General features: G+C 37.4%; 1 protein-coding gene and 1 long non-coding RNA gene across 9 annotated transcripts; both read left to right on the forward strand.

The window, feature by feature from the left end:
* The first annotated feature begins 5,030 nt into the window (after positions 1–5,030).
* LOC105034640 (uncharacterized) lies at positions 5,031–33,421 on the forward strand. 8 transcript variants are annotated; one of them, XM_073251773.1, is made up of 16 exons: positions 5,031–5,358; positions 5,584–5,688; positions 5,885–6,041; positions 7,555–7,628; positions 7,697–7,835; positions 8,065–8,159; positions 8,272–8,440; positions 8,537–8,739; positions 11,894–12,105; positions 12,305–12,400; positions 14,940–15,061; positions 31,474–31,575; positions 31,690–31,799; positions 31,904–31,991; positions 32,548–32,750; positions 32,848–33,421. In XM_073251773.1, the coding sequence occupies exons 3-16, from the start codon at positions 5,937–5,939 to the stop codon at positions 33,059–33,061; spliced, it is 1,932 nt and encodes a 643-aa protein (XP_073107874.1). In that variant the 5' UTR covers positions 5,031–5,358; positions 5,584–5,688; positions 5,885–5,936; the 3' UTR covers positions 33,062–33,421. The 8 variants fall into 8 exon arrangements, with proteins under 8 accessions (XP_073107874.1, XP_019702606.1, XP_019702607.1 ...); XM_019847047.3 differs by having other exon boundaries at positions 5,598–5,688; XM_019847048.3 differs by lacking the exon at positions 5,584–5,688 and having other exon boundaries at positions 7,703–7,835.
* A 1,853-nt stretch (positions 33,422–35,274) lies between these two features.
* On the forward strand, positions 35,275–52,313 carry LOC140855434 (uncharacterized). Its single transcript, XR_012138365.1, has 3 exons — positions 35,275–35,513; positions 51,301–51,511; positions 51,607–52,313. It is a non-coding gene; the product is annotated as an uncharacterized lncRNA (long non-coding RNA).
* Positions 52,314–72,089: the final 19,776 nt, after the last annotated feature.

The following is a 72,089-nucleotide window of genomic DNA, read 5'->3' on the forward strand; positions in this document are numbered from 1 at the left end:
TCCTGCAATTGAAGTCGGGGATGAAGTCCGACTCCCGTAGGATTTCGGATGAAGTCTACCTGCAATTGAAGTCGGGGACGAAGTCCAGCTCCCGTAGGAGTCCGGACGAAGTCTACCTGCAATTGAAGTTAGGGATGAAATCCGGCTCCCGTAGGAGTCCGGATGAAGTCTACCTGCAATTGAAGTCGGGGACGAAGTCCGGCTCCCGTAGGAGTTCGGACGAAGTCTACCTGCAATTGAAGTCGGGGATGAAGTCTGGCTCCCGTAGGAGTCCGGACGAAGTTTGCCTGCAGCCGGAGTCATGGACGAAGTTCGGCTCCCGTAGGAGTCCGGGCAAAGTCTACCTGCAATTGAAGTCGGGGACGAAGTCCGGCTCCCGTAGGAGTCCGGACTAAATCTACCTGCAATTGAAGTCGGGGATGAAGTCCGGCTCCCGTAGGAGTCCGGACGAAGTCTACCTGCAATTGAAGTCGGGCATGAAGTCCGGCTCCTGTAGGAGTCCGGATGAAGTCTTCCTGCAATTGAAGTCGGGGATGAAGTCCGGCTCCCGTAGGAGTCCGGACGAAGTCTACTTGCAATTGAAGTCGGGGATGAAGTCTGGCTCCCGTAGGAGTCCGGACGAAGTCTACCTGTAGCCGGAGTTGGGGATGAAGTCCGGCTCCCGTAGGAGTCCGGGCGAAGTCTTCTTGTAGCTAGAGTCGGGGACGAAGTCCGGCTTCCGTAGGAGTCCGGATGCAGTCTAGAAGGTGGTCGATCATCGTGGAAACTTGGGTGGAGTCCGTCCGTCGTGAAAAATCCGATCGACGCTGGTGGGGGCTTATCTGTCGGTCAAAACTTGGGAGTGTTGCGGAGGCTCGGCCGCCAGAGAGGTTCGAAAAGATGTTGCCGAAGGTCGGAAGTCGGTAGAATCCCCGGAGGGTCACTCCTGTCACGAACTTCGGTTGGGGGGTATTTTATATCCAACATTTATAAATTAAAATCTAAAAAATAGGTATAAGAAGAAAATATACTAGAAAAATTATGTATAGACATGCAATCAAGATAATAAAATGGTATTGAGTGACAAACCAATTAGGATGATTATAAAATCTATAACATAATTTCAACATGTAAAAGAGAAATAAGCAAATCATTAGATGCTAGCATTAATAGAGATGGAGATTTTAATGATTTACTAGCTCATGCATGTTTTTGATATAATAAATAAAAAATAAAAAAATAAAAAATAATATATATATATGAATTGATGCTCAACACATTATAACTAATTATTCTATATCATCCAATGTTAATGCTTAAAATTAATAAAATATGAAGTTAACATGAATATTTGAGGAGTAAAGTTTACCCTTTCTGAGGTCATCAAAATTGGCATGGACAACAACAGCCCTTCTAATAATGAAATTTGATCCACTGAGAGGAATCTGCAAAAAAGAATAAACATGAAAGAGTTTAAAAGGTTAAAAAAAATAATATCTCATTAAAAATATATAAAATATAAAGAAAAAATAAATAACCTGCTTGTTAACAATGCTAAAATTAACACTCTTTAAAATATCAAACCAAAACCACATAAACATTTAGTATTCTGATAACCATCTATGCATAATGCTTCAGTAAACCTACTCAAGTATAAGTAAAACATCACTTCTAATATCAAGTTGTTATTTTTAAATATTATAGAAACATAATGTAGCATCATAAAGTGGCCATGACAAATAAATCATACCATCTTTACCAGCAGTCACATTTTTAAGATCACCAGTATGACAGTTCTCATCTTCAGGTGCGCCACGTTCCTTCCCAGCAAAATTAAAATGCGGTCTTGTATTTGAAAAGAACATTAAAATAATCTACAAATCAAGCACTTCAATTACAAACAATGTTGAATCTCAAAATAGGAGCTTACTACCAGTAGACATGCAACCATTGGTGGTGTCATCAAGAGCGTGAACATGAAATCCATGAAGCCCTTGAGCTTAGAGATGTTTGCAATTACCTTAGTAGGATCGCGGTTGGGGCTTGAGGAGGTGGGAGATGGCTGGAGGCTTGCGACTGGGGGCTTCGAGAGGTGGGAGGCTATCGAGGGCTCACGATCAGGGGCTCAGAGAGGCGGGAGGTGGATGGGGGCTTGGGGAGGCAGCCAGGTGCCCGCAGCTAGGGGCTCGGGGAGGTGGGGGTGGCCGAGGTCTCGTGACTGAGGGCTTAGGGAGGCGGGAGGCAGCAGGGGACTTTGGGCTTGGGGAGATGGTTGGGAGATCGAAGAGGCGGGAGGCAGTCGGAGGGCCGATCCAACAAAGGGGAGGCGACAGGGGGCCCGATCCAGCAAGGGGAGGCAGTGGGGGGCCGATCTGATAAGGGGAGTGGCGGAAGGCCCGATCCGGCAAGGGGAGGGGTGGCGATCCGGCAAGGAGAGCGACGGGAGAGAAGGGGGAGGCAGTCGATGGCCCGATCCGACAAGGAGAGGTGGTGGGGGGTCGATCCGGCAAAGGGAGTAGTGGGGGGAGAAGGAGGAGGCGGTCGTTGGTAAGGGGAGAGCTCGAAGAAGATGATACGCATGTGGGGAAGGGGGTGGGGGAAAATCAAGGTGCATGAAGAAGGGGGTGGGGGAAAATGAGGACGTGTAGAGAAGATAATAGGCGGAAAGGGAGAAAGTTACTAGTGACGGCTAAACATCGTAGCTAATAATAAAAAAATCCATTGCTAATAATCTCAGGCCAAATTAATAAAAAAATTTATCTCTATTTTTTTTTAAGTATAGAATAATTTTAGAATTTAAAGTCCATCTTCATCATTTATTATTTAAATAATTATCATCAGAGTATCGTCATAAAAGATCATCTCGATCCGATAGTCCTAGCTATATCGATCAATAAAATTTAATTTTGATGATCACGAACGATCGTATAATGATATGATAGATAGAAATAATCGATGGATCTGAGAATTTTTGCAATGACAATCTCTGTGATATTTATAGCAAACTATCAAAATTTTACTTCAATCGGATATCATTATCATAATCAATTTAGCACATGATGATTTTGACTGTTAAATGAAAAATGAGTGATCAAAAGGTCAAACAGCATCCAATTAAGATGATTTTTTAGGTAAATGATCTTTACTATCACTTTAATCATTGATATGGTGTTGATTGTAAAATTTAAACCATATATATATGAACCATCTACGTTAAGCAAATCTTACAAAAGCATAAATATAATTACTTTAGGACTTTAAGAATGAATATCAAGAAACATATAGTTTTGGATCATTCATATATGCACAGTTTGAATTTTACAATCACCACATACAAACGATCAAACTAGTAGCAAAGATTATTTATCTAAAAAATTATCTTATAATCAGATGTCGTTTAATTTTTTGATCACTCATTTTTTTATTTAACGGTCCAAATCATTCCGTGCTAAATTGATCATGATAATGATGTTTGATTGAAGTAAAATTTTGATAATATACTATAAATATCATTGAGATCATCATTATAAGTTTTTGAATCTATCAATGGTCTCTATCTATCAGATCATCATACGGTCATTCTTGACCGTCGAAATCAAATTTTATTGATTGACATAGCTAGAGCTATCGGATTGAGACGGTCTTTTGTGACGATACTCTAATGATAATTATTTAGATAATTAATGATGAAGATGAATTTTAAATTTTAAAATTATAATATATTCAAAAAAAATAAAAATTATAGATTATTAACGATGGCAAATACCATCGCAATACGCTTCTTGCCGTCACTAATAAGTTTAATAAATAATTTTTTTATTAAAGATGGTAATAACCATCGCTAATATTCTTTTCGTGGTCACAATAAATTTAATAAATATATTTTTTTTGCGACGACTAAATCTATTACTAATAGTGCTGTCGCTAATGATTATTAGTGATGGTAATTACCGTTGCTAATAATTACCATCGCTAATAATCTTTCTACCATTGCTCATAAATTTAATAAATTATTTAATAAATTTAATAAATTATTTCAATGAAAGTATTACCATCGGTAATATTGTTGTTAATACCTTCTATTAGCGATGGCAAAAATACCGTCGTTAATGGCCATCACTAATACCTTAATTTCTCGTAGTGTCAAGATAAAATCCTAACCAAGATCTGATCATTTTTCCAAATCAGTGTAGGGTTTCTTCTTCCCATTTATGCTCCTCTTTCCCATCTCTTATCATGCTCTCTCTATTATAGGTTAGAATTTTTGATCTTGAATTCTTTTAGAATCCATAGGAGGATGGTTGAAAGAACGAATCAAATTGGAATCATTTAGGGCTTGTTTGGTTTATAGAAAAAATTTCTTTTCACTAAAATATTTTTTTGAGAAGCTGATTTTAAGGATATAATGCTTGTAAAAGTGATTTTGGCATATTTGATTGCTCATGAGAAAGTTACATATTTTATAGTATTTTATATTTTATTGAGCATTTGTTTTTTTAGAAAAGTAATATAAAATATATGTTATATCCTTAATAAAAGAAAAATCTTATCTCATTTTATTCATGGGTTTAAAGGTACTTTTGGAAAAAAGAGTACCAATTTTTTTTTTCTGTAGCAAAGTTAAAAATTTTTATTTTATATAAATTTCTTTCTTATGAAATATGAAAAATTTATTCTCATAAAAATATTACTTTTGAATCTTTTTCTTTCGAAAACTTCCACAAAATAAGAAGGATTCGTTTATCTTCTCTTTGACTATACTTTTCTCTCTTTTTTCGTGCAAATCAGATGAGTTCTTAAGAAAAAAAATAAAAGAGAACCAAAAATTTTTTGGGTAATTTTTCTTTATTTTTCGAGACTTTTCCATATTTTTCTAATTTTTATATTTTTCATAATTTTTAAAAACTAAAAAATATTTATGGTGTGACTGGTTGGACCGATCGGTGCAACCGGTCCGTGCGGTGAACCGGCCAGGGTACCGAGTTCCTTGCGGTCCGGTTTTCAAAACATTCCACTTCTTGCCGCACTTTACTGGTTCCCCATTTCAAAACCCCGCCTTCCCCCTCCCTACCTCATTTTTGGGGCCTAAATCAGGTTGGCTCCATTCGGCGTCGGATTCTCTTCTCCATCCCTCAAAAAGACGCTTCTCTTCCTCTCCCTTTCCCAATCCACGGCGGCCGGCGACGGTCGGCGGACGCCGAGGGCAGACGGCGGCTTCCCCCCTTCCCTCCTGTCTATGCTTTCTTGAGAAATATTTATCGCACAGGTTTCACCTTCGGAGACGGAAGAAGTCTTATAGTTGTCGGCACGGAGATCAGGGAATCCGTGCCGGTTCTTCTTAATCTCACGAGATCCCTTCTTCTTTTTTCTGTTTCTCAGGTAATTTCCATCTGTCCTTCCGGATCTTCCCCATTCATGGATCTCTAGGGCTCCTGGGTGGCGATCCATCTCAGTTTAGTGATCACGGTTGCTAGGATCCTATTTTTAATAGTTGCCCTCTAATTCAGTTGCTTTTCCCCTCCTTATTCTTGATATGATCCCTTATAAAAATATGTATGTTTTTAATAAAAAGCTATGGATCGCCCACTTCTGATCACCGCTCAGTTGGTTGAACGCAGTTGGGACCCGACTGATCCACCAACCCCACCGTTTTTGGCACCAATCTCCGACTGCCACATCCCGTGTGAACTGAGAGGCCATCATTAGTGGGTAATCGGTAGCAGTACTCATGTTTCTAAAGACAGTCTAGGGCTGAAGATTTATTTATTTATTTTGGACAAATCTAATTTCTTTGATCATAAGAATCAGTTAATGGTTTGGAGGGAAAGCTTTGATGCATTCTTATTGATTTCACTTGTTCTTTATCTGATTATTTTGGTAAAAACAAACTGGTTTGCTTTATTAGGAGAGGCGATAGTGGAGGTGGAGGAGAGATGCAGCCATAGAAGTTGAGTGGCATGGCAAAAGCTGCTGTTGTTGAGCCTTCTTCTTCCACTACCTTGCCATTCGGGAGAGCGCAGGCTGATGTGAAAATGAAAAGGAAGACCCCCTCAGAGCTTAGAGTAAATTTCCATTTGCCTCCCTTTTTGGATCTTTGTAGTAATATGATGAAAGAAAAAAAAAAAAAACAAATGCAAACTCCTAGTGGCATCTGTGAATCTAATTCTAGCTATGTGCAAAAAAATAGATGCCTCCATTTGTATTGCTATATTCTTGTGTTATTGCTCTCTAGAATTAGCCACTATATACCTCTTAGATCATGATGTTGTTACTTAAATCTGATGCTGGAGAATTTTAATCATATTAAACTTTCTTTATTTATTGACTTTATATAAATTGGAATGTTTTTTCTATTGTCATTCTGTTGCATGCTCATCTACATATTCTTGCTGCAGTTGGTCACCAAGCTTATTTCCTATAGTGGGTGTTCATCGTAAACAACAAAACAGTGACTTTAACCTGATTGGAATAAACAATGAATCAGAAAAGAAAGGAGGTTAAATAATTGATTAGTGACCCTTTGGAAACTATTGCCTGGTTGTTAAAGTGTATAGATGAGACAGTGAACTCAGCTGGAGAGGGGTATTGGTGTACCCATAGTTATATATTTTTATTAATTTATGCTCATTTTAGTAATGAAATTCTGAATGATGGGCCTGTCCTAACTTACCTAATTGTGGTTCTTTATTTGATTGAGATGTATGCATCAGTTTGCTTGTAAGTTCCCTAAGTCCTTTATTTATCGCCTGATTCCCTTTGTTCTTTTACATTATGCTTCCTTATGTTACAATAATTCTATGACGAGGCTGAGCTGAAGTTAGATTTATCAAGGTATGCTAATTATGCTGTGCTAGCAACTGTACTTTATGAATTTGCTCTTTGTTATCAAATGATTCCTTAGTTCCTGTTTGGCATTGGAGTAAGTTTTCCTTGAATCAATGGTTCAATATATTGCTAATCCACTTTCTACTGGAGTAAACTACACCATCCTATAGGTTGGAATATCCTATGCTGGATTAAAAGGAAATCTATATTGCTTTCCGTTTTTCCAAATGCATACTTTGCTCCTTGAATAACTTTTGGACTAGGTAGGTTAATAGGCTTTATTGCCCAGTCATAATCCCAAATCGAATGCAACCTAGTGTCTTAGCATTCAGTAGGCCTATCAATATCATTCTTAATTTTCCATAGTTCTGGGATCTTATGGTAGGATATCAGGAGATGAAAGGGCGCCGACAAGGCTTGCATGTACAAATGGCTCATGAAATGCTATCATTATGCAGGTTTTGGTATTTGTTGGTAATAAATATGTCATACTTTATCCAAATCTAGTTGTGAACATATCATATCTACATATATATATATATATATATATATATATATATATATATATATATATATATATATATATATATATAAATTCATACATGTTCGTGTATGTTTGTATGCTTTTGTGGATATATGCATGCATGCAGATTATAAGCATTAACATTCAAAAATGCAAATTAATTAAATATCTAGTTAACATTTGAATAAGTGCTGACTACTATTGGAATATGCATGCATATATGACAGGGGGAACAGTTGAAGCGAAGGAGGGGTGGGATGCCAGCTGGTGGGCTATTGCCTCCATTGCTGGCTTCTGACAGGTAGGCTTATGATTTGAATATTGCTTTTTCAATTTCTAAGTTTTACTTACTGTACTGATTCTTGTCAGGGTCAGCAGTGGAATGAACAATGGGATTAAGAAACCTGAATCATCGAAGATTCCAAAATACATCGACACCCGTGTTGATGATGTGTATCCTGTCAGGAAGTCCGGTGAGAGATGCAGAGTACTTTATGGAAAAGCTAAGGTTGGAAAGGTTTCTGTTAGAATTTATTTATCATTGGACATTTAGCTTAACACCTCTAGCTGAGCCAACCCCAAGTACTGGGGTCAAGGCCTTTATATTTATGGCTACAGTTATTCTCATGTTTAACATCTTTATGTGACATACATACGGCGCTTCTGGAGTTCATGCTTAAACTATTTCATTTTCATTTATATTCTGATAAAAGTGCGGTTTTTTCCTCTATCTAAAGCAGGATCCTTCAATTACCAATGAAATGTCTAATGACCTTGTTAATCATTCAGCTACCTGTATCTTTCCAGCTAAATGCATGTCCTCAGTTTCATGGTATTCCTTTGATTTACACTTGACTTAGATGCTGTTCGTTGACAAATATGTGGCATAGTTCTTTGTTATTCTGCTAACTTATTTATTATGTGATTTTCATGTTCTAATTTAGTGGAAATGCTGCTGGTCTTAAAAACTCCGAGTGTTCTGACCAGTCTACCAAGGATGTCAGTGATCAAGGTTTTCGCAAGATTGAGAAATGTAGCCACAATGCACTCTGCAATGTTGTTGATCTTCATCTTGGAAATGAGAAGCTAGCTGATTGTGGCAAAATTGATATGGTAGCCTTTACATATAGATAGTATTTTAAATTTTCTCAATTAAAGTAATTCATAATTCAATACTGCATATTTAATCGCTTTATTGCTTTTGATTAGGAAAAAGTGCTTAAAGGGTTTGTTGCTCGTGATGTGCCTGCTACATCTGGTTTGTTGGCTGATTCTTCTGGCAAATTTGGTGACCATCCATCAATTTCTTCAAACACTTTCTGTTCTGAAATTCACATGCCTGGACATAAGGTTCCTCTTGATTTGACCTTGAAAACTACCTTGCGTTTTGTTTCATCAACCTCAGTCAAATGGTGAGTGTGGCAATACTTGGCACTTCATACAACCATCCTAACCTATACTTAGCTTTTTCTTGTAAGGGCAGAAAGTTGAACTCCATTAGAATTTGTAGTTTGTGGACTTGTAGTCATGTTATGGCTGATGATCATAACTCTAGACTTTTCACTTTTATTTGTCTTGACAGAATTGAGTTATTCTTTTTTTCCCAATAAATTGAATCGATGGAATTGACTTTAGTTATCCCGAATAGAATACTCATAGTTTACAGTCTTCTAGTTTCTATGTATGCTGTCTCCTTTGTTGTTTTCTGCATTTAGAATGTTTGTAAACACCTTCTCAAGGTGAGAAGATTTTGTTGCCATTTCTGTGGTTTCATAGGTTTGTATGTGGTTTGGATTATGTATTATAATCAGCTTGGGATAAAATATCAGCTATAATGTAAGAGTGTGAGATTCCAAGCAAATGACATGCAATAAGGTTTGAAATGTTCTGGTATTGGGTTCTGTAGGTCATGTATTGCTACATTGTGCACCACGCTGTGCCCCCCTATCTCTCATTGTTTGCAGATACAAGATGGTATGGCATGGAATAAACCATGGTACATATCTCAGTTGAGATGGTATCTATTGCAGTTTGGCCATTTGGTTGGGCATTGCATGCAACCTCGTTTGTGTGGAAGCTGCCTAGGTTACAGTGTCATTGTTTAGTTCATTCATCTGCTTTCTGCAGGGAGGGGTAGGCACAAAGCTCCATGACATACAGCAGAAAGTAAGAAGTTTTAAGTGAGTGCCTTGAACCTGCTATAGGCCTGCCAGAATCCATCTATTATTAGCACTATTTTACAATATTCATGGAGCCCTCTTATATAAATGGCAAAATGGACTTGCTAAGCATGAAAAGGTGCAAAATAGCATTTTATATCCAACTAGTTTCAAAATAATATCAAAATCAGCGTTCACCATACCATATAGGTATGGAACTAAGACTTGGTAGGGTGGGGGGGGGGGTGTTGCCGAGTTCGGTATGCTGAACCGACCCCTGTACTAGGTGTGTGGACAGTGTACCAACATGGTACTTGTATGGAGTCTGGTTCAAAGATAGTGAACATTAGTTTGAATCGTATAAGTACAAAGATTGATCTAGACTCCGAACAACTAACAATATCTATACTATTTCAACAATAGTATTCATATAAGTTTAATATAATGATAGGTGTCATTATTGGGCCATATTTAGTATAGATTTTATCCTATATGTTGACAGCTATTTGTTCTACTAGCTTCATATGTTGAATATCATTATGGTGTGATTAAGCCTAAGTACTTATATCATTGATCTACAAAGCGTATTTTCAATGTTACTTGGAGTATCTAACAACTTGATCTTTTCCCTGTTTCTACAAAACAAAATTGTGACAGTGCTGGATATTGTGCAAATAGTTTGTTGCATTTTTCCATGCATGTGATTCTTGGTGCTATACTTTAAACTGAATTTCAATATTGAATTATGAGGCTCTAATGTTCCATCATTGATTGGAATATTAACAATAATTTTAGCATAAGTTTAGTAGCTGATATTGATCCTGTCCTTATGTATAAAGTATAACAAATTGCTAGTGCCAATAGTTTGTTTTCTTTTCCATGTGAGTGTTGATGCCATACATTATAGCTAACTGGCTATGCTATGTTTTTTTCAAGTGGATTGGGAGTATGCTACCTCACAAATGCTTTTGCCTCACATCTTCATGCGAGCTCTTTTTGCCTTTTCGGCTTGGAAGTAGCATAGATGTCTTCCTAGATTAACAAGGAGCTTTATGCAGATAATCCAAATCATGGAATAATTTTGTCTTGCATATGTTTGTCCATCAGTATATGGTTTAACTTCTTGACTTAGGAGAACTCACTTTTTAGTGCTTTTCTGATTTCATTCGAGTTCACTTGCTTTCATTTGCTTTCATCTGATTTCATTTGAGTTCATTTGATTTCATTGAGTACTCTCCTCTTTATGCACCTTTAACGTTGCAAATGGATTGTAAATAGGAAGTTTAGGAATCTTTAATCCTTCAAAAGGGAAAAATGAAGTTGCATAGGAATAGATTGCTGCTTGTATGGCAGCCTCAACACAAATGGATTAGAAATTTATTCAGCAAATGGATGTTTCTTGTGGCACCAAGGACAACAAAGTTTGTAGGTGTGCTCTTAATGCAATCCAAATAAGCTGATATAATGATGTGTAGTTTTAGTGGAGTATAAAGTAAGAAAATGTTTTTCCCCTTTTTTCTACCTAAGAGGATACTAACAAGTAACAAGAGTATCAATGAATAGATTATAATAAGTAAACAAGTGGTTATCAGAACAATGGTAGTTGATATCACTAAACATTATATTGCTGGTCCTTGAGATTGCTTGTGTACTTTTCTAATAACACATTACAGAATATGTTTCATCCTACATCTTTTTCCAGTTTGGAATTAATGTGTAATTATTTATGATATCACAGTTATCATTTTCTCTCTCTCTCTTTTTAAAATATTTATATATCTGCAATGATAGTTTGTTGAAGTTAAAATCTTATTGGTTCTAAATTTGGTACCCTACGGGGATGGCATGATACAATCTGCCCTTTTTTATTTTTGGGATACAATCTGCTTTAGAGGATGTTTTGGACAATTGAAAGAGATACTCTATGATGTCTATATGTCGTATAAACAGATGATAAGTACATACCTTTTATTTGCAATTATACAAGCACCAATAAAAGATAAAAATAAGCTTTCAGTTTATATCCACTCCACCTTCTTAAAAGCCTGGTAGGTGTAACTTAATTTGAATTCAACTTTCCGGATTCTCCCATATTTTTGTTCCCTTACGCCCTGCAGTTGTGTTTGAATCACAAAGAGAGCTATGTTTTAGACAGGAGAATCATTATTCATGTGTTTATGGCTGTGCAAAGGCTTCTTATATATAAATTCTTTCCATCAAGACTGATTTTGTTCTTTTCTTTGGGAGACTCCTGATGTCCTTGTGAAATTTTTTACTTGCTGCACCTTTGAATTATTATTATAATTTAAGGATGTTGCATCATTTATTTTTTCTTGTTACAATAGACTTTCGTTTCCCTGGATAAATCCAGAAGGTCGTAATGTTTTAATTGCTGTTTTATCATTAGGTGTCATAGGATAGGTGCAAGTCCTGCTACCATTGATATAAGACAGTTTACTCAGTTTTCTTGCAATAAAGATGAAAAAACTGGCTGCACATCTGGGCACAGTGCTACTGCTGAGATCTTGTATTCAAAGGCTTTGCATTCATGGGCATATCCTCAGTCTTCTCTGCCTCCTTCTGTCATATCTGCAATGGCCTCATCGGCTGTAAAGGGAGGTTTGTAGTTAATCACTGGAACATGATTAGTTTAGTTTCTTAATCTTACTGGGTAATGTTGAAGCACTCTCTACCTGGAACTGGGGAGAGGGAATGTGGTGCACACCTCCAGGGGGTGGCCCACCTTATTTTCTAAGTCATTCTCAAATATTTGATCTTTGGAATAATACCTAAAATTTGTACTGATTTGTGTATGTAGAAATGGACTTCTTAGTGAAAAGGCAGCAGGACTGGGAAGACTCATTTCAGAATCTTTACTACATGCTCAGAAGGAACATGTGCAACATTTTTTATGGTATTCACTTATGTCTTGGTGAACTTCCTTGAACAGTTTTCTGGACAGATGTTTGTTAATTTAGCTCTGATTTCTGAAATCAGTTGTTTATCTTTAAGGTTGATTATGCTTATTTATATTCAATATTTCTTAACAGCGAGGTCTGATCAAACTATTGCAGCAGTTTGATGTGTGAAAAAAAAAATCCTTTTCTGCAATCATTTATGTACTTCTTTGCATTTATCTTATCAGAATGAGAAAAACTTGGATGGTTTTTTAGTCATTTTTATGATGTCCATTGTATGATTAGCACCTACAATGCTCGACTTCTTACTTGGTGCCATGATCTTGTCCGTCAAATTGTCTTAGATATACAGAAAGCATGTGCTTGCTTATCTTGTTAGGTCAGCTTTTTGGTTTTAATATGGATTGGATGCTCTCATTGTTCATGATATATGATTTTTCCTATGTTATCCACCATGTTAGTCTTTTAAATTTTTGCTCATATTTGTCGAACAGATTTGGCTAGGATGATTAGAAAAGGCTGGCAGCTAGAATGGCTCCATGCTTTGCAGGTAACCTGCAGTATTGGTGGAAAGTTGGAGCTAAATGGAAATAACAGCAGGCTTGGTTATTCTATATGAATTGTAATATGCATATCATTGAATGATTAACTAGGGCAGCAATCTTGTGGGTGTTGTGAAGGCATTTCAAAATGAAACAAGATATCTCTTTATTTTGTGCTTGTGCTTGCATCTATAATTATAATGCGAACTCTGGGGGTTCGACTCCACCCTGAGTTTGATTCCAATATTTTACTCTTTTTGGGAGTGCATGTCTCTCTTTCAATGGCATGGCCCACCACTTTCCATTAAAAAAATGCTTTCCAACAAAATAATAAAATTCTCTCCTGTATATGAAAAATGAAGTGGGAGTTTGACCTAAACTCCTGACACTTTTTTCAACTAGCAAGATAGAGTTTCAGCCATGGTTCTTTGCCCTTTCCCAGGCACTTGTCATGTATTTTTTTCTGCTTCTTTCCCAAACTCGCTGTACAGTCCATATCCAGCATTAAATAAGATAATATAATAGTTTTTTAATATATGAATTTACTTTTAATTATTTTCAATATGGGAATTTCAATCATGATGAAACTGTAATTCCAATTAGACAATCCCTTAAATTTTATGTTGATCCATCCTTCTTCCATATTTATTATTCACCTATACTTTCTTTTTATTTTAATAAGAAAGAAATTCAGTGAAAAGGACCCATGAAAAAAAAATTGGAGCAAGGTCTTCATGGAATGTTTCTTCCTTTTTTCTGTGAATAGAAAAGTGTAATGAAAATCAGAATCAGCATAATTTTATGGAATTTGATTTTATAAACATATTCTCTTTTATGAACAAGTATAGATGAGAAGAGTATATAAAATATTTAGTATTTGATAGATTACAATATTTATCATATATTCTAATTTCTGTTGTTCATGCACATGCCAAATGCTAGTTGATATGTATTTCAAAGCCTTTGCTATTTATCATCAAGAGTCAATGCAATCACATCCTATCTTATATGTTATGAGGCTTTATCATCAATTAGCAGTGACAATTTTGTCATTTATTTAGTCATATCGAGTATCCTAGTTAAGAAAAGTGCATTTTGTCTGAAAATGCTACCATCAGGTAGTTGAAGATCTCCTGCTTTTTTGAAGAAAGAATGTTCAGTTGCCATGTGAACTGAATAGGGAATTAGGGCATTATGTGAAGGATATAAGAATGCAAACAGGCAAAATTTTGTATTTAGGTTGGTCTGTTCTACTCGAAACCTTCTTAAGTTTAATCTTGGGTAGCTTGACTTGACTCAAAACAAGCTAACCTGCAAACAATGATAAGCATACATTTCATATGCTACATGTTTTGTAGATATGTGCATGTCAATTGTTTATTGGTCTGCATTCTTTATAATTATATTAATAAAATTTGTCAGATAAATGCTTAAAAAGATGACGATATAGAGGTTTTAATCCTTTTGTTTACAGAAATGCACCCATCATTTTTACATAAATATGCATTTTATGTAACTCCTAGTTTTGGTTTTGGAAGCTATCATGTTCAAGTTCAATTTACTATGCTCAGATTGGGATCAAGTTTGGTAGATCTCCACTGGACTCTACCCAGCATTGCCTTGCCCTACATTGCAATCTTGGCAAAGTCAAAAAACAATCATTTAATTCCACTAGCATATCAAGGATTGAAAGAGTATTTCAATGGAAGTTTACATAAGCTACTTAGAACTACAACTTGGATATCCAAGTGTCTGAGGCTCCATTAATATATACTTAAAACAAGAGGGATGTAAAGTGTTCTTTGGTTTTACACTTGTCAACATAATTGAAGACAAGCATTTTGTGCCATGATTACTACCTTCATATTGTGCAACTGGTTATTTCTTGCTTAATCATTCACTTACATCTAATTTGTTTTAGCTATATAATAATCATCAGTTGCTTTGTGATTGCTTGTATATTTTCAGTCATGGTTCTTTGGCAACTGTGCAGTTTATACTTCACAATTTGTGGTGTTGTTCATTGGTGGCAACTCTTTGGGAAAGAAGCGGCGGTCATGTAGTGCCTTCCTTTCGCAGTCTACTTGTGGTTTGCGTTCCTTGCTAAGAAAACATGTAAGTTATTGTAGTTTGACTCTTTTGAACTTGAAAGTGATAGTATAATGCTTGGTTTCTGGTTTTAATGCATTTGAAATTTAAATTCATGAACATTTCAAATTACATCCGCCAACTAGAGAAGCAAAGCAAATTATTTTCACATAGCTGGAACTTTCTTGTTTTGGTCGGATGTGTCATATTTAATGCTGTAACATCTACTATGTAGCAACTCTTGGAATTATTTGCAGTCAAGTTTTTTTTTTTTTTTTGCCTGAGTAGCCCATTATTTCTGTATTACATACATAATGAGAACAAGTTTTCAATTGATAAAGACAGTTCAATATCAAATGCATATATTAATCATACCGTGCATATTAGGACGTTAGTAGCAGACCCCAAAAAGTTGGAAAAGGCTAGATGATTATGTTGCATATTAGGAAAGTTATCATCTAGGAGGAACAAAATTGAATGTTGAAAGTTTTATACTATAAAGAGACATGAAGGTGAAAGACTATTCAGAGAAACTGTAAAATAGTCATAATTTCAGATCAAGGAGTTGCTTGGTCAGGAGGGAAACATTATGGAATGGCGAACAATGGAAAATTTGCTAGGAAATCAGCAAGAATTTCAGAGGAGACAGAAGGTAGAAAAAATTCAAAATCAAACCATTTGGTTGTCATCAAGTAGTTGCAGAAACAATAAACAGCTAATGAGGACAACAACTATTGAATGTTTTATATTGAAAATTGTGAGTAGTCAGTGAACTATAATACGTGTGGTTGTTCGTTCATCTGGGGTAAATTCTAGGAATCTTTGATACAATTAAATTTACAGGTTTCTGTATAAGTATCAATGATGCAGAAAAGATTTTTGTCTTCAAGTAAAATGGTACAATGACGTATCTGTATATGTGGGAAGAGGCTTTTTGCTTCAGTGTACAAAACAAAAAAATCTGAAGAATAGAGATGATGGGGGAATCTCATAACCTGGAATTAAGTTTTGACAGAAATTTACTATTCAATATTCATAAATTTGAATAGCTCAACTTAACAGGCCATCTTCACATCTTCGGTCCAGGTCTGATTGAGCTTGAAAATTAATAGCTCAGTTTTGTCCAGGGCAGGCTTGGGTTTGAATTTCTACTTAAACTACAGTTTTTGATTTGAGGCTCATTTTTATTTGGAAAAATTACCTGTGCCTCGGCCCAGCTCACGCTTATAATTTTTACCTCTTGCCTTGGCTAGGCCTCCGTATTGACATCCTAAAAGTGCCCTATGAAAAATTACAAAACATTTGTTGAGCAATGCACCAAATTACGCTATCTTTTCATCTCATTTTCCCTAACTTTCCTTGACTCTAGTTGCCTATCTGATCTACACCTCCAGTGTTTCTCTCATCCTAGCTTACATGGAGACATTACCTCATTTTGTGATTGACCTACCATGTAAATCATCATGAATTGCAAATTTAGTCTTACCAGCTTTTTCATGGTTTTCATATATTGTTTATATTCCAAATTCCTTGATTTCACTTTCCTTGTGTGCCTTTTAATCTCACCATTCTACCACCTGCAAATTTCACCTTCTTGCATGCCATTTATGTAGAAAAAGGAACTCTTCTAGTTCTAACTACTATACATTCACCATTCTATCTCACATCTTTTTAGCTCAGTATCCATTCATTCTTGAATCTGTTGATAAAATTTTGTACCAGACATAATTTTTTCTTAATTTTACATCTTTGTTTTGCAGCAGTTCCCATGTCTATATACGTGGGTCAATATATTTAGTTTTGATGGATGTGTGATTTAGGTTAAAAAATGCTGGATTACTTTTTGAACTTTTGGTGTGGTACAAGCCCTAGTAAGAGTTAACATGTAAAATCATCGTTGATTATGGCAGTGTTGGAATGTGACACCTTTTGGATATAAGTCTTTAAGACTGTCGGTGCCTTATATGCCATTGATATGGTAAAAAGGGTACATAAGTATATTCTTTTTAATCATACTTGGAGGAGACATAGCTTCAAATATAATGGTAGGCAAAGAGGAGACAAATGTAACTTATTGGTTGATATTCTTTTTTCATAAATTTATCATTCAGAGTTGATATATGTTCATCCGAATGTTGAACTATTAATAGTCATTTAATCATAAAACAGTACCTCAGTGTTGCTAAACTTGGAGTGAGTCATATTGACCAAGTGTTGTGCTTGTTTGTGATAGCAAAACAATAAATAATTCGAAGGATGCCTAATTGGTAAGAAAGGTACATGTGAACATGGAGGATATGAAACACTTAACCTCATTGAATGAGTTGTGTTTCTGTGAAAAAATAATTTGTAATACCAATTTTTGCTTCATCGGCTCACACTCAACAAATGCTATTGTTTGTGTTTTTTTCATTGTTCAAGCATATTGGTACTACAAGTAGCTGTAGAAATTGTTAATGAGTAACTACACTGACTAGAGATATTTAGGAAATCAACTAAAGTAAGGCTACTTGAGTTTGACTGAGTTTATTTGGTTGTTGATAGATACTCTCACCTCCTGCAATTCGTGATTGATTTTATATATAAGATTTTGTGGAGTAGGAAATGAGAATCATTGACTGAACAATTTGTGTATAGAAAAATGCACAAGGTGATTATTCCTGCAAGGATAATGCTAGTATAATAACAATAACTTGGCGTGCTTGTCATGCTTGAAAAATACTATATTACTCTCTATCTGGTTAGCACTCTAATTTCATAATGAAGAGGAGTAAGTTTGTGGATGGGTACACCCATCTCCATTATTAGGCATTGTCTTGTCGAAGCCAAATTATCTCTTTCTAGGCTTATAAACCTTGGCTCATTATGCTTCGGCGCATTTCCTTCTTTCTCTAGGAGACGAGTATAGGATGTAATAGCCAATAATGGATCGGCAAACATATGTTTGCATTAGTGTGTGTACATCAATCTAATTAACATCAGAATTGCTTGAAGTGGAGAAGAAAATGAGATGAACTGTCAGGTAATGGTGCCATAGAGATAATGACTAATGCAACAAACAATGACTAAGCATGCAGTATGTGGCACTGTAACAAGTTGGTCGACAACAAGAACATTGTAGCCAATCAAATCGATGAGTTTCTTAATCTTCAATATGCAAACTTTGTAGCAGAACAATATGTACAAGAATCAAGTGCTTAAAGAACTAGGATTTTAAGAATATAGTATTGGACTAAAGAATTCCATTTAGTTTCAATTGCTGGTGCTATTCTATATATTCTTCATCATAAGCTTAGGATGACTTAAAATTGATTGTCTTTCTTCTGCAAGAGAAAATTGTTGCTTCCAATTCTAATTGTGGAATTTACAATAGCCAGTTCTGTTCTTTTAGTTCTCTTGTTTAGTTTCAATTGCTGGTGCTATTCTATATGTTGAGTATAAAATACCCACAGCCGAAGTCCTCAGTGGAATCGACTACACGACAACTTCGCCCGGGCTCCTACAGGAGCCGGGCTCCGTCACCAAGAACTCCAACAGCTTCAGCCGCAAGCAGACTCCGCCCGGACTTCTACGGGAGCCGGGCTCCGCCGCCGACATCGACTACACGACAACTTCATCCGGACTCCTACGGGAGCCGGGCTCCGTCACCAAGAACTCCAACAGCTTCAGCCGCAAGCAGACTCCGCCCGGACTCCTACGGGAGCCGGGCTCCGCCGCCGACATCGACTACACGACAACTCCGCCCGGACTCCTACGGGAGCCGGGCTCCGTCACCAAGAACTCCAACAGCTTCAGCCGCAAGCAGACTCCGCCCGGACTCCTACGGGAGCCGGGCTCCGCCGCCGACATCGACTACACGACAACTTCACCCGGACTCCTACGGGAGTCGGGCTCCGTCACCAAGAACTCCAACAGCTTCAGCCGCAAGGCAGACTGCGACCGGACTCCTACGGGAGCCGGACTCCGCCGATAACTTCAGCTGCGAGCAGACTCCGCCCGGGCTCCCACGGGAGCCGGGTTCCGTCCTCAACGTTAATTGCTGGTAAGCCCCGTCCGGACTCCTACGGGAGCCGGACTTCGCTTTTAGCCCTGACCGTAGGAAAACTTCGCCCGGACTCCTACGGGAGTCGGGCTCCGTCCTCGATTTCAACGGCTGCAGACAGTCTTCATCCGGACCTCTACGATGGCCGGACTATGACCACTGCCGAACTTCAGCCGACAGATCAGTACCAGCACTCCCAGGCCACGATCGCGGCCACGATTCTGCTACATTTCCTGCGGCGAATTCTGCGCAGCTCCACCACTCCCTGACAGACCGCAGTAACGATCGCAGCACTGCTCCACTCCCCATGACGGATCCTGCGTGACTCCATTACTACCTGACCAGCCACGATAAACGGCCACGATCCTGCTCCACCTCCTGCAACGGATACTGCGCGATTCTCTCATCCACTGGCAAGTCACGACGGCAAAACGCCGCCCCACTTCATGCGGCAGACTCCACGTGGCACGCCCCAGCGATAGCCACGGGTCCGTTCCACTACGCTTCGCAGTAAACTCCGCCTGACCCTGGGCAGTCCACTGTCAGACGGTTACAAACGTCGCCATCAATTCATCGCTTCCTCCGTCTATAAAAGGGGGACTCAGATACGTTATTCGATAAGCTCATTTCTTATCTCAAAACTCTGCTAAATTCTCCGTTCGAGCACTCCATTCTTGTTGAGGTAGAGAACTGACTTGAGCGTCGGAGGGTCTTGCCGGAGCAACCCCACCTTCGGTTTAGACTTCCTTTGCAGGTCCCGGCGGCGACCGCGGCTTCTCCGACTCCAGCTTCTCCGGCGCAAGCAGATTTTTGCACCAACAGGATTGGCGCTAGAGGAAGGGGCCTGAGCCTCCGCGGTACCCTTGTTCTTAAAGGAGTGTTCAACGGAGCCGCCTCCGATCGTCTCTCCGACACCCACTCCTGATTTTCCCCTGTGAGATCCACGCTCGATGCCTCCACGCAAGGCGTCCACACGACGGTCCACGGCCTCCGCGGCCAGATCTCAGGCTCCGGCCTCCCCTCCTGTTTTCCAGCCTCCTCCTCCGGCGGCGGCGGTCGGCGCGGAGCAATTTGACTTGCTGGCACAGCAGGTCAGAGGCCTCATCGAAGCTGTGCAAGCAATGCAGCAGCAGCAACCGCAGGCATCGGCGCACCCGGAAAGGGCATCTCCGGAATGTCAGAACCCGGCGGCGGGGCGGGCCACTTGGGCCAGTCGCCCCGTCCTTCCCGGGAAAACAAATCCGAGGGTAGAGAGCCCTCAATCGGACCACGACTCCACCCCTGGAAGATCTCTGCCCCCGCTCTGCTAGAGGACCCTCGAGACTCGAAGTCGAGTGGATTTCCTGGACCGGAGGCTCCAGGAGATGAACCGGCGGATTGAAGAACTCCGCCACGCGCCCCCCGCTCATGGTGAGGATATTTGTACTGACCCTCCCTTCTTTCAAATGATCATGCAGGAACCGATCCCGCCAAACTTCAAGCTTCCCCAATTCGAAAGCTACGACGGGACTTCGGACCCGGTTGATCATCTGGAGGCCTTCCGGACGATGATGCTGCTTCACGGCGCACCTGACGCCATCTTATGCCGGGCTTTTCCGTCTACTTTGAAGGGAGCAGCGAGGAACTGGTACTCGGCTTTGAAGCCGGGTACCATCTTTTCCTTCGATCAAATGAGCCACCAATTTGTGGCCCATTTTGTCAGCAGCCGGCACCCCCGGAAGGGTTCGGAGTCCCTCATCAACATCAAACAGAGGGAAGGGGAGTCCATACGGGCCTACGTCAACCGCTTTAACATCGCGGCGTTGGAGGTCCGGAACTTGGACCAGTCAGTTGCCATGGCCGCCCTGAAAGGTGGCCTTCAGAAGAATGATCTTTTGTTCTCCCTGGAGAAGAAGTACCTCAGGGATTTTGCCGATTTACTGGCTCGGGCTGAAGGATACGCCCGAGCGGAAGAAGCCTTCAAAATGAAGGATGAAGAGACAGTGAGGGAGCGTCAAGCGGGAGATTCGAGTAAGCCCGCAGTTGAGAAAAGGTCAAAGGAAGCTCGGCCACGTTCCCGATCCCCTCCTGGACATAAGCACGCCCACACTCCACCCCGGGCACGCAGGCAGAGAAGCTCGGACCGTGGGGTTCGGCGGGGCTCCCCACCAGGGAGATTTCGCAACTACGCCCCCCTCAACGCCTCGAAGGCCCAGGTACTAATGGAGGTCAGGGAGCAGCTCCCTAGGCCGGAGAGGATGCGCACACATCCCGGGAAGCGCAACCCCAACAAGTTCTGCCTCTACCACCGCGACCATGGCCACGACACCGAAGAATGCATCCAGCTCCAGGACGAGATCGAGGAGCTCATTCGGCGAGGTCGACTCGACAGATTCATCCGCCGCAGGCCTGAGGGTAGAGGAGACCGGCCAAGAGCCCTCCCACAGCCTGAACCGCAGAGAAGGGAGGAGCAACCCGGGGACCGGCCTCCCATCGGGACCATCGACTCCATCACCGGAGGGCCTCAAGGAGAAGCGGAAAAACTGTAAATGTATCACTTACGATTTCACCTTGAATCTACTTTCCTTTCTACCTAACGCGCCCTTCCCACCTGGCGTGGATTTATTATGACTGGATATGACCCCTCCAAAAACAAAGCCATGTCAGGAACAGGAGGAGAACCTCGTCCTGACATGAGCAAAGTCAAAGGCCCGGTTCTCTTAGACCGGATGGGGGGAGAGGCCTTACAACGCCCTAATGTGCCCCCACAGCCATGTCAGGAACAGGAGGAGAACCTCGTCCTGACATGAGCAAAGTCAAAGGCCCGGTTCTTTTAGACCGGATGGGGGGAGAGGCCTTACAACGCCCTAATGCGCCCCCACAGCCATGTCAGGAACAGGAGGAGAACCTCGTCCTGACATGAGCAAAGTCGAAGGCCCGGTTCTTTTAGACCGGATGGGGGGAGAGGCTCTACAACGCCCATATGTGCCCCCACAGCCCTGTTAGGGACAGGAGGAGAACCTCGCCCTAACTTGAGCAAAGTCAAAGGCCCGGTTCTTTTAGACCGGATGGGGGGAGAGGCCCTACAACGCCCATATGTGCCCCCACAGTCCTGTTAGGGACAGGAGGAGAACCTCGCCCTGACTTGAGCAAAGTCGAAGGCCCGGTTCTTTTAGACCGGATGGGGGGAGAGGCCCTACAACGCCCATGTGTGCCCCCACAGCCCTGTTAGGGACAGGAGGAGAACCTCGCCCTAACTTGAGCAAAGTCGAAGGCCCGGTTCTCTTAGACCGGATGGGGGGAGAGGCCTTACAACGCCCTAATGTGCCCCCACAGTCATGTCAGGAACAGGAGGAGAACCTCGTCCTGACATGAGCAAAGTCGAAGGCCCGGTTCCTTTTAGATCGGATGAGGGGAGAGGCCTTACAGTGCCCTAACGCGCCCCCACAGCCAGGCTGGTAACGAAGGGAGAACCTCACACCGGCTCGAGCAAAATGGAAGGCCCGGACTCCTACGGGAGCCGGGTTCCGCCCGCAAGAAAAACTTCACCCGGATTCCTACGGAAGCCGGGCTCCATCGCCGACATCAGCTACAGGACAACCCCGCCCGGACTCCTACGGGAGCCGGGCTTCGCTGACAACAGCAACTGCCGATAGGCCTCGTCCGGACTCCTACGAGATCCGGACTTCGCCTTTAACCTTGATTGCAAGAAGACTTCGCCCACAACTCCAACTTCAAGAGGGATTCTCCGTTCGGGCTCCCACGGGAGCCGAACTTAGCTTCGACTTCAGCGAAGAGAAACTCCAAGCAAAAAAGGAAGGCAATGGATCGCAGCAGCGATAATCGGAAAGCAAACAGCGCACGAGGGCAACGGAAGCTCGGATCCTCGAATTCAAGCCCCAGGAAGGACCCCGGGCCCAAATGGCCCCGAGCGAACCTGCAGCCGTTAACGGAATAACAACTGGGTATCTTCGAACAGCGTAAAAGTCAAAAAGGAGCTCGGCAAATAACAACCCTACGCGAGTAAAAGAGATCATCGATGACCTTGGGACGACGTGAAAAAGAAAAGAAGAAAAGAAGGAAGAAAGAAGAAAGGAAAATGAAGAAGTTCGACAGACAACTATTCAATGCAAGACGCAGACAAGGTAATCAAATCTTCTTTTCATTTAACAAGATATACGTTACAGGACCTGGTGGGTCAAGAAAAAGATATACATCATCGCAAGCCTCGCGAGCACGGCTTGGAAGGGGTATACCGAAGGCCGTTTCGAGCTACAAACTCCTCTTCCCGTCCCTGTCCTTCTCAACCGCGTTCTCCAGTGCGTGTAACGGACCTATCAGCTCTCGCCCCACCTCGCTTCGCTCCATCTCCGAAATCCCGACCCTGGGGGGGAAAGGGTGGGATAGATCCCCGGGGGCGGTAAGGGCAACGGCGGCAGTGACGAAGACCTGTTTCAAGAAGAACCGGAGTCACCTTGGATGCGGCGGTGATGCCAGAGATACACTCCATCTCTGAATGTTCCACGACAGCCGCCACCCAAAATGCTCCGGCAAGGTCGGCATGCGCTACTTCCACCGTCCCCGCAACAAGTTCCACTGCCCCACCGTCAACGCCGACCGCTTCTGGTCCCTCGGCCCCGACGGTATCAAGGATCCCGCCATAGCTTGCGACGACAGCTCTGCCCTCTTGACCGGTATCACCCCGCCTTGCTGCTCCGAAATTCTCGGGCAGAATAACTTCACCGGCTGCCCCCGTTATTAAACCCCTGTTGTTGAAGGAATTCTTCCTTGAGCCCCCTTTAAAGCGACGGAGATTCTCACCGGCCGCCATTCTCCTCCTCTCCTTCCTCCAAGCCCTAAACATCCCTTCAAGAATGGCTTCTGGGGTAGAGGACATGGCGTGGAAACCCTCGGAGAAGAATTGGAGAGCTGAAGAAGGCAAGGACTGGTGCGAGGGGAGTAGCTGAGTAGCTAAGCTCTCGGGCAAAAGAAAGGCACCATCCTATCGGCAGAATGAAGCCACGAAGGGGGATTAGGGGGTTTAAATAGCCAACGGATCCTAGCGCAGTTATGACGGCAGATGTTCCTGAGCCAACTGGTGCGTGCCACGTGTCGCGCATATCCCCCTCATCGCTATCGGGGGTTGACCGTTCACAAATTCCCGTGGCACGACGCTTGGGATCGCGTTTCGACGGGGGTTCCGAAAAGACTCTTCAGGTCACCTTCACCGGAAAGCGGGCTTTGACGTGCACACATTAAATGCTAAAATATCTGGGGGCGGCAGTGCGCAGGATTCGAAGGGACGGTTTCGACTGTGCCCATCTCTCTCTCTGTACTTCCTTCGTTTGAAATTCAAACTCGGAAGTAGGGAGACTGGTGTTGAGTATAAAATACCCACAGCCGAAGTCCTCAGTGGAATCGACTACACGACAACTTCGCCCGGGCTCCTACAGGAGCCGGGCTCCGTCACCAAGAACTCCAACAGCTTCAGCCGCAAGCAGACTCCGCCCGGACTCCTACGGGAGCCGGGCTCCGCCGCCGACATCGACTACACGACAACTTCACCCGGACTCCTACGGGAGCCGGGCTCCGTCACCAAGAACTCCAACAGCTTCAGCCGCAAGCAGACTCCGCTCGGACTCCTACGGGAGCCGGGCTCCGCCGCCGACATCGACTACACGACAACTCCGCCCGGACTCCTACGGGAGCCGGGCTCCGTCACCAAGAACTCCAACAGCTTCAGCCGCAAGCAGACTCCGCCCGGACTCCTACGGGAGCCGGGCTCCGCCGCCGACATCGACTACACGACAACTTCACCCGGACTCCTACGGGAGTCGGGCTCCGTCACCAAGAACTCCAACAGCTTCAGCCGCAAGGTAGACTGCGACCGGACTCCTACGGGAGCCGGACTCCGCCGATAACTTCAGCTGCGGGCAGACTCCGCCCGGGCTCCCACGGGAGCCGGGTTCCGTCCTCAACGTTAATTGCTGGTAAGCCCCGTCCGGACTCCTACGGGAGCCGGACTTCGCTTTTAGCCCTGACCGCAGGAAAACTTCGCTCGGACTCCTACGGGAGCCGGGCTCCGTCCTCGATTTCAACGGTTGCAGACAGTCTTCATCCGGACCTCTACGATGGCCGGACTATGACCACTGCCGAACTTCAGCCGACAGATCAGTACCAGCACTCCCAGGCCACGATCGCAGCCACGATTCTGCTACATTTCCTGCGGCGAATTCCGCGCAGCTCCACCACTCCCTGACAGACCGCAGTAACGATCGCAGCACTGCTCCACTCCCCATGACGGATCCTGCGCGGCTCCATTACTACCTGACCAGCCACGATAAACGGCCACGATCCTGCTCCACCTCCTGCAATGGATACTGCGCGATTCTCTCATCCACTGGCAAGTCACGACGGCAAAATGCCGCCCCACTTCATGCGGCAGACTCCACGTGGCACGCCCCAGCGATAGCCACGGGTCCGTTCCACTACGCTTCGCAGTAAACTCCGCCTGACCCTGGACTGCCAGACGGTTACAAACGTCGCCATCAATTCATCGCTTCCTCCGTCTATAAAAGGGGGACTCAGATACGTTATTCGATAAGCTCATTTCTTATCTCAAAACTCTGCTAAATTCTCCGTTCGAGCACTCCATTCTTGTTGAGGCAGAGAATTGACTTGAGCGTCGGAGGGTCTTGCCGGAGCAACCCCACCTCCGGTTTAGACTTCCTTTGCAGGTCCCGGCGGCGACCGCGGCTTCCCCGACTCCAGCTTCTCCGGCGCAAGTAGATTTTTGCACCAACACTATATATTCTTCATCATAAGTTTAGGATGACTTAAAATTGATGGCCTTTCTTCTGCAAGAGAAAATTATTGCTTCCAATTCTAATTGTGGAATTTACAATAGCCAGTTCTGTTCTTCTAGTTCTCTTGCTCTAAATGAGAAACGGGTTGATTATGATTTACTATTATCAACCAACAAGTCTTTTAGGCTCCCTGACAGGCCCTTGTTTGTTTCAAATTTTCAATAGTCAAAACTTTCTAAAAAATCTAATGTTCTCAACCTTGGTTTTAGAAGCTGAAATTATAATCATTGTCATGTCTTGTTTGTTAAGATGATCCTCTTAGCCTTCATGGGCAGGGGATAATGCACCTTCTAATGTAGACTTTCACACTTGGTAATATCTGTAACAGTGGCAACACAGTCAGCCATGATAATTTGTATCCCCTACTATAGATTGGCTAGAGGTTGCATATAATTTTATTTCAGTGGTTATATATTTCATTTAGATATTTGAAACTAAGAAAGGAATCAGTCGTTTCCATTGATATGCTGAACCTTTCTTCAATAGATGTATGTCATGTCTAACTTGTGACTTGATCCAAGATATGATGTTTTGAAACCTAAAATTTTGGGGGAGAACATTCTCAGGAAAAAACTGCTCAGAAAAGAAACAACTTACTCCAGCTGACCATAATCGAATGATTAATGCTGATAAGGATGACCTCTTGGATTTGCATTTAAGTTCGATTAGAACATGTTCTACTACCATTTTGTCTCAAGTTAGACATAAGGTGGGCATAATTTCTGTTTCCCTCATTCAATACTGGTGGATATAATGACATAAGTTTTAATTAAAAAAATTTCAAAATTTCCCAAATTATAGTACCCTTGATTTGAAGGAAATTTGTGTGGGTCTCTTGAAATTCGAACACTATTAAACTAAAAAATTTCATTTTAGGGCCCATGCTTTTGTGGATAAATATCATAAGAAAGTTGATCAATTTTCTTATTGACCAACTTACCTGTTCTCATATGTCTTTAGATGGATAAATCATTTTTCTATGGATAGCATTTATCCATGAAATGGGAGGAAAGTATCATCCATCTAGAAGATGGGTAAGTCATTTTCCCATCAATCGGAAAAGTAACCTTTTTATTTCATTCTTAATATAACTCTAACCCTATAATAATAATTTCTAATACTATCTTATATATAAAATAATGTAATATTATTATCAGACAGCAATTTAATATAACATATGATAATAATCATACGATGTTATAGTATAATATCTTATTTTATTATTATAATATAATATTAATTTCTAATACTATCTTATATATAAAATAATATAATATTATTATCAGACAGCAATTTAATATAACATATGATAATAATAATACGATATTATAGTACAATATCTTCTTTTATTATTATAATATAATATTAATATCTTATATTATTATAATAATAAAATCTAATATAATATAATAATATATTATTTTAATATAATACTAATATTATATACTATATTATAATATATATTTTTTATTTTATTATATATAATATAATTTATTATATGATAGTATATGTATAACATATATTATCTATATTTATGAATATATATTATATAATATTATATATTATAACATACAAAATATAATATATTATACTATATTATTATATATAACAATTTTATATAATAAAGGATAATATGAGAAATATGGATTGATCTTAGCAATTTATGCAGGAAACTAGTAATGAAAAAGAACATAGGTAATAGATTTTTGAGCCATTTTTCAATGCATAAAAGAACAGGGTTAAATTATTTTTCTGTCTAAATGTTGCTTGGAAAATACTTATCCAGAAAAATATAGATTCTTGGATAAGTTTTTAACCCTCAAAAGAACAGAGCCTTAAGGGCTTCTAGAATCAGAATTATATTCTGATGGCAAGAAATGCACCATTGGATTCCTCTCAAAGTTAGCCTGCCTTTAGTTCCTTTGGCCATGATTCAGCTTGGAGTTGGATTCCTTCGGATGGTGGTCAAGTCACTGTTGAATTGACTTGGTTCTAGCCTCGGTCAAAGTCAACTTTGACATGATCTAATGGTAAGGTGCATCACAGATGATTCTAATGGTGGGATTGCTGCTGTCAGTTGATTCTAATGGTGAACTTCATGTAGTTGGTTGCATGATCTGAAGAATTCAGATTCGATGACCTTCAGTTTTCTCCATGCCCTACTTACTATACTTATGTCTAACTCTTATTCCTAGTCAGATGTCAGTTGAACTTCATCGCTTTAATTTTCTTGGTTGAGGCTAATAACAATGGATTAGATAGAATTAATATGTACAGTATTATGACAATGATAATTGTAGTAGATGTTACATAACACAAATTAGAGTTTTAGTGAAATTTTGTTATCATGCATTGGAATTCACTAGACTTTCAATGTATTGTCCTAGTTAGATGTCATGCCCCGAACCCAACACTTGGGTCGGATATGTGATAGCCGCAGACTCCTTAGGATAAGACCCTAAAGAATATGCAAGGTCTAATAAATCTAAACCAAAACATTTAATTCTAAGGGATAAATAGCTAAGGCAAACCACCTATTGCATTCTTTATTGGAAATTAAGATGATCCAAAAATACACAAGTTAGATACATCCGGTATCAGCTATAGAGTTAACTACTACTATCTTTCACAAAAAAAGTTTTAACTCAGCCCGATCTAGTTAGGTATTTTGTAGTTCTAAAAAGAAATGAAAATAACCATATGAGCTAGTAGCTCAGTAAAGAAACATACCCATAGAGATATAATAGTTCAAATCTCAAAAATTAACAATTAAGTATTCATATGCCCATCTTAATAATGATACTGGGATGTTCATTAAATTTTAAAATATAACAATTTAGATATATACAATACTTCATCAATTGTAGCTCTGACATGCCCATCATATCTAACCAGATCAGAAATTTCTTTCAACTAGAATTTTATTTTTTTTAACTGCTATTATTTCTGTTAATATCAGTATCAAACTATTATTTTCATTTATTATTTTATTATAATATGTGTAATATGGTTCGGATCGAAATTTTTGACATTTGGATTGTTCACGATCATGCTCCTGCTCGTGACTAGTCATACTCAAATGTCATGTTTCTGTCTGTTGCGAGGCCATACTGATAAGAGTACCATGTTCATATTTGTGGTAAGGTCATACTGATAAAAGTACCACATTCCTGCCTATGGCGAGGTCATACTCATGTCGTGACTAATCCAGATGTTCAAATTTTAAATCATTATAAGTCATTCCTTTTATTTCATCATTATTAGGTTATAAATTATATATATATATATATATATATATATATATATATATATATATATATATATATATATACTTTATTTATGCAGTTGACAAAATTTAGGATCATAAAGAATCAAAGCTTACAATATGATGCAAGATGTAATGCTCGTAATTTCTAACATATGATACCAGACATTTATGATCAATGCAGGTGGTTGTGATTAGAGATCCTTATTTCTAATAGCCAGCAAAATTCTCCTAATATGCCAACTTGAACCGCACCGCACACCTAAAACATCCGATTAATCCTAAATCAACATTTGGTTCTAAGAAATTCAGAATTCACTCTCTTTTCTAACTTATATGATTATGACCTAATTTTTTTGATTTCTAAGCTCTAATCCATCATTCTATCCCTATCACAATAATCCACAAGTAGCTTAAGAGATTAATGGACTTTATCTCCATTAGTAGGCCCAAAAGAGACTCTACGTTGATCTTCTCCAATCTCAAAATGCTGTCCACCTATAGATAAATCTAACCTAAGTTAGAAAACTAGAAAAGTGAATGAAGTCAAGATTAGTCTTTGGTTAAAACTAATCATCAGCATAAGAAGGACATAAGGGTAGATTAAAGAAGAACATAACAATGTAGAGAGATTAATAGAAAAAATAGTAAAGGGCTTGGTCTATCTTTGAGAAGAAGAGAAAGAGAACAAAAGATAACTAGGTCTATAGCCAAAAGAGAAAAGAAAAGAGAGTTATTCCTCCACTGGTGAAGAAAAGGATGGCCATATCATCCTCTATTTGGCTACAACTCACGAGGAGGGTTTCATTCTTCTTCAAAATAGATATTAACAAGAAGAATCTGAAGATAAAAAATTAGATTTGGGGTTTATCTGTGTGGAGGATGAAAAAGAGATGGGTTGGCATCTAGCATGGAGGATGAGAAGAAGAAGAAAAGAAGAAGAGGAAGAAGAGAAGAGAGATGTGGGATGGGAGAGATTGTGGAGGGGGGGGGCGTGCGTAGAAGAGAGGGAGAGCAAGGGAAAAAGGGAGAGAGAGAGCTTATGGCGTGTGAGAGAGATAGATATGGAAGGAGGGAGGGCGATGGGCGTTTTAATTGCACGGAATAGGGGACATGCGATGGGGCAGGGCGGTAGGGGTTTTAATCGCACGGAATAGAGGATAGTCCTCTGTTCCGATCCCATCTAATAACCACCTTAATAGGCGGCTAGCCAAGTGGGCCGGCTCGGCTAGGCTTCACATTAGATGTGCTAAATGCTTGCCATCAATCTTTCTCACTAACTTTCCCATATATATGGCTTATTTATTATTGTCAGGTGGCACTTGCCTAACCATTTCTGTATGCATGAAGCTGACTTCAGCATGTCTATTTTATTTGAATGAAAAAAGTTAACAATTTCAAGTCATCAAAGTGCATAAGTTGGCAGTCCATGGTTTATAAGACCAAAAATGAAACTAAAAGGTTCCATTTATGGTTCTTGATTCAAAAGCATCTTTGGTTTTGGAGTTTCTGTCTAAACTTGTATATGGGCCAAATTTCTTATATGAATGAACAAGGGAAGCAAATCATTGGACATGTTCTTCATTTCTTCCAATTCTGAGAAGCATTTTTGCTAGGTATCGAGCTTGAAAATTTGCTGGTTTCATGAATAGTAGAATTAGGTACAAATAAATTCAAAGAAGTGAAATTTATCAAAATGGGCTTGGTTTCATACAACTTAAACCTAAAAAAGGCTTATATTTTTTGAGTTTAAATTATCATCGATCAAATAATAATTATATATGACACTTTAAGATGATGTGAAATATAAGTATTCTCTTTTATTTTCTAAAGGTCGTCTTCTATATGCTCGCATTCAAAGATAAAGACAATAAAGCAATTTCTAAAATTTTGTCTCACTTGGTTTCTTGATGCATCCATTTTTGTCTGTCTGAGTTTTTCTTGTTTTTATTTTTTAATTATCCTTTGGTCCAAAGTGCGAAAACTCAAGCTCAAACTACCAAAGCCTCTGCAAATGCCAAAAACTGCAACTCGTTTTACTTGTTTGAAAATGACTCAAATCTTCAACCTTGTGATGTGGAAATGTTGATCAAAAGTGTACAAGTAATAGTATTTATTTCTGTAGGTTAGGTGGCATTATGTTATTTATCCATACATGTTGATAAGTTCTGCATTTGAATAGGATCACAAAGATTTTACTTTCCGCTGTTCTTTCTTCGCAAAAGATGTTGCTTGTGTATCAATATTTTTGTCTGACTGTTCTCTACTATTTCAATTGCTAAACTAGGACATCTCTTTTGCTATGCCTCTTTGCCATGCTGAAGTGGAACAAACTATGGATGATGAGTTGGTTGAACTTTCAGAAATTGAGAAGCGAAACCTTGGCCAGGTTTCTGTAGTGCTTGCACCTGTTGTTTTACAGGGTTCATTTTTAAACTACCATGCCTTGTATCTCGGGTTTGTCTGGGGGGTTTTTCTGACAGATGGTGCTTTATTTATACAGACCGTCCATATGGATTCTTTATCTGATGCTGACAACAGCCCCCAGTCTCTCCTATCATTTATAGGAAATGAGAAGGTCCATGGTTTATACGACTTCTTGCTAAATCACAGGTAACTTATGCTTAGTACAACTTTTACGTTTAGTTGCATACACTCTAATGCATTTTTGGCTTAGCTTTGCATGGTTCTAAACCTTCTTTTCTTCTGTCATCCAGGTTTATTTCAAAATCTTTCACTGGTATTGATGTTCCGGCTCTATATGCACCTGTGCCTTTCCAAAATGCCAGTCTGCATGTTCCAGAAGTGAGTTTGTTTAGTCACAACTATCTCTACGGTGGTTGAATTTTGGTCATTTTCTTTTTTTACTTTTTCATCAACTTAAACTTTTATATATTTTGTTAAACTTTTATATATTTTGTTCCCTTTTCATGTTGGCAAATTAAAGACTTGGTATGTCAATAAGGTCTTCATGTATGATCTAAATGCTTGTTTACATGATTAATGAGTAGGCAAATCTCCTGAAATGCCCTGTACCACATTCACAAATTTTGTACCTAACAAGTTACACTGATTACATTTCTAGAATATTGGGACCGTGCTCAGCAAGGTCGTAGTTGAGTCGTTGCTAGTGATGCCTAACTATGTTTTTCTAGAACAGTCAAGTGCATGCGGTGGAATACAAGAAATGCCATGGGCTCCTCATTTATAACCAAGCAATTAAAGAGTTTATAAGCTGCAATTGTTCAATACCATCCCATTCTTTTACCAGAATGATAACACTTGGTGATATAAGAAAACATGCAGTATATTTAGCTTACTATCTAGATCCAGGAGGCTTACCTGTCACAATTCTTTGCAGGTAAGATGTAAGGAGATGAGGAAAGCTGACATGGTTGTTCCCTCTTCAAGTGGATCTGATACAGAAGATACTGAAGCCATTCCCGGTTTATCTGCTACTGGTATTTGTTATAGTTTGGAAATAAAGGATGTGGTTATTCCCCCTTGGATTGTCTCTGGACTTTGCTTAGCAATGAGTTCAGAATTCAGGAGTTTTGAGTCCACGTATGTGAGAATCACCAATACCCTTTCTAGACATCATATATTCGATAAACAATCATTTCTTAACTACACCTGCATATTTGGTGTTTTTCTTTTGCAGCTTTACAACCGAACTTGCATCAGTTGGCCTAAATGTTGCCCTGGATTCTGTCTGCCACAAATCTAATGTGCCGGAGATGGATAAGCCCTTGCCGGACAGTGTTGATGCCTTTGGCATTCAAGAAGCTGTTTTGGACCCCCGCCTATCTGCTGCATCATTAAGGCGCCTCAAGTTTTCCAATGGTGATTATATGGCTTATATGGATCCAATTTGATCATTGATCTTCTGAAAGTACTGTATCTGATAGCGGAGAGCTACATTAACTGTAAATGACTTGTCATCATTAAGTGCAGCTATTCCTGCTGCCCCTTGCACTTCATATTTTCCAACTATGAAAGCCACATACGTGTATCCTTTGTATTCAAACATGAACCTGTGCATTGTACTAATATGTGATCTGCACATTCAGGTTGATATCTGAGGGGCTGGCGACTTATCTCCAATCCGGCTCTTTATGGTCTAGCATTTACTACATTCTCTTTGTTGGAACACCCAAGCTGACCTGTTCTCTCATTTGCTTGACTCAGTCTCATGTACTCTGTATTTAAGTTCAATGCAGGCTCATTTTTGATTAGTTTGTCTCATGCAACTGCATAAAAACTGGGTTGCTTAGGGCATTTACTCCGTTAGAAGTTTAATGGAAATTACTTAAAAGCATGGAACTATTACAAAGAAATACTTAACAGCAAAGTACAGCAAGGTTTCAGGAATGCTGATATTCCAAAGCAATTGTACTTTTATGAAACTGTATGCTTTGGTTATAAACTTATAATAGAAATAATGACCCTAATTTGCCACTTCTGCCGCGTGCTGAGTTTGTTTGGAAATAAAGTATTCGCAGATTTTAATGGAATACAATGGAGTGATAGATAAATAATGATGCTATTTGCTCAAGACTGGCTGCTATTCCCATATTCAAGGGCCATTGTAATAAAAAAACAACTAAATGACAATTGTTACTTGAAAACACTATTATATTTACGCAAAATTACTATATAGTTGTTATAATATTTTAAAAAAAATGTTTTAAATTTGAGTTAGTGTAACATACAAGGTTGAACTAGCGTCTATGTTCACAAAATTGATTGCCACATGAGTTGAGTAGTGTTGGTATATATAAATCGATCTTATCATCGAGTGATATGATAATATCAAAATCATCTGAGAATTATATTATTCAAAGTATATTTTTAGGTCAGATCGATTAAATACTAATTTGTTTCAACTTTTAACTTAACTCTATATTGATCTGAGTTGAGCAAAATTGATGTCTAATAAAGTATGATGATCAGTTCAGTTATTTATCGATCTATCACAAGAGATATCGGTCCAGAACCGACGTAATTCCAAACTATAGATGGTTATCTTACAGCTATCATTTAACTTAACAGCAGTTATTTTTCAGCTATGCTATAACTTGTTGCCATGTGGATAAACAATCCACGATCTTCATACAGCTGACGATTCTGTTATAACAAACTAATGGTCTAATAAATTCTTAACTGCCTAACAAACTTTTCTAATGGTTTAACAATCTAAGCAAGCTCTCTCTATATAAAGAGGTGCAAGGTACCCTTCAACAGGTAAGTCAAAAATCACAGAGCCTAGATTCTACCGAACTTTTTCTCCCACCGAAGGGAACTAGAAACTCTTATTCTTTCCATTAAAATTTTCCTTTTCACCTTTCTCTATTTTCACTATTTATTCTGAAGGCTTGGCTGATTTAAGTGTCGGAGGGTCTTAAATCAGAAGTTATCCCACTAGTCCTAAGATTTTTTTTATAGATTCACTCATGGTCTATGTCAATCTGATCTTCAATGGTATTTTAGCTCGGTCCAGCAATGATCTCATCCTCTTCCCTCTGGAGCCTTATGGCAATAAGTAGCATATAATTCAAAACATCAACTTGATGCGGCTGACCTTACCAAGCCACTCATCATGTACACCGTACACCCACATATATGTGCTGTGCACTTCGAAAATTTTATAACTTTTTAAAAAATAATTGTAGAAACATTAACAAAATAACAAAAAACAACAAATGTTTCTAACAGTACCAGCCCTAGTTGAAGTATTTGCATAGACTGCTCCTATCACACAAGACCTCGAATCAAGACCTCGAATTCGAAAGAGAGAAGAGGCCAAAAGCAGCCTGTTTATTATCATTAAAGAAGTCAGCTGTGGTAAGAGATGGCTTTCGGATGATGATAATTCCTCCTGAAAGTTAAGGTAGTGTTTGGTTGCCTTATTCCGGATGGAATAAGATTTTATTCAAGGAATTATAACCAAACAGCTTCTTATTCTATGGTGGGTCACCCCAGAATTCCTATTCCAATCAATGCACTCTTATTCTGGAATACAAATTCCGTGGTCCCCCATGAAATTTGGTATCTTGCTCTGGTTATTCCCCCCCAACCCCCAGGGTATTCAATGTCATTTGGGTTAAATGATGGGATGGTGAAACCCTCTTTTACCTCTTCCATCTTCTAGCCTTCTCGGTTGCTTGATCTCCTCCCCTCCGTCTCCTCCGCTGCTCCAATGTCCTACAGTCAACTTGTTGCTCAAGGCTATTGATCGCTCTGCCCTAGCAGAGCACCCTCTCGGTCTCTTTGGAAGTTGGTCTCATTTTTCTTCGCACAGTTGTCATACTTAGCCATTGTTCTCAGGTAAAATAAACTTGGTAGCTCTTTCGGGATGATGTTGGATGAAATTTTTTGATGGGATTTCCTTGCTTTGTGAATGTTCTCTGTGAATGATACTGAGAATATTGATTTTTTTGTGAAATTTTTTGATGTTGCCCGATGTCTAAGGATATTCTCTGATGAATTGTTTGATGCTTTGTGAATGTTCTCTAAGTATATCGATTTTTTTGGATTATTTTGCTTTGTGGTGTCCTCTATGGATGCTGTCTGATTTCGATCTTGACTGATGCTCTGTGAATGATACCTATGAATGTTGTGAATCTCCATAAAGGAGATATATTTTTTGTCATCCATTTGTTATGTTTTGGGATGTTCCTGTGCATCCTTTGGATAAAACATTAAATATTATGCTGTAATGATATATGTACTGTCAGCTTTATTGTATTTTCATATATGATGTTGGTTTTTTCTTAGATGAACACCTTACATGAGCTGATAGTCTTTTTGATTGATGAGGATAATTATTGATAAGATATGATAACCACACTCATAAATACTGGTATCATTCGTATCGATGATGCTAGCATGCTGTTGAAGATGCCTTGTCGAATCCATCCATTTTTCGATCATGATCTCATTACAGACATGCTGAGTGGTCATCCAGATAGGGGTTACGATCACTTTATAATAATGAATATAATATCAACCAAACATGCTGAGTGTTCATACTTAGCCAAAAAAACCAACTCATACCTTAAACTTGGCCAAGGGCATTCTTATCTTTTTTGAAAAATTCATCCTCTATTCCTCATGGAATGGAGGCTTATTCCCATATCAACCAAACAGGACTTGGAGTAATACTGTATTAATTGCACTAGAATAAAGGTAGAATACCAGATTTTCTTCCAAACAGAAATCTGGAATAACAAGAGTGAATAGCTATTCACTGAAAATTTATATTTTTATTTCAGAAATAATATTTTGATAACCAAACACTACCTAAGGGAATGGCAAACATTATCTGCTTGTGCTCTGGGAATAAATAGCATCACTAGCGATACCAAATATCCCCAAAACGGCAAACCTTCGAGTCATTTACCCGCCTTATATTCTTTTGATCACCTTGGTAAAAAAAGGATTTCTTGGGCCCTCTACAAATTCCAAGCTGATACAATCATTGAAACAAATGGGGATTAGAGTTGGGCATTACATCACCTTCCAACATTCATCTGTTGTGGTTGAGGTGATGTTGGATGTATGCTCTAAGGGCCAGATTGGCTGATACTTGTAAAATATTCTTTGGGTATAATTTATAATTTGATTTTGATATTAATAAAATTAAGTTATTTTTATTCACATTATGTTTAATAGTATCTATGAATCGTCCACTAGGTTAATAGGTATGATAACATATATTCTCAAGAGTTGAGAATTTGAGACATGTGTTATTATAGTTAATTCATAAATTATTTTCAATCGTAGGATCATCATGAGGATGGTGATCGATCTAGAAGATTGACATATGATCGCTTCCTTCAGATAGATGATTCTTGAATCTATGGTGTGTAGATATCGGAGCGAAAGTACATGTGCTTGTTAAGAATAAAGGTACTAAGCGTGATCATTTACGAACAGTCACAAAAAAATTCATCTTCACATCAGTGACATGTTCATAGCTGCGGTTGTATGTTTAGTTCTCTGATCTAAGGTGCATTGGCCATTTATCTTGAGGGTATTATAGTTTAACTATACTATAACTTGGTCTCTTAGCCATATGGAGCCTTGAGTGTATGTTGGTTGCAGTATGTTTATTGTAGGATTTGGATTGCATCAAGATGGGATCTATCAACCTCTGTAGAAGAGGAGTAGTCCTATGTAGATCATGAGATTGAGTCCATAAGTCCATGGCCATGACACTATGAAAGATAGAAAGGTATTTCTATTGGGTTTCATATTGGATTCGAATCGAATGATTTTATCATATGACAGTGATGAGATTTGACGAGTTAATCTTGACCTCGATCCTGTCGGGACTCACGATAGAGAAATCAGATCATACGATAACTGCACCTAGAGAATTATCTCTCGATTCTACTGGCTTGCTATCATATATTGCTAGATGTCATTGATGGATTGTGAGAACTCACTAGGATCATGATGGATCTATGATTCTTGATAAATATGAGTTGAGATTGTTCCAACTCATTGAAAGGAGTTTCAATGATACTATGATGGAGATCATAGTATATCTGACTATCAGACAAAATTGATCCTATGAGGTCACACAATAAGAGATTTAATCTTAGATTGATCCAATTGAGCTTGTGAAGTCACAATTGGATTAGGATTTGATGAAATCATATTGGGTTTAGTTACACCATAACCCAAATTCTTCTCTGGATTTGGTTCCTTTTTTGATAAGGTTTAAGTCAAGTCAATAGCCTAATCAATTTGGGTATAGGGGGCACAACATTGGGTGCCTTGATGAGATTGGGTCAAGCCAAATTAGTTGGCTCATTTTCCAATTATTCTTCCTAAACCTATCCGTACTTGGCACAGAATTTTTGAAAAGAGATTAGTGGAGCACACGCCTCCTCTCTCCCTTGGAATGTCCTTATGTGCTTGCCACATGGAATTGTGTTGAGGAATGAGAAGGGCACACACCCCTCTCTAATTTTAGCGTGAGGAGGAGGTAGAAAGGGCACACGCCCCCTCTCTCTCTTGCTAAGAAAAGGACAAGTGGCTGCCAAGTCTTGGCGTCCACTTTTCTTTTCTTCTTTGAGGTGATTACATTCTATTTGGACTAGTTTATCTTGAAAAGAAAATCAGAATAAAAGGAAGAATTATTATATGATAATATCCATCCTTTTAAACCCCGATTGGATTTGAATTTGAACTTATGAATGAATTCTATTTAAGAGCTTTCTTTTTAGGTTCAAGGGTTATATGAAAATCTGATTTTCATACACCCTCCTCTTGTCTTCATGCCTACTCTCCCTTTCCACTCTATCCAATGCCCAAGAGTTGGGTGACTGCATTCCTATATACCTAAAGTTGTTAGGCAAATCCCTCTTGTGCTAAGAAAGTCTCAAGAATTGAGATCGAGAGAAGGAGATCAAGAGTTGATCCAGAAAGGCTCTCGAGAAGGATGATCCGAGGTTGATCCCGATGGATACCTATAGAGGTCAGATACTTACGTGGCTCAACCAGCGAACCTTTTTTAGATCCATATTTTTTAGATTGCGGTGTTCATCTAATCGCACAAGATGATGAGATCACCCCTCTCTTTTTACATGCTGATTTTTATTTTATATATTGATGTAAAATATGCTTAATTAATTTGATTTAGATCTATGCAAGGTATGCTAGATCGGTGAAAATTTTTTTAATTCCACTGCATCTGATCTGAACCGATTCGGTGCACCACCTAATCCTTCAACTGGTATCAAAGTCAGATTATTTAGATTATAGATCTAAATCGGATCAAATTTGATTCAGATATGATCTGAAGTTGTGATCAGATTTAAAAAATATTTAGATTAGATCTGAATTTATGCATGCTTAGTTAGATCTAAAAGTATTTTAGATTAAAAGTTTAGCATGCAATAGACTAAATTTGATATATGTGATATATGCATAGATTTAGTCTTATTATCTGACTAACCTAGTACTCTGAGTGGGTTGATCACCAGGCCTGTCCGGTCATAAGAGGAAGTAGGGATTAAAGTTTCTCTCTTATCCATTCGAAGGGTTCTCTTATGACATTTAGGGATATGATGTGGTTATATCCCATGAAGAAGAACAGGGAAAGAAAAAATTTAATTTTCTACAAAATCCTAGATCTAAGATCATAGGTTTTGATTGATTATGATGTATATTTTTGTTGTTTAAATATGAAAAATATTTGTAAATCTAAATTAGAACATTTGTTATGCACGTATGATCTAAAAACCTATGAAATCTGCTAAAACTTGCTGTTGGTATGCCTGCGGAGTCGACTGGAGTCCTGTTCGAGTCGACTCTAGTCCTTAGCAAGTTAACTCCTTTTTTTTGGAGTCGACTTGAGATCTTGTGGAGCCGGCTCGATTTGCTGACGAGCCGACTCAAGTTCTGCAAGCTAGGTAACAAGATTTTTGTTCAAAGAGCTGGTTCGATCTTTGATTCGAGCCGACTCACTATGACGAGTCAACTCGAGTCCACAGCGAGTCGATCCGAGGGTGAGAAGAAAATTTTGAAAATTTTTATATGTGATACAATTAAGTCTAAATTGTTTGGACATCTAATTAGGATCCGTGGACTTAATTAAGAATTAAGAAATAAAATTAAATAGATTTAAAAATTGAGAATTCAAAATCTAAGTCAATTTCATAACATATGGGTTCAGGGTGTGGGTAGCTCAATTAGATCTAGTTTGAGAGATTGATCAAATCGAATCAAATATTGGTTAGGAATGGATTAAATATGCTTATAACCAATCCAAATAGTTGTAGTTTGATCAGATCATTTAACAGCCAGATGTTATCGATCAACTTAAGACCTAATTCGACTTAATAGTTTGAGCTCGTATTAATAGGCTAACCTGATTAATTCTAATCAACCAATTGGCATCTAAGGTAAGTACATAGATGATGGTTCTTTAATTGATTCCATTGTCTAACCGGATCAATTCATTGGTGTTTAAGAAAAGCAATGGGGGGACCCCCACACATCTTAACTTATCTGACCATTTTGATGTTGGAATTTCATGATTTCATGCATGCAAAAATAGTCAAAATGAGTATGCAATGAAATTTAAAATTTTTAGATTAAATCTAATTAAATCTAAGTATGCATAAGATCAAATCTTAAAAATATAAACAAGATCATCATATGTAAGATAGAATTCAGATATAAAAATTAAATAAAAAAAATAAATAGAAAACATATCTTGGCACAGATCAATCTTCACTACGAACTGATAATCATGGATATTTTTCGAATGTCCTTATAGCTGCATAAGCATCCGACCTCTACGGATATCCACACGAGAGTTTGATCTGATCAAAAGCTTATTGATCTTATTGGGGTGCTAGCTTCCTTGCAAAGATCACATCTTGATGGTTGAAAATCTTCTTTTCTCTCAAGATATTTTTAGAAAAGAAGAAAAAATAGGAGGATGATGATCTCTACGCTAGAGATCATAAGAAGAATCCTTTTTTCTTTTTTCTTCCTATAATCTATGCACCAAATCTCTACACTGGAGATGTAGAAATTTTTGTCCAACTCTTGGACAAAGAGGAGAAAAAAATTCATATCCAAACAAGGATAAAAGAGAGAGAGATGTCCTAACAACCAACCTTTGGTTGTTTGTAAAGAAGAAGGGATAAGAACCATACCTCACGCCCCTCCTTTCATGCTGTGCACTCCCCTCCTTTTCTTCTATTTTTCTCACGCATCTTCTCTAGTTTTTGGCATCCATAAACTGATCACATCAGGTTATCCAATGCCACATAAGGTCCCTTGTTTAAATAGAGAGAGGAGATTGAGTTTGGGTAGGAGATAAGAGTCCAAATTCCTTTGGACTCTAGGAACTTTATGCCACACACATCCCTTTATTTTGTGCGCCCCATATCATATGGAAATAAGAGAGATTCCATGGATTATTACATGCTAAAAAGGGAGAGGGGGTGTGGAAAAATATGGCATCCAATCTGGTTGGTGTGGGGCTTTCTTATATGCATAGAGAGGAGGAGTTTCAATCTCATGGGACTCTTCTTTTAAGTGACTGATTTAAACCAATTTAAACTCTAACCAATTCTAATCATATTAAGAATTGATTAGATCCAAATAGATAGAAATTCAAATCAGATTTGAAGCCCAAACTATTTAGATTAGGTGTCACTTAATTAGAGAAGGAGTCTTAATCCTTTTAGACTCTCTCTTGGTGCTTAAGTTAAACTCAATTTAATCCTAATCTAATTAGGATTTGATGCACCCATAAAAATGAGTATTCCTAGTCCAAATAGAAATTCAAATATTCTTATTTAGATCCTAATCTAATTAAAAATTGAGTCAAATCCAAATCTTAATTCAATTAAGAATGAATCTCTCATGCTATTTGGTTATCTCATAACCCAATTAGGTTTGATCAAATCAAACCCATGTCAAGTTAAATTAAATCTAATTTAATTAGACTTGATACAAGTCCCATAGCTCAATCAAATTGAGCCAATTAGCAATCCAATTGCTAATTCATCCTCCTATAACTCACTAACTCTTTAGTGAGTTACTTAATGCAACTTTTGCATTGGATTAATCATCAATCAAATTGATAATCAAATCCTATCATGATTCATAATCGTAATTCAACCATCTGATCAGTTGAAAGTCTCTTTGTGTATGACCCCATAGATTCTATTCTGTTTGGTAGTGAGATATATTGCGATCTCTATCACAATATCATTGAAACTCTTTTCAATGGATTGAAATCATTCTAACTCTGCCCATCAAGGATCATCGATCATCAAGATGATGCTCGTGAGTCTCACAATCCATCGGTGACACTTAACAGTATGTAGTGGCAACCTAGCAGAATAAAAAGTGATGAATCTCTAGGTGTAGTTAACGTATGATATAGTCCCTCTATCGTGAGTCCCGATCAGATGGCAGGTCATGGATAAATCTTCAAATCTCATCATCGGTCATATGATAGATTCAATCAGTTCGAGTCCATATGTGATTATCATGAAAACTCTTTTTCATTAATCACACTGCTATGACCATAGACTTAAAGACTCAGCTTCTTAAATCTTATAGGACTACTCCCTTCTGCTAAGATCGATAGATTCCATCTAGGTTCACATCCTACTTTTATAGTGGATCAACTGTCGCCAACATCCACTATAAGAGCTCATTGAGATCTATATTTATATGTCAGTCAAACTCCAGCAGTCTCACTGCGAGCAGCTGTAACATCACAAGTCAAAGGACCAGTCATACAACTGCAGCATCGAGAAAGTCACTAACGAGTGAGCAGACATCTATGTGACTTTTCATGTTGGTCACGCTCAGTGCTAGTTATTCTCTAACAATCACCTGCACTCTCGCTCTAGTGTCTTTACACCGTAGACTCAAGACCCATATATCAGAAGAAAGCGATTCGTGTATTGGTCTATCTGGATCAATCACCATTTTCATGATAATCCTATGACCAGAAAAAATTTAGGAATTAACCATCAATGACACATATCTCAAATTCTCAATTTTTTAAAAATATGTGTCATCATCTTGTTAATTTCTTGGATGATTCGTGGACACATAAAATATAAATAGTAATATAAATACCCATAAAATATAAAAATATATCTTAAAAATATAATATGCGTCAGCTAAGCTTGACTTCTAGGGCATACATCCAACAATCTCTCATTTGTACTAAAGACAATCTATCATGTATCAAGCCCCATCTTCACAAGACAGGCTTTAGTCTCTAGCTAGCTAAGTGACTTACCAGTGCGTTATCTACATCTTATGTAGAGTTTGCTCTTTGCACCTCTATATATTACTACTTGAGGTAGTCACGTGTTCTACTGTTTTATGTACTTTAGTATCTGGTGAGACCTAAGCTCCTTAGCAAGGGCTATGGTGCCATTGTCTTTGTAGTATAGTATCATAGTATCTGATGGTATGACATCTAATTTTGCAACTAATATTAAAATTAGAATGCATCCTACACATCTACAGTGTACTCGACTTCCATCAATCGATTATTTAGAATCCTTTCAAGATATCAACATGATTACACCCATGATGTAGACATTCTATCATCAACGATAGATATAAAATTTAAATTAGTGTATCCTCCCACTCTTAGCTTTGATCTTTCTCTAAATTAAGACAAATCCTGAGTTCTTCTCAAGAGCTTAAGGATGTTTTCACAGCAATTCAGTGCTCTTAGCCTGGATACAACTGATATCTACTCGTGACATTCACAGTATTAACTATATCAGTTTAAGTACATTATATGGCATATATATATGCCCAAAAAGATATCAGACCTCTCTTCGAGATTTCTATGCTGAACTCTTTCAGCATCTACTCTCTGTACTTTATATGTGAAAACACAAACATCCAATTCACTATCTTTATAGATCTTTAGGACACTTGCTTTATATTTTTCATGGAGAATTCTATATTCAATCATATTTTAATCGATGTAAGTATTGGACACTCCTACTGACCCTTTTGGAAACATGTAGTTCCTCATATCTGATCAAACAATTTGATCATATCATCAAAATGAATGTTCCAACTGCAAGATTATTTCAGACTTTGTGATCTCATATCACGAGAAGTAAAATTATGAGCCACTCCATATAGAAATCTTCAAAAGATATCTGATCAGAAAAGCTAATTCATATTCTTTTCTTGGAGTCAATGTCAAACATCGCCTCATAGTAGGTTTTGGGATCATCTCTATGTTCCCAATCTTCCATGAGAAATGATTTTCTCTACATCTTCTGTTAAGCATACCCAAGTACCTTTCAAGAGGATTGGATATCCTACTATGTGTATGAGGTGGAGGAGGAATATACATCTACTGGCTCATCAAGAATAGATTCTTTAGGTCTTATAGCTCGCTGCTCATCAGAGACACTCTCTTTGAGCTTAACCTTCCTCCCACTGCTTCATCTTGGTTAAATAATTTTTTAAGAAGATAGCATGTCAGGTCACAATCATATTATAATCCTTTCAGAAGGTAGTATCCTAAACTCTTTTAGGATGAGCTTTATAGACCTATCCTCTAACATATTTGCCCACTGTCTTTGATACAGATTGGTCATCTTTGAATCTTGAAATAATTAAGATTCAGTCCTCACCATGTCATATCTTATACGGTGTGATAGAAACAGATTTAGAGAGAACCCAATCCCATGGAAATAAAGCATATCTCTAAAGAAACAAAATAAATCAGTGAATTACATCATGGACCAGATCATATCTCATATAGTTCCATGACTCTTCTTATCTCGTTGAGCTGAGATGTACTAAGAGGGATCCAATATAAAACTATATCATTTTATGAGATAATCAAAAAATTTCTTTCTTTGATATTGTATCCTCGATCTGATCAAAATATCTTTAGAAAATTTTTGATTTATTTCTCTACTTTACATCTGAATTCTTTGAATCTTTCAAAAATTTTAGATTTATATCTCATATACTTACCTATACCATGACTGCTCATCGATAAAGGTAATGAAGTAGAGACAACTCCTTTGTTAGCACATCATATGGGCTATACATATCAAATGTATATAAGAATAGGTATCTCAGTGGTCTTTTTTTTTTTATCCCACAAGAGTAGTTTGGTCATATTTTCTCAAAGAGATGATGCACAAACTAGATATGACTCAACAGTCAATGAGTCCAAAAGCCCATATTTTTTTAGTTTGTTAATCATTTCTTCTCCAATATGACTTAGCCTAAGGTTCTATATATACTTAAGATTTATCTCAATTTTGGATCTCTCAGATCCAATGGCATTCACTGCTTGCTCAATTAAGTTCACAGATGCATCACCATGAAAATGATAGAGACTATTTCTAAAGACTAAATCTAAACGATAATCACAAAAGATAGATACCCATGGCGATAGTAGCAACTCTTGCCCTATTGTCAATTTTAAAGGTTACTTCCTCAGCCCTCTATCTTTCCATCAACTCTATATAAAATCACTAGAGTCTATAGCTCAACTGGGAGAAGAAAAAATTATAAGGATAGTATTGAGCAATTTCGACATACCTACTCTAGGCGTGTCTTTGTTTCTTTAGGTTCTCTAAGTATTTACCTCTGAACTCTTTCAAGGTTCTTTTGTTACCAACACTTTGAGCAATTCAGATAAAATATCAAGATGATCTTTTATATGGTAGTTTATCATAAACTATCTATATAAACTAAACAAAAATTGCAGGATCAAATCTATAAGCAATTCTTTATGTATGGTCATGTTGAGCTTTTTAAGCTCCTTAATGTTCTTGATCATTATCAAATAACGATCATAGGCTAACTGCCCATCACACATCACATGCGCTGTGTGACTCTGATCACCTCACAATACTTGTAGATGAATCAATATATCGTTGGCAGTGAACATGTACTCATGCATATATTGGAGTTTATCTAACATGGACTTTAACATATAGCACTTATTTTTACTGATATTGTCCATCCACTCATCAAGTATAGCTCGTTGACTTTGGATTGGATATGTTGTTAACATCAGAATAATTTGATAGAGAACATTGCTTAATTTTTTAAAATTAAGAATAATTCTTAGGTTTGTGAGCCATTCTTGTAATTGGATTTGGTTAATCGGTTGATATCTATGATTTGAGCTGGAGGATTGAAAGCTGACACAATGAATAGCAGAGAGCAAAGATTTTAGTTAGATATTTATACTTATTTTATAATTTATTCTAAAAATTTTTATATACAAAAAGAGACTCCCATTATTTTATCAGATCTTCCATACTCTCCAGATGGAGAAACGAAAATCCTAACATGACAACTGAGTTTCTAGTGGGTGTTGCGGTCCCACCGATGCCGTGCACCTCACCTAACAGTTATTGGTAACACGAACAAACACTGATGCATGGATAACTCTTTACCCAGGTGCTTCTTTAAGCATATTGTAGCTATTTGATCTCTAAGTCATGTGGGCTCACCTAACAGTTATTGCCCATATTTTTTAGTTAAGTCAGACCCACCATTCACAAGCAGGTGCAAAGCCATCATTGGATCTCTCACCTAATAGTTATTGGACCCAACCTCATTTTTATCCTGGAATAACTCTTTGCTAATAGAGTGGTTGCGTATTTTCGATACAACTGAACCACTGTGATCAGTCGAGAACAATCAATATCGATAGTACGTCCGTACATCTACAACGATGGAAGACTATTGGACTTAATATTTATGAAGAGATTTTAGATTAAGATCTCATCTAATCAGTCATCATATGACTGATCTAATTGACATGGGCTAAATCAAATCGCCAAGCAACCATATTTGAGCCTCAATCTTTTAAATTGGCCAGATAAGTGAAGATTGGTAGGAGTCCTCCTATTGCTTTCTTTAGACATCAATAAATTGGTCAGATCAACAAACGAAATTAATTAAATAATCACCTTTCAATTACTTGTCTTAGACACCAATTGGTTAATTGGTCCAAATAGGTTAGCTTAGATGAATCAGATTCGAGCCATAGGATCGAATTAGGTTCTTAGGTTAATTGATTCTACATATGTGGTCAATCGATTTGATTGACAATAATTGTATAATCTTAAGCTCTATTGACCTCACCCTAATCAACACTTGACTTAGTTTGATCAACTGTTAAATCAATTTAGACCCAATATGATCAAATCAGAAATCCTAGATATAATCAAATTACATAACCTAATTTGATCTATCCATAATCAATCTTTCATGTACAAACATTAATTTTAGATCTAAATTTTTTACATAAAAAATATATTTTGATCTTAAAATAATTTTAGATAATACATATAAACATATATTATATACATGAATAAGTTCAGGTCATAGAAATAAATTTTAGTCCTAAATATACTTTCATATATTATATATATAAATCAAAATAGATTTCGAAACTCTTTTCAGATCTAAATAACAAAATATATATCACATATATGTTAAAAAATTAGATCTAAAATTTTATTTAATTAAAAATTTTAACATCATTCTAGGACAACTATACAGCATAACAAGTTATGCCAAGGCAACCTTATGTCAGAACGATATCAAAAACTTTTAGATCTAAAATTTTTCTCTACAGATTTCAGATCTAAATCTTAATCTCATACATATGATGTGGCTCTGATACTACTGTTAAAATTTTATAGTTTCATGCATGCAAAAATAATCAAAATGAGTATGCAACGAAATTTAAAAATTTTAGATTAAATCTAATTTAATCTAAGCATGCATAAGATCAAATCTTAAAACTATAAATAGGATCATCATATGTGAGATAGGATTTAGACATAGAAATCAAATAGAAAAAAATAAATAAAGAATACATCTTGGCATGGATCAATCTTCATCATGAACTGATTATCATGGATATCTTCCGATGGTTCTTTGTAGCCACATAAGCGTCCGACCTCTATGGATATTCACATGAGACTTTGATGTGATCAGAAGCTTATTGATCTCACCGGAGTGCTAGCTCCCTTGCAAAGATTGCATCTTGATATTTGAATTTTTTTTTTCTCTCAAGACACTCTTAAAGAAGAAGAAAAAGTAAGAGAATGATGATCTCTACGCTAGAGATCATGAGAAGAATCTTTTCTTTTTTTTTCTTCCTATAACCCTGACCAAATTTCTACACTAGAGATGTAAAAATTTTTGTCCAACTCTTGGACAAAGAGGAGAGAAAAATCTATGTCCAAACAAGGATAAAAGAGAGAGAGAAATGTCCTAACAACCAACCTTTGATTGTTTGTAAGGAAGAAGGGATAAGAACCATACCTCACGCCCCTCTTTTCCATGCACTCCCCTCCTTTTCTTCTATTTTTCTTACGCATCTCCTTTGGTTTTTGGCATCCATAAACTGATCACATCAGGTTAGCCAATGCCCTATAAGGTCTCTTGTTTAAATAGAGAGAGGATATTGAATTTGGGTAGGAGAAAAGAGTCCAAACTCCTTTGGACTTTAGAAATTTTATGCTGCACACATCCCTTTATTTTGTGTGCCCTATATCACATGGAAATAAGAGAGATTCCATGGATTATTACATGCTAAAAAGGGAGAGGAGGCATGGAAAAATATGGCATCCAATTTGGTTGGCGTGGGGCTTTCTTATGCGCATGGAGAGGAGGAGTTTCAATCTCATGGGACTCTTCTTTTAAGTGACTGATTGAAATCAATTTAAATTATAACCAATTCTAATCATATTAAAAATTAATTAAATCCAAATAGATAAAAATTTAAATCTAATTTGAAGCTTAAACTATTTAGATTAGGTGTCACCTAATTAGAGAAGGAGTCCTAGTCCTTTCGGACTCTCTTTTGATGCTTGAGTCGAACTTAATTTAATCCTAATCCAATTAAGATTTGATGCAATCATGAAAATGAGTATTTCTAGTCTAAATATAAATTCAAACATTCTTATTTAGATCCTAGTCTAATTAAGAATTGAGTCAAACCCAAATCCTAATTCAATTAAGAATGAATCTCTCATGTTATTTGGTTATCTCATAACCCAATTAGGTTGGATCAAATCAAACCCATATCAAATCAAATTAAATTTAATTTAATTAGACTTGATATAAGCCTCATAGCTCAATCAAATTGAGCTAATTAGTAATCTAATTGTAAATTCATCTTCTTATAACTCACTAACTCTTTAGCGAGTTACTTAATATAACTTTTACATTGGATTAATCATCAATCAAATTGATAATCAAATCCTATCACGATTCATAATCATAATTTAATAATCATAATTCAACCATCTGATCAATTGAAAGTCTTTTTGTGTGTGATCCCATAGGTTCTATTTTGTTTGATAGTGAGATATATTATGATCCCTATCACAATATCATTGAAACTCTTTTCAATGGGTTGGAATCATTCCAATTGTGCCCATCAAAGATCATCGATCATCAAGAGGATGCTTGTGGGTCTCACAATCCACTAGTGACATCTAGCAGTATGTAGTGGCAATCCAGCAGAATAAAAAGTGATGAATCTCTAGGTGTAGTTAATGTATAATACAATCCTTCTATCATGTGTCCCGACCAGATGACAGATCATGGATAAATCATCAAATCTCATCATCGGTCATATGATAGATTCAATTAGCTCGAGTCCATATGTGATTATCATGAAAATTCTTTTTCATTAATCATACTGTTATGGCCATAGACTTAAAGACTCAACTTTTTAAATCCTATAGGACTACTTTCTTCTGTTAGGATCGATACATTCCATCTAGGTGCACACCCTACTCTTATAGTGGATCAACTATCACCAACATCCACTATAAGGGCTCATTGAGATCTATATTTATGTGTCAGTTAAACTCCAGCAGTCCACTGCGAGCAGCTGTAATACCACAGGTCAAAGAATCAGTCATACAACTGCAGCATCGAGAAAGTCACTAACGAGTGAGCAGACATCCATGTGACTTCTCGTGTTGGTCATGCTCAGTGTTAGTTATTCTCTAACAACCACATACACTCTCGCTCTAATGTCCCTATACTGCAGACTCGAGATCCATTTGCCCAAAGGAAGTGATTTGTGCACTGGTCTATTTGGATCAATCACCATCTCCATGATGATCCTATGATCAGGAGTAATTTAAGAATTAACTTTTTGGATGATTCATGGATATATAAAATATGAATAGTAATATAAATATTCATAAAGTATAAAAATATATCCTAAAAATATAATATGCATCAGCCAAGATTGGCTTCTAGGGCATATATTCAATATTTGGAAGATTATGTTTTGTTTTAGGTTACTTTATTGAACTCGAGCTAGCCTATGCCACTAAGTTAGTCATAACCATTATGACTAATTAAAGAATAGACCTAAATTATATTTTTCTAATAAAATATTAAGTATAGTGGTCTTTCACCGTTGTAGCTGTGCATGCTCTTTTCGGGATTGATTATTCTCAATTGGATACAGTGGTTCAATTGCACTGAAAAGATGCAACTATGACTATTAAGCATGAGATGCTGTAGAGTGGAGATGGAGTTGGACTCAATATTTTGGATACGGTGAAAGTCTCAATGACAGATTCATTTCGTGCAAATGGTGGATCTGACTTAACTAAGGAGTGGGCCAATATTCTGGACACAGTGAGGCTTCATAAATTAGAGACCGAAGATGGCGGTATCATGTTTGGAGAATCATTGATAAGAGTTATCCACTTATTGGTCGATCCATCATCAATAACTGTTAGGTGAGATGATGAGTCAATTTGTGAGACCGCAGCACCCACTAAAAATTTTTGATCATGGAGGTTTTCGTATCTCTATTCGGAGAGTGTGGAGATCTGAAAAAAATAATAAAAGATCTAATTTATTTTTAAAATAAAATTTTTAAAATAAATTGATTAAGTCAATTATAAAATATAACTAGAAACTTTGACTCTCTACAGAAATAATGTCTGCTTCAAATCTCCTTGTCAGGATCCTAGAAATCAATAGATTGATTGGATCAAATTTTAAGGATTGGCTTTGAAATTTAAAAATTATTTTGAGTTCTGAGAAATTGATCTATATCCTTGACTAGGACCTTCTCACTTTACCGGTCCATTCGATCGCTAATCAGAGAGCGTCTCATAAGAAGTGGTTGGATGATGACAACAAGGTTAGGTGCTACATATTGACATCAATGTCTAACGAATTGCAACGTCAATATGAGAACATGAGGACTGCCAGGCAAATATTGGTTTACCTACAAGAGTTGTATGGTGAATAGAGTCGTGCAGCTCACTACGAAGTGTCCAAGTGACTCTTCAAAGCTAAAATGCATGATGGGCAGTCGATCCACGATCATTGTTTGACAATGATCAAAGACCTTGAAGAGCTTGAGAAGCTTGATATGTCCATGGATAAGGACTTATAGGTTGATCTCATTCTACAGTCCTTGACTGATTCATATGGGTAGTTTATTATAAACTTTCATATGAATAAGATCTAGTCCATCATCTATGAGTTGGTCAACATGCTGATCACTATTGAGGGTACCTTGAAGAGTTTAAGGAGCTTTGTGCTTGCTATGGAGCAGATTTCTTCTAAGAGAAAGTCTACTGAGAAGAAGAAAAAATTTGTGAAGAAGCAGAAGGTAGAGAGAAAGAAGAAGAACAAGAAGGAAATGCTGAAGAAGAAAGCCGTCGAGAAAGGAAAGTATTTCCATTGTGATGTTGACGGCCATTGGAAGTGGAACTATCCTGCTTACTTGGCGGGGCTAAAGAACAAGAAGGAAGGACCTTTTGAAGGTATGCTTGTCATATAAACAAACTTGACAGTTTCTTTTATATCCAGTTGGATGCTTGACTCTGAATCTAGTGCTCATCTATACACTTCTTTGCAGGATCTTGAGAATAACAGAAGGTTGAGGGATGGTGAAATGATTCTACGTGTCGGGAATAGAGCAAAAATTACTGCTGTGACTATGGGAATGTACCATCTTCGACTACCCTTAAAGAATATTTTGTTGTTGAGAAACTGTTATTTTGTACTTGCTACGAGCAGAAATTTAATTTCTATATCTTGTTTAACGTAGGAAGACTATATAATTAGTTTCTTTAAAGACCACTATACTATTTATTTGAAAAATAATAAAATTGGAAGTGGTTTCCTTATCAATGGTCTTCTTCAGTTACATGTTGATGTATCTGTTAATTATGTTGAGCAAGATATGAATGTCATAGGTTCTAAACGTCCTAGAGATAACGTAAACGAAAAGCATAAGTGGCACCTAAATCTAGATCATATTGGAGAAGACATGACTAACAGATTGAAAAAAATCAAATTTTTGGATTCGTTGACTTTTGAGTTATATCTGGTTTGGGAATTATATTTTCAAAAAAAAAATGATCAAGCTTTCCTTCGTAGGACTTGGGAAAAGGACCACAGAAATACTAGCTCTGGTACATTCTAATGTTTGTGGCCCATTCGATGTGCTAGCCAGAGGAGATTTTTCTTACTTCATTACTTTTACTGATGATTTTTCACGATGTGGATATGTGTACCTTGTGCATCATAAGTCTAAAATTTTTAAAAAATTCAAAAAATTCAGACATGAAGTAGAGAAACAAATCAAAAAGTTTCTTAAAATTCTTCAATCAGATCGAGGAGGTGAATACCTTAGTAAAAATTTTTTGAATTATCTTAAGGAGTATGGCATAGTTTCACAGTGGACTCTACCTAGAACGTCTCAACTCAACGAAATTTCAGAATGAAGAAATTAGACCTTATTAGATATCATTCGTTCTATGATGAGCATCATAGATCTTTCTATTTTTCTTTGGATACATAGCCTTTTGACTGCCATTTATGTATTGAATAGAGTTTCATGTAAAACTGTTCCTATCATACCATATGAGATGTAGTATGGTAAGAAATTAAGTCTAAGTCGTCTCAAGATTTGGAATTGTCCAGCTTATATCAAACGACAATAGGCGGACAAGTTAGAAAGCAGGTCCCTTAGAGCTTATTTTATTGGATATCTTAAGGAATCGTTAGGATATTATTTCTATCTTTCAGAAGATCATAATGTGATTATGAGTCGACATGCAGTCTTTCTTGAAAAATAGTTTATTCAGGATGGAGATATGGAAAGACATATTAGGCTTGAGGAGAGAGTCTCTGAAGAGCAGTGAGTCTTAGAACCTGAGGAACCTATTCAGTCTTAGCTGGCTCACACACTTCCTCCTCCACCTCATAAGTCTAGTGGGGTTTTTCATCCTCCTAAGAGGTACTTCGATATTATCTCAGAGAATGTAGAGAAAATATTTCTCACAAGAAATAGGGTACATAGAGATGACCCCAAAATCTATAACGAGGTGATATTAGATACCGACTTCGAGAAGTGGTTCGAGGCATTAGAGTCAGAAATTGACTCGACGAACTCAAACTAAATTTAAACCTTGGTAGATCTACCTGAAGGTATTATATCTATTGGGTGTAAATAGATCTTCAAGAGAAAGATAGGTGCAGATGGAAAGGTGGAGACTTTTAAAGCTAGGCTCGTGGCGAAAAGGTATAGTCAGTGTGAAGGTGTTGACTATCAGAAAATCTTCTCGCTTGAGGCCATGCTTAAGTTTATCCAAACACTGCTTGTCATTGCAACATATTTTGATTACGAAATATGACAAATAGATGTGAAAATAGTATTGTTGCCCAGCTATGCAACCCAAGGGGAGATAAATTAGGTTTTTAAAATTTTAAAGTTAATTTAGAATCACAAGGATTAGGTAATAATAAGCAAGTTATGTGTAGTAAGTTGTTTAAGCTAAGTGTAGAAATGAGATGCAAGAATATAAAAAAATAAAAAAATTTAGATAGAGAGCAAGTATGCACACTACAAACAAACAAGATTTATAGTGGTTTGTGTAGGATTTCGGAGTGGGCATGTACAGTGAAAACATAATGGATTTTAAAATTTTAATAAAGAAATCTTAAATATTAAACCCTTAAACCAGTATCTCCTTGATGATTAACAATCATATATAATATAAATTCAAGATTAAATTTAAGTTATAGAAGAATACCTGCAGCGCTTAATCCAAATTTCGGCAGAACCTCCACCAGGTGCCCAAGTGTTCACCCTCCAACGGTAATCCACACAGGGCTATGATCAGGACACCAACTCTTTGAGATGATTTCTCCTCCAAAATTCTCACTCTGAGAATTTTTTTGAACACCAAGACCTCAAGACGCTCTTCCTCTTCTCCTAGCCTTCCTATCCCTACCTTTCTTCTCTCCTTGTCTTCCTTAATTCTCTTCCTAGACTCTTGTCCTAAAATCGGACTTGTCCTTTCTATTTTTGAACTTTTCCTAACAAGAGAAGGAAGAGACTAATTGGACAATAGGGAGAGAATGTTAGAAAGAAAGGAGAAATTAAAAATCTGAATGAATCCAATCCCCCGGCGCACCCCCCTTTAAATACTTAGCGATGGGTTGCCTTCGGAAATTTTTCGCGTCCCTTCCACGCGCCATCTCGCATCCATCAAAAAATCTCACACCTCCTGATGAATTCTCATGCCTATTTGGAAGTTTTTGACACATGGAAATCATCGAAAAAAAATCCAAGAGATGCTTCATGCAGAAGGACTCTTCGAAATATTTTTCTCGATGATTCTTTGATGAGTCGCACAGCTTCGTATGGCATAATTTTTTTCCACCACCCATCAATGTAATTTTGTCCATCCAATAGCCAAAAATCAAGGCACTAACATGAGAATATTGTAGAAAAAAAATTCAGATTAAAAAGTGGCATGACAAATGGGTTAGAGTCCTTCACAAGTTGGACTCTTGGTCAGGCGCATGGATCAGGCTAACAGGATTTCCAACTTCAACGAATTTCCACGATTAAATAATAAGGAATTTTAACTTCAAAAAAATTCTTGACACTCAAAATAAAGTTAGAAATCATCCAAAATTTTTTTTCATCATGGAACATAGGATAAACTCGAGGATGAGGCGTCCTATCTCATGGGATGCGAAAACTATTTCTGCACACAAAAACTGCACCCACGCACAAGAAAAATTCTTGACTCGTGGATAATTGGTTTCCTAGCTCCAAATTTTCAGTACATGCAGAAAAGGGCTGAACCAACTCAAATATAAAATTGGTTTGAATTAATTTGGCCTTAATTAGCCCAATCTGGAATCAATTTTAAACCCAATTCGAAACAAGGAGCTAGTTTTTGCAACATGTGCTAGCATGTCAATTTTGCAAACATGATCTAATCCAATTAGACCCCTGATCAATACCCTTTGTGTGTGACCCATTGGGTTCCATATCTAGCCAGCAATAGGTCCGAGTTCAAGTCGATTTGATTTGATTAGAATTTAATCTAACTGATCTAGATCCAATCGAGCTAACCCGATTTCAGCAATTAGAACTCTTTCTAATTGGTGATTGAATTAAACTCTTTAATTCGATCAAACCCATAAGACAAGATTGACGTCTAGCAATGTATCATGTCTATCTAGAAGATATAAAATTTTTGATGGAAATACCAAAAATACCCTTCAGTAGAAAGTTATCGTGCAATTTGATCCTGCAATCTCCCTACACACCGAATATGACTCTGGATATGGAATGATGTCAAATCCAATATCATACTCATATTTCTCTCAATCTTATATGATGATTCAATTAATAAAATATTAGAAACTCTTTCTAATTTTTATTCTGCTTTGATCAAAGGTTTCCTGAATCATCAATCGATCAGAACAAGTAGGATACGATTTCCTCTTACCAGGAGTGATCGATTCCATGTTGACCTACTCATAACCTCCATACACATTCTACCATATCTAGAACATCCCGTACATGACTAAGTCATGAATGAGTGTGAACCAAAAAATATGGATTCATATATACAAGGTTCTATGGTAGTCTCAGGTCAAAGGATTACATGCACAACTCCCACTATAAAAAAACATCTCTTGACAGGTAAGTTAATTCCATAAGATGTTTCTTAAGTCGGATCAATTCAGTGAACTCATTCTCTAATGAGCACCCACTTTCTTGTATTAGTGTCTCACACAAGTGGCATATGAGATCCGCCACCCTCTCCATCGAGCATACATAGAAAGTGCTAATCTATCCGGAACATTGATCTCCTACTCAATGCTCCTATGACTAGGAATATTCTAAGTCAGAATTTTTAAAATTTTAGGTCTCATAGGTATGATCTCATCATAACCCTAAACCTATTTTCCTGATTTATGGAGTTCATCATAATCATTACTAAAGTAAGATGCAACATATGATGAAAATACCTTTTATTATTTAAAGAGTCAATACATAAGTCTGAAAGATTACAAGGAAAACCCATCAAAATACAAATTTCGATTGGCTTGTAGGGCATATTCCTTTCAGTTTGGTGCCAACCTTACACTTACATCCACTCCCCAAGCTCTTACTTAAAAATTTAAATCCACTAAAATATATTTAATAAGAATACAACATTGATACCTCTAACTCTAGCTAACCCAAGCTAGAACATTTATTTCTCGGGTATAAATCAATCTAATACAATTCGATTCAAGGTTCGGATCAATCTATCCAAGTTTTGGAACCATTCCAATACTAAAAATCAAGACAAAAGCAGAGTAAGAGATTTACTGAGAAGAAATACAAGTTTAGCTCCTTTAATGAGCAAATAAAATCTTAAATACACTTTACACAACAAAGAAGAAGCTTTTTTGATTTTTCTCAAGATTGTTGAAGACTTGAATAAGCTCTTGAGGGGTTGGTATGCTTGAAATGAAAGCTTCTTTTGTTTGAAGAGGGCTTTTTGCTTAGGGTTGAAATGAATGCTTGAATCTCTTATATTTTTTCCTCCTTTAAGTGTCTTTATATCTTCAATAGATGCTAGAGACAAATCTGGGCTGAAATAGAGCTATTGGAGTACATTAAATGAGTATTAAATATGGTCAAAATGAGCTGAAAAATTAGTCGTTATGAAGATTTTTCATCACAGGGGTCGACTCATAGGGTCGACCTCTGTGGTGCAGAGTAGAAAGTCACTATTCTGTATCTTTGACCTGCATAGCAATAGAGGTCAACTCATAGGGTCATCCCCTTTAGGTGTGCCAGTCAAAAATAGCATACTGTTCAGTCCCTTTTGACAGAAATCAACTCATAGGGTCGACTCTTTTCTTTAAACTTGATTTTTTCTCAAAATATATATTTAAAAAATATGAAATTATCTTTAATAAATCATAAATCTTCTGTTCTTGCTTTTGAGGCTCTTGAATTAGAATTTGATAAAATTATAATTTTACTCCTAAAATACAATAAATCTTTTTTCAAGCCAAAATCATTAGTAACCCCCTCAAATGTATTGTAATCATCAACATTAATTTATGGAGCAACAATCTCCCCCTTTTTGATGATGATAAAATACTTGAGTAAAAGTAAAATATAACATATATAAAGCATTGATATGCATCACTTAAACATTATAGTCAGTTGTTTGAATAAAATACATCATGAGTAGTTTGCAGATTAATTTTTAAAATAGCTTATAAGATTATTTTCTTTTGACAAATTTGCTTATTGCTCGATTTTATTTCTCTACTCTTCTTTTTTGACAACATCAATTAAGATCACTACTCTCCTTTTTAAAGAAAAATAAAAAAGACTCCCCCTTACTATGGCAATCATAAAGAACATTTCAATTTGCTCATAGAGGATATTGCCATTCATAAAAATCAATCCAAATGATACTACATTCATAGAAGTTAAAAGCACATATATATATATCCAAAATGACATAAGTGTCACATTACATAAGAGTCAAGTCAAAATACAGCTTTCCATTGGTCAATCAGCCAACAAATACAAAGGCCATAAGCTAGATCCTAGACATAAAAGATTAACTATGCTAGATCTAATAGATATCATGGCTAGAGGGATAAGAATCAGAAGAGTCAGAGATATGATGAGGAGTCTCAGGATCAAAGCCACGGGCATATCCTCGACCACGTCTGCCTCGACCATAGGTAGAAGTACCGACACAAGCAGAAGAGCGAGAAGGTCCTCAAGCCTGGGAAGCTATGGACTGTGCTAGGAAAGAAAGTCTGATGGTGTCCAATTATTCCAAAGCTCTCGTCAAAGACTGCATCAAGGTACCAATCTGAGTAGAACAGTCTCACTGGAGCCCCGGATCTTCATCCTCAAAAAATCAAAGCCACTCTACAAAATACCTTGAAGCCTAGCCACCTCTGCAGACAGATCAGAGACCTCCATAATGTTCTCTTGCGGTTGGGGAAGGGCTAAGGCTAATACCTGCCTCTGTAAATCTAAAACTCTGTCCGTTAGTTTCAGAATACATTCCTCAAGCTCCTCAATTCGTGCGGACTGAGCTGTAAGCATCTGAAAGAAAGTAGAGATATGAGGGATCAAAGTCTGGTCTGAAACAGCCTGAGATGTCATCCTTTGAGTAAGACCTGAGGTGACAAACTGTTGGGATAAAATGAAGGCAACCCGTTGGGACATCAACTCAATCTGATCATCTGCAAGTCTAACCTCTGAAGGATCTACTCTGCTCCCAGACTGTGAGATAGAAACATGCCTCCTCACTGATAACAAAGAAACCTTGAAAGAGTTCAGAGGTAAATACCTGGAGAGTCTGAAGAAATAAAGACACACCTAGGTAGGTATGTCAAGATTGCTTAATGCAATCCTTACGATTTTCTCTTCTCCTAGTTGAGTTTTAGACTCTAGTGTAGAATCGATGGGAAGGTAGAGGGCTGAGGAAGTGACCCTTAAATTGGCTATAGGGTAATAGTTGCTGCTGCAGCTATGGGTATCTATCCTTCGTGATCATCATTTGGATTTAATTTTTAGAGATGGTCTCTATCATTTGTATGGTGATGCATATGTCAATTTACTTGAGCAAGTAGTGAATGCCATTAGATCTGAGAGATCCAGAATCGAGATAAGCTTAAAGTATATGTGGACCCTTAGGCTAAATCATATTGGAGAAGAAATGATTAACAAACTGAAAAAATATGGGCTTGGGATCATTGACTGTTTAGTCATATCTTGCTTGTGTATCATCTCTTTGAGAAAATATAACCAAGCTACTCTTGTGGGATAAGAAGAAAAGAATCACTGAGATACTTATCCTTGTACACATTTGATGTGTGTAGCCCATGTGATGTGCTAATGAAGGAGTTGTCTCTACTTTATATATGAGATACAAATCTAAAATTTTTGAAAGATTCAAAGAATTCAGATGTAAGTAGAGAAACAAATCGAAAAATTTCTATAGGTACTTCGATCAGATCGAGGATGCAATACCAATAAATTTTTTTTTTGGTTATCTTATAATATGGCATAGCTTCATATTGGATTGCTCTTAGTAAATCTCAGCTCGATGAGATAAGAAGAGTCAAGGGACTATATGAGATATGATCATGGAACTTCACTGATTTATGTTTCTTTAGGGACATGCTTTATTTCTATGAAATTGAATTCTCTCTAAACCTGTTTCTACCTCACCGTATGAGATATGGCATGGTGAGAACTGAATCTTGATTATTCTGAGATTCAAAGATGTCCAACCTGTATCTAGGACAGCAAGTGGATATGTTAGAGGATAGGTCTATAAAGCTCATCCTAAAAGAGTTTGGGATACTACTTTTTGAAAGGATTGCAATGTGATTGTGACCCGACATGCTATCTTCTTGAAAAATTGTATGACCAGGATGAAGCAGTGGGAGGAAAGTTAAGCTCGAAGAGAATATCTCTGAAGAGCAACGAGCTATAGGACCTTAAGAACCTATTCATCATGAGCCAGTAGACGTATATTCCTCCTTTATCTCGTACACATAGTAGGATCTCCAATCTTCTCGAAAGGTACTCAGGTATGCTTGACAGAAGATGTAGAGAAAGTCATTTCTCATAGGAGATGGGAGCATAGAGATGATCCTAAAAGCCTAAAATAAGACGATGTGAGACATCGACTTCAAGAAAGAGATGTGAAATAGCTTTCTTGAGAAGAGATCTTCTGAAGATTTTTATATGGAATAGCCTATGGATTTTATTTCTTGTGATAAGAGATCACAAAGTTTATAATAATCTTGAAGTTAGAACCGTCATTTTGATGATATGATCAAATTGTTTGATCAAACATGAGAAATTATGGATTTTAAAAGGATCAGTGGGAGTGTCCAATACTGATATCGGTTAAAATATGGTTGAATATAGATTTCTCTATAAAAGACATAAAATGAGTGTCCTAAAGATCTATAGTGATAGATACAATTGGATGCTTATATTTTCACAGATAAGGTACAGAGACTGGATGCTGAAAGGGTTCAGCATAGAAATCTTGCAGAGAGATCTGCTACCCTCTTGAGCATAGTCATATGCTATATAACGTACTTGAACTGATATGGTTATTACTGTGATTGTCACAAGTAGATATCAGCTGTATCTAGACTGTGAGCACTAGATTGCTATGAAAACATCCTCAAGCTCTTAGGAAGAACTGAGGATATGCTCTTAATTTGGAGAAAGATCAAAGCTAGGAGTGGGAGGATACACCAATTCAGATTTTTTGTCTGATATTGATGGTAGAATGTCTACATCATGAGGTGTGTTCCTGTGTCGATATCTTGGAAGGATTCTAAATAATTGATCGATGGAAGCTGAGTATACTGTAGATGTGTAGGATGTATTCTGGTTCAATTGTTAGTTGCAGAATTTATTATCATGCCATCAGATACCGTGATACTATACTGTAAAGACAATGGCACCATAGCCCTTGCTAAGGAGCCTAGGTCTCACCAGATATCCAAGCACATAGAGTAGCAGAACACGTGACTACCTCGAGTAGAAATACATAGAGGTGTAGAGAGCAAACTCTACATGTGATGTGGTTGACCTACTGGTAAGTCACTTAGATAGCCTAAGACTAAAGCCTGTCTTATGAAGATGAGGCTTGGTACATGGTAGATTGGCTTTAGTGTAAGTGGGAGATTGTTGGATATATGTCCTAGACGTCAATCTTGGTTGACACATTTCATATCTCTAGGATATGATTTTATACTTATTGGGCAGTTATAATACCATCATGTTTATGTGTCCATAAATCATCTAAAGAATTAACAAGATGATGATACATATTCTCAAAGAGTTGAGAATTTGAGGCATGTGTCATTAATGGTTGATTCCTAAATTGCTCTTGATCATAGGATCATCATGGGGATGGTGATTGATCCAGATAGACCAGTGCATGGATCACTTTCTTCAGATAGATGGATCTCGAGTCTGTAGTATAGAGACACTGGAGTGAGAGTGCAGGTGCTTGTTAGAGAACAACTAGCACCGAACGTGATCAACATGAGAAGTCACATGGATATTTGCTCACTCGTTAGTGACTTTCTCGATGCTGCAGTTGTATGACTAGTTTTTTGATCTGAGATGGTACTACTGCTCGCAGTGAGACTGTTGAGTTTAACTGACACATCAACATGGGTCTCAAGGAGTCCTTGTAGTGGATGTTGGCGATAGTTGGTCTACTGTAAGAGTGGGGTGTGCATCAAGAAGAGATCTATCGATCCTAGCAGAAGGGAGTAGTCCTATGAAATGTAAGAGGCTGAGTCCTTAAGTCTATGGCCATAGCAGTATGATTGATGGAAAAGAGTTTTCATAAAATCACATATAGACTCAAGCTGATTGAATCTATTATATGACCGATGTTGAGGTTTGATGATTCATCTATTACCTGTCATCTGGTCAGGACTCACGATAGAGGGATTGTATCATATGTTAACTATATCTAGAGGTTCATCTCTTATTCTGTTGGATTGCGACTACATATTGCTAGGTGTCACTGGTGGATTGTGAGACTCATAAAGATCATCTTGATGATCAATGATCTTTGGTGGGCTGAGTTAGAATTGTTCCAATCTATTGAAAAGAATTTTAATGATATTGTGATAGAGATCATAATATATCTCACTATCAGACAGAATAGAACCTATGGGATCACACACAAAAGAAGCTTTTGACTGATCAGATGGTTGAATTACGATTATGAATCATAACAGGATTTGATTATCAATTTGATTGATAATTGATCTAATGCAAATATTGCATTATGTAACTTACTAAAGAGTTAGTGAGTTATAAGAGCATTAATTAGTAATAAGATTGCTAATTAGCTCAATTTGATTGAGCAATGGGGCTTGTATCAAGTCCAATTTGATTGGATTTAATTTGACTCATTATAGATTTGATTTGATCAACCCCAATAGGGTTATAAGATAACCCCAAAAAGATTGGATGATTAGCTCCAGTTGAATTAAGATTTGGGTTTGACCCAATTCTTAATTAGATTAGGATATATGAATTCCTAATTAGACTAGGAATCTTCATTTTTTTGGGTGCATCAAATCTTAATTGGATTAGGATTAAAAATTAAGTTTGACTTAAGTACCAAGAAAGAGTCCAATAGGATAAGGACTCCTCCTCTAATTAGGAGATATCTAATCTAAATTAATTGGAGTCCAAATCAGATTTAGATTCTTATTTATTTGAGTCTAATTTGGTCCTAATATAATTAGAACTTATTGAGATTTAATTTGGATTTAAAACAGCCATCTAATGAAGAGTCCTATGTTGGTTAAATTTCTTTTATCCATGAGCCAAAAGAGAATCCCACCTTGAACCAGATTTTTTGCACCAATTCAAGCCTCATGCCTCTCCTTATTTTAACATGTATGAAGCCTTTTAAAACATCTGGTTATCGTGTAAGAGTTGGATGCAAACCAGTTTGTTATGGGCTGCATCAAAGGGATGAGAGTCCTAAGCTTTTTGAACTCTTGATTCCTAATCAATTTCAAACTCATCCTAGGCCTATTTAATCCAAGCATATGGGATGTTGGATACCAGATTTGCATCAAGTTTTTGATGCCCAAATTAGAGGACATGCATGGAGAATTCCATGGGGAGAAGTCACGGTGAAAGAATCCTTGGCGTGAGGTATTATGATCTCTATATCCCTTCTTTCTTACACAACCAAGAGTTGGTTGTTAAGACATCTCCCTCTATCCCTTTTGTCCATGTTTAGACATGGTTGTCTCCTCTTCTCTTTGTCTAAAAATTAGATAAAATTCTTATATCTCTATCATAGAGATTTAGTGCATAAATTTTAGGAAGAAAAGAGAAAAAAAGGTTCTTCTCATGATCTCTAGTGTAAAGATCAAGATCCTCCTATATCTTTTTCTTCTCTAAGAGTGTCTTAGGAAAAAAGAAGATTTTCAACCATTAAGATGTGATCTTTGCAAAGGAGCTAGTATCTCGATGAGATCAAAAAGCTTCTGATCAGATCAGAGTCTCGTATGGATACCCATAGAGGTCGGACGCTTGTGTGGCTAAAAGGGACCTTCAGAAGACATCCATGATCATCTGTTCGTGTTGAAGATTGATCCATGTCCAGGTATGTTTTTAATTTTTTTTCTCTTTTTGATTTCTGTATCTGAATCTTATCTCATATATGATGATCTTGTTATGGTTTGAAGATATGATCTTATGCATGCTTAGATTAAATTAGATTTAATCTAAAAAATTTTAAATTCTACTGCGTACTTATTTTATAAAATATGTGTATATGAAATCATAAAACTCCAACATTAAATACTTATCTTAGACACCAAATTAATCGATTAGAATCAGTCAGGTTAACCTATCGAAATGGGCCCAAACCACTAAGCTAAATTCAATCTTGAATCAATCAACTCACATTAAAATATAAATCAATATGACCAACTACAACTAAACTTGACTTTAAGTCCCTTTGATCTAATCCTAATCAATCATTGATTAGGCTCTATCAATTGCTCAAAATCAACAATGGATTCTATCCTGATCTAATCAATTTGACCCTTATTGTAGTTTGATCACTAAACCTAATTTGTTCAACACATACCTACATGCAATAACATAATTTTAAAATAAAAAATAATTTTTAGATTATATTTTATTACAAACATTAATAGCTTATGATCTTGAAACTATTTCAGATCTAAACCTAATGTCATATACCATATGCATATAGTTTTAGATCTAAATTAAAATATGCATCACATATGTATCAAATTTTAAATCTAAAATTAAAAATATATGTATCAAATACTTATATAATTAGATCTAAAATAATGATTAAAATATTTTAAAAATATCTTTTCAAAAATTAGTTCGCATCAAACTAGGACAATCTTTTCAGTATAGGGGGTAAAGTCTATACCAGGACAACCTTATATCAATTTGATATAGACTTTTAATCATTCTAATTTTAGATCTAAATATAAAATAAGACATGTCACATATGCTAATTTTTAGATCTAAAATATTGATTTAATTACTTTAAAAATAGTTTTTAAAATTGATCAATCTTGTGCTAGGACAATCTTTACAATATAGGGGTAAACCTTATACCAGGATAATCTTATATCAACACAAGATCAATTTTAAATCACTAAAACTTTTAGATCTAAGATAAAAATCAGATCATATGTATCTTTAAAAATCAATGGCTCTGATACCACTATTAGAAAATCGGGTAGGGTGCATGTGTAGATTTTAAAAATCTTTTTGATCACAGCAGAAAAATAATCGGGTTAAATCTTTTAACCCCACATGCAATAGATTTCATCTAATCCTATCCAAGCTCAGAAAAAAAGATGTACATATAATCTAAAAATAAAATAAGTATGAGATCAAATCTCAATACCTTAGCGTAGGTAGAAATTCACCGCAATCGATGATCTTTGGTTCGAAGGTCCTCGAGCTGCACACGTATCCGACCTCTATAGGTATCCATCGGGATCAATCTCAAATCAATCTTCTCGTAGTAGATCATTCTTCTCTAAGTAGGATCGCAACCCTTTAGAACTTTGATCAACTCTTTGATCTAGACTACGGAATCAACTCTTCAATCTGCAGTCTTTTCTCTTTGTTTCTCACTATAGATGAACAACTCCTCAACTCATGGTATGTAAAAAGGTGGGATGCCTAACCTTTGGGCATCAGAAAGAGAAGAGGGAGAGGGTGTGGCATGAAGAAAGGAGAGAGGGAGAGAGATCTGATTTTTAATCAATAAAAACTAACTACTAAAATCCTAGGAGACTTTCTCATTGTATAAACCCTTCCTTGATCCAAATCAAGAATCCAATTAACTTAAAAAGGCACATCCTTATCTCATAAGGATTTCTACCTTTTTAATCTATTTTTTTTATTAAAATTAGACTTAATTGATAGGATATCAACCTCTTTTGGTATGCATATGGGGTGTCCTAGTCAGATAAGGCAATCTGAGTGGGCACCCATAGAATACAAGGTAGGTGGTTGGGGTGCCAACCCTTGGCACCCTATTCTAGGGTTTTCATTCAAGAGAGGGGGTGTGGCCCCTCTCTCTCTCTCTCTCGTTTCACACCCATCCACAAGAAGGGGTGGGCTCCTCTTATATTATCCAAGGGATTGGCACCATTTGGTCCTGCCAAAAAGGAAGGTGGGCGCCACCCTTCTTTCTAATTATTCCATACATACATTTGGAGATAATGAAGAGATAATTTAGCCAACTCATTGACTTAATCCAATCTTCTTGGGCTCATAATTAGGCATCCAATTAAATTCAAATAGATTTAGGTTAGGTTCAAGGCAATGGATTTGATCCAATCAAAGTCTCGAGAAGAATTAGGTTTAACCATATGCTAGCATGGTTCTCTTAAACCTAATAAGATTTCAATAAATCTTAATCTAATTAGAACTTCATAAGTTCAATTGGCAAACTCAAGATTAAATCCCTTAATGTGTGATCCTATAGGTTTCATTCTATCTGGTAGCGAGATATATTGTGATCTCCATCACGATATCATCGAAATTCTTTTCGATGGGTTGGAATATTTCTAATTCTATCTTTCGAGGATATCAATTATCAAGATAACGTCCGATTAGTCTCACAATTTACTAGTGATACCTAGCAGTATGTAGTGGTAATCTAGTAGAATGAAAGTATAAACTCCTAGGTATAGTTATCATATGATTCAGTCTTTTTATCGTAAGTCTTAACTTGATGGAGGTCATGGAGAACTCGTCAGACCCTATTGTCAGTCATATACTAGATTGCCTTGACTCGAGTTCATTTGTGAATCCCGTAAAACTCTTTTTTAGTATTCACACTTACTTTGGCTAAAAATTTTTTAAACTCGCAAATCGCATAGGATTTCTTTTTTTCTATCAAGATCGATAGATTTCATCTACGTGCATCCTACTCCAAACAGTGAACCTAAATCTACTGAAGCCAACATATACAGTAAGGATCCGAATGGCTAGGGACCAAAAAAATCTACAGTCAAACTCAGTAGCCTTGCTGTGAATAGCCAATGATACCGTAGGTCAAAGGACCACCACACCACTGCAGCATCGAAAAGATCACTGACGAGTGAGTAGACATCCATGTGGTTTCTCATGTTGGTCACACTCGATGTAAGTTATTCTCTAACAACCACTTACACCCTCACCCCAGTGTCCCTACACTACAGACCTGAGACTCATCTGCACACAAGGGAGGTGAACTGTGCACCGATCTCAAATGGATTGATCACTATCCTTCGTGATGATTTTTTGATCGGGAGTATTTAGAAATTAATCATTAATTAATGTATGTCTCAAATTCTCAATACTTTAAGAATATACAAAAATTATTTTTATTAATTTTTAAGATAAATCATGAACACATAAACATGATTGGAATGAAAAAGCCGTTTATTGATAATAAAAATATTACAAGTACAAGTTTAATCCTTGAAATTACAAAGGGTGTTAGCCAACAATTGACTTCTAGGTTACAAATCTAACAACAAACATACAAGATTTATAGTGGTTCGGAGCAATCCGCTCCTACATCCACTCCTAAAGCTCTCCTTAAAAATTTTACTATATTCCTCCCTTGATTATAGTGTGTTCGTTTTTCTGGGCTTACAAACAAATCTAGTTTATTTTTCTGGGATCACCAATCATAACCCTACACCGATAGTTTTTTAGGCTCACTATCAATCCAGTTGGTTTTAACCTTCACTCACCAACCACAACTATACAATGTCCAATTTTGAACTTGGATCAGCTTAACCCCAAAATTTTTTCCCCTAAAGAAACTTGTAAAGAAACAAAAATACAAATTCAGCACAAAAGAAAAATTGAAAAAAAACTCTTTTTGAAGTATGAAGAAGAGGCTAAATGATGCTCTTTTGAAGCTTGAAAACTCTTCTTAGAATGCTGAGAAGAAGCTTGAGAAATTGTAGAAGATAGCTCTTGAAGGTCCTCTAAAATCAGTGCTTGAATCCCTCTCTTCTCTTTTTTTCTTGGATATGCAATGAAGCTTTCAAATTTGAATGATTTCTTCTTTTAATCTATTTTTTTTTTCTTTTGAGTTTCCACCTTTAAATAGACTTGACAATGACTGGAGAAGGAGTTCTAGTCGTTGGAATAAAGAAAATAGTTATTGAGAGTAATTGGGGGCAAAAAGCTGAAGTTCTGAAAATTAGCCGTTACAGTCAGCTACAGTAATTGGGTTGACTAAGTTTTTTATTGGGTCAACTAAGTACTGGATTAGCTTAATTTTTTTTCAATTTTTTATTGGATCGACTAAGTACTGGGTCGGTTTAGTTTTTCACTGGGTCTGCATAGTCTGAGGTTCTAAAATTTTAGCTTTCTATTTTCTATGTCCACTCAGACTGGATTGGCTTAGTCTTCTACTGGATTGACTCAGTTTGCATGTCAAGCATGCCTATATACCGAAATCAACTCAAAATCTTTCAATATTATTTTTTTCATATTGAGCCATCCAAACATATGAAACCTTGTTCCTCGAAGATTTTGGCTTGCCAACTTAAGGAGATCTTTTTTATGGATGAATTCTTCAATTTAAGCACCTGAAAACTTCTACAATCATCCTAAAAATCTATGATTAGTATCATCTATATTAAATATTTTGAAATCATCAAATTCAATCCTAAGGTCAACACCCTTTTTTCATGTTCAGTAAATAGAATCTTGATCATCTTACTTATGAGACAAGATTCACAAGTTTCATATGATTCAAAAATCATAAGAGTCAAAGAATTTTTTTTTTGTATAACTTGTTAATCCTTGACTCATTTATATAACCAAGTCGGTAGTACCAGAGATATATAACATTCACATCTTCTCTCTTTCTTTTTTTATTCTCATCAATATAAAAAACATCATCATTGAGTGATAGAAATATGAGATCATTATCATTAATTCCATCTGTTGGGAATAGTGTCCCAAAGCCAATCGTCAGTCTGTTGACGGTTGTGCTCTTTCTTGTATTAGTATACAAATTATAAATAACTAAAAATTATTTTGATATTTTTCATCATAAATTATTTCATCTTCTAATGACTCCTGTGTTGTGGTGAAGTCCTTAGGACTATTTAGACTCGACAAAGGAGGATTTGTCGTTTAGTCCTTAAACCAGTTCACGACCAAATGATACGTTGTTACCAAGGACAACAACGTTTATCAAGCATAGGTCGTCGTGTGCCATATGGGTTGGTTGTCCTCTTAACCAAGGAGTGTAGAGACACTGGTATGGCATACAGGTGAGATGTAAGGGTACATCTGCACTGAACATGACCGACTCCAGAGCTTATTCTGCTGTCAAGATTTGCTCCGATGGGATATGGGTATAACTGTCCCTCCAACTTGAGACCACCACAGTGACTTGCAAACAACTCACTGCACTTAGGCACTAGACTACCTAAATTTTTAATTCAGTGACGGAAGGCTGCTGGGTGTAGTCAAGTACTTGACTTGTCGGTGCATGTGTCAAGATGGGATTGACCACTCCAGTTCAGGAGCTGTGTACAGTTGTATTTCAATTTAGCAAAACCTTGGCCAGGATAGTCCTAGTGAGGAGTCACAGGACTGTTTGAGTTGAGCATGATTCGGATGATCTGATCAGGATTAACAGTTTAATCCTGAGTCATCCTATACATAGGGGTCAAAAGAAATGAAGTATACAGTAACCATATTCGCGTAGGTTCTGAATGTTGTGATTGTGACTATTCGACCTATACGGACGTCGGATACCATTGCTAGATGGTCACTTTGATTAATACAAAAATTGATTCCTGTGCTACCAGCTTAGGTTCGAACCTACGGGGTCACACATATTAGAGGTTCCTATCTGATCTGATGGCTGGTGAAGGTCCCACTGGACTGGGACTCTTCGACCAAGAGTCCTAATGCTCAGGGACTCTAAGTCCTACATGTCTGGAACTCTATGATCAAGAATCAGGATTCTTTGATATGAGTTCCACACATTTTGGATACCGGGGTTAAGAGTCTCACTGGTTTGGGACTCTTCGATTAGGGTTTCATATCGATGGACTTTGATGCCCGATTGCCCATTGAATTTGGACTCAGTATTTATGAGAAGTTTAATTAGTAATTTGATCACTAATTAACTCAATTTGATTAAGTAATTATTTTTGGATCAAGTCCAATTGAATTGGATTTAGTTGGGTTTGACCCAATTAGGTTAAGAGTTGACCTAATCGCCGAGGTGGTTTGGTCCCTGATCTGATTAGGGGTTGGGCTTAGTCAATTCCTGATTTGATTAAGATTTTATTGAGCCTAATTAAGTTTAATTGTGTTGGATTTAACTTAGTCTAATTGTGCCTAACCTATTTTGATAAAGTTGGTTCAATTAGATTGGTTTAAAATTTCAAACCACCTTTTGACTTATCTCCCTGCTCCACCTCACCTCACTTGTGCCTATTTGAATTCATGAGAAACAAGTTCTCATAAATTTTCTCCCACGCAGAAGCCTTCCCATGCCCCTCCTTTGTGCACCATTTGGGTGGATAAAGATTGGTTGGTTGGCCATTCAAATTCAAATGATGTTTGAATTTGAATGGGTAACTAACCCATGCGCCACCTTATCTATTTGTGCGCCCCTTGCTCTACATGAGAAAATATTTCTCATGTAGACTCTCCACGCACAAAGAGCCCATGCCCCTCTCTTCTCTCACCTTGAGTGGATAAGGATAGGTTGGATGGCATTTGAATTCAAATTTGATTTGAATTCAAGTGAGCAACCACCTAGCTTTATCCTCTTACGTGGTGAAGACGCGGTAAAGATGCGGTCTTGCACTGTTTTAAAAAGAAAAGAAAAGGTGGGGCATGCACACAACTTTTTGAGAGAGAAAGGGTGGTGTGAAAAAGGGCCTCTGCATGAGAAAAGAAAAGAAAAGAAAAGAAGAGAGAAAGGGCACAGGGTCATCTGTGAGTACCCTAGGATTTCTGCCTAGGATTCGGGAAGTGAGAAGGTGAGCTACGAGTATTGTGAGCCCACCAAACTTCAGAGAGAGCTTCATCAATCTCTCAAGTTTTTTTACTGATGATCTGGAGCATCCGAGGAGTCGACAGAAATCAATCGAAGGAGTTCGATCAGCATCGGCCATCGAAAGAGTTTTGCAACGAACTAGCATTCGTGAGGAGCCGATCAGATCGGGAGCTTCGTGTGGATGATCCATGGAGGCCAGACATACTGTGTGGTTGTATTGTGATGATCAGACCATTCTGACGGTGATCAGACTGCGATGATCGACTACCTGTACGAAGATAATGTGTTCTGAACACATAACAGTAAAATATTTACTGTAGAATTTAAAATTTTAAATTTAAATGCATGCTATATATATCATATTTAGATCCTTATGTAAGGTTAATATATGTTAATTAATTAGATTAATTAATAATTTCTACTGTAAAATTATAATTTTGAAAAAGTTTTAAAATTATCGTTCTACCCCTGCACTGAAATTCCCACAATTGGTATCAGAGCAGGTTCTAAAATATGATATACATTTGCATGCATAGATTAAGTAGTAATCTAAAAGTTTAAATTTGAAATTTAAATTTGAAATTTAAAATTCAAAAATTTAAAATTCAAAATTCAAAATTTAAAATTTATTTAAAATTTCAAATTTGAAATTCAAAATTTAAAATTTAAAATTTAAAATTTAAAAATTTAAAAATTATTTAAAATTTGAAATTCAAAATTTAAAATTTAAATTTTGAAATTGGTATGTTTTGATATACTTGATCCAAGTAGCAAGTAGTCTAATTGGGTTGGTTGCCATGGTCGTTCGATCATAGGAAAAAAGTAGGGTTTAAAGGCCCTCTCCTCCCATTCAGTGGGATTCTCCTATGGCGGTAAGGGTGCCGAGCAATTATATCCCATGCAGACAAAGCAGCGAAAGGACTTAATTGTAAAGGTTCAATTGTGAAATTTATCATGAATGTGTTAGATTAGATCTAAAGGAATATTCATGATTTATTTTGATTGAGTTATTTTCTGTTATGTAATTAGCAATAGGATTGCTGTTTATGAAATGTGCTGATCTGTTTGTGAAATGAGTCAACATATTTGGTGAACAGAAAATAAAATCTTTCAAATTTAAAAATTATTTTTGAAATACCAAACCCTGACCCATCAGCCCAAATACTTAATTAAAAGAATTAAGTGTTGTCTAGTTGGTCTAGAATTGTGAATTAAGACCTAAGACAATTGCATAAACTTGTGGGTCAATGGGTTAGATGGATTAGGTCCATAATTGGGTTAGACCTAAGGTTAGCTTAAAGAAATAGACTAAATTAGAGTAATTGATCAAATCTAATCAAAAGTTAAATTAGATTAGGTTAAGGACACTCTAGACTCAACTCCAATAATTGTAGTTGAATGGATCCATATCTTTAACTAGACCAAGATGGACTTAATTCATGGCTACGCGGTGGGACCCTATTTACTAAGTTGATCAAATTAAAACTAATGAACCGATTGGTATCTAAGGTAAGTTTGGCAGTCTGACCAGTGGTTTTTAACTGGGAGCTACTCGCATTGATTCGATCTTTGACGAGTTAATGGCATATCCCTTCCACTGATCTCACCTGGCCAACCTGGTGAGTTAGATTTTGATTAGATCACTTGGTGATTAGGGCTCACCCATGTCATTAGGTAAATCAGTGTGACTGATTTAGGTGCTCCTAATGCCGGCTTTAATTAAATCTTTTTTAATCTTACTTGGTGAAGTCAGTGAGAGGATTGAAATTGGCTGGTCAATTTTTTCTCTTCTATCCTTTAATAAAATCCTTAAAAATTATTAGATCCCTAAAAATGATTAAGTTATAGTGATAACTAAGTCATAGCCTCCCATTAAGTGAGTGATAATGAGTCCATTAGTTTAATAATCACTGGAGGCCCAAAGGCCTGGTGCTTATTGATTAATAAA

This window comes from Elaeis guineensis, chromosome 2, assembly GCF_000442705.2.
Source record: "Elaeis guineensis isolate ETL-2024a chromosome 2, EG11, whole genome shotgun sequence".
Taxonomy (NCBI): domain Eukaryota; kingdom Viridiplantae; phylum Streptophyta; class Magnoliopsida; order Arecales; family Arecaceae; genus Elaeis; species Elaeis guineensis.

Bases quoted from the DNA above. Each gene is read 5' to 3' on its own strand.
- LOC105034640 (XM_073251773.1), top strand. From the start codon at position 5,937: ATGGCAAAAGCTGCTGTTGTTGAGCCTTCTTCTTCCACTACCTTGCCA. The intron at 12,106-12,304 runs GTTTGTAGTTAA...TTGTGTATGTAG, and splicing joins CTCATCGGCTGTAAAGGGAG to AAATGGACTTCTTAGTGAAA. The intron at 31,800-31,903 runs GTAACTTATGCT...TCTGTCATCCAG, and splicing joins GACTTCTTGCTAAATCACAG to GTTTATTTCAAAATCTTTCA.